Consider the following 72,089-nt stretch of genomic DNA (forward strand, 5'->3'; position numbering starts at 1 on the left):
AAGATGGTACAGCAGTACTAGTAGCGATAAGCGCTGCTGCTGCCACTGACCGAGGCAAGTCAGCAACTCGTTATGGTAGTAAGTCAGGGAGGAATAAGACGCCACTCGATTGAGACAAAATGTCAATGAACAAACAGCATGAACGCAAGCCAGCCATGGTTCAATGACTTTCACATTTGTGTCTTTGCTATTTCACGATAACTTTTAATATTCACCCAAACACACACCCCTATGAATTTCTACACTTGGAACAAACCAAAATATCTATATTGATCCCTCAGAACGTAGATTCATTAAAGAAAACTGTATTCACAGTATTTTGAGAAAATCAACAGTAGAAGAGCGATGCAGTCCTTGGACGAAGAATAGTGTGTGGTCAGTTTTGCAGACTTTCACAAGTAGTGAAACGCATGACACCTCTTGTAAGACACACCCCTTCCCTAAGCCAAGCCCCTCCCACACCCATCTCCTCCACCTTCCTCTGCCTCCTACCTCTCTTCCGACACTAAGCAATATACCTTCTCCTCCTGCTCCCTTTTCTAAGCCACATCACATATATGGAATAAGTCAATCAGAGAACTGCTAAGCCAACACATAAATTAAGTTCATCCAATAATAGTTCATTAATTTGCCGTCCAATCACATAAGTCAACTCTTTCTGAAGCCATGCCCTTTATTTTTTTGGATATGCCACTCAGAGATAATCCAGTGGTAAGGATGATTGGAGCATAACATCATTTTCGATGATTGGTGTTGGCAGGTTCATAGTGTATGCATTGCTTCAGACAGATTCATGTCATCATTTCCAGTACCCACAGGGCCTAAAACAGTGAACAGTATGCCATTAGCAGTTTTAAAATGACATTATTCAGTTATTTTGCTAGGTTTTCGGTTTTCGCTACAGCTGTTGTGAGTAATCCATTCCCACACATATGTATGTTGACCTTGCAGACGTCACAAACAGGCACTAGCCCAATGCTGTAGCTGGATTAATTTTTACGTTAACCTCTTTTTAAATATTACAAGTTAGAACCATTGCGACAGCCAAATGTATAACCTGTTGTTGTTTTGCTTGAACTGAAATTAATTGTGAGTAAAATGTAAAGCAGTTGGTCCGCTTTCTACATACTTCAATTTTGCGCTATTAAGTCACTATATTCCAAGTAAAACGCGCTGAATTTGTATGATAATGTTGTCTGAGGTATGGTGAACATTATATGATATTTTAAATAATGTTCTTAGAACGAAGCGTACAATGAAAGAACTGCCTTACGTAATCCATTTGTAAGGTTCTCTGTAATTTATCTCTTCATAAATTACTAGTTCAGGAGGGGAGATGATAATGCACCGCGTACTACAAAATGAAAAGTATAACACACAACATTGACTGACAATTTAGATTTTAGGTGTAGTTGACGATTTTTACTACTAGGGGAGAAATAGTTTTTCTTATCTACATAATAAAAATAATTGAACCATGAAATGAGGAAGGATGGCTGCCAACATTCGCAATAGTATTACTAGCTGTCAAGAATTTCCATTGCAGACCTACAGGACATTCAGGAAGAAAGCGAACTCCACAAGATAGTAAGCGGTTAGAAAACAACAAAAATGTAATCAGTGTCATATGGTGTAAATTTACATTTATGCAAAATTAAGTAGTTGTTCTCAAGTAGCATACAAGTATAAAACGAAAAAAACCTCAGATACATAAAGAATTTCAGCAACAATGTGCAACATGAACTAAACGGAAAACACTACAATTTGAAAGTGTAGACGGCAACTTAGTAACTCAATCATATTGTAATTTGGCGCGTGATAGATAAAGAAGAAGAGATGACTCAGAATCTCAACAGAATAGCGGAAAATACAAAAAAGTAAATTAAACGTGCTTATGAGTGAATTGCGGCAGGGCACTCTATGATACTTTCTGTAAAGAGATTACCTGGTGACGCGTTGCATTGGGCCAAACAGCCAAAGGAGAAATTCAACACATTCCGTGTCTCCAGTAATGTTCCGTAGGTAGTGGAAATGGAGAAAGTGGGCCAAGTGCTGGAGCGATACCCGCCGAGGAGGACAACGAACTTCAAGAACTATCGACTTAAAAAAAAAAGAGAAAAAACCGCAATGCTTGGTCACTTGGACATAGCGAAGCTTCGATTCAGCACTCGAACACCTTCTTTTGAAGTGGATGTCACACGCAGTGCTACATGCGACTAAACACTGGAATCACTGATTAACCACTGCTATTAACAGAAAGTATAAGCTTCTCTTGCTGACTATAGAACTTGCGACTTGTTGGTCTAATGGGAACCTCAGCCCCGTAAGTTGGAGACCCATTATCCTAGTCATTTATTCTTTCGGATGAAAAGTGTTTCACTAAATTCTCAAAACTCACAATATGCGAGTATGTACTGTTAAGATTGATATTGCTACAGCTGTGATGACAGCCTTAAAGCGGAATTACGGAAGAGCATAGCCGATAATGTAGAATAGGCAACGCTATTTCTTTATTTAATTGTTTCAGACAACATAGTGTTTCTAATAAACACATTACACAGAATGGTATAAGATATACACTAATCAGCCAGAAGATTAAGAGCATGTATCTAATAGTCGGTATGTCCACCTTTTGCACGGATAACAGCGGCGACGTGACACAGATAGGATGAGGCCTTGGTCGGTCGCGTAAATTCAGGCGAAGGGGGTTGATGAGCTCTGACGCCACGTTCAATCATATCTCAGATGTGTTCAATCGTGTTCATATCCGGCAAATTGGGGTGCCAGAACGTCAACTGCAGCTCGCCGTTGTATTCTTCGAATCATTCCGTTGCATTTCTGGCCTTGTGACATAGCGCATTATCTTGTTAATAAATGTCACTGCCTTTGGGAAACATGATGCTTATGAAGGAGTGTACGTGGTCTGCAACCAGTGTGCGTTACTCCTTGGCCCTCACGGTACCTTGCACGAGCTTTACTGAAACCTGGATGGCCACGTGATTATTGTCCAGAACATAATGGAGCCGCTGCCAGCTGTTCTCCGTCCCGCAGTACACGTATCAATGAGCTGTTCCTCTTGAAAACAACGGATTCGCTCCCTCCCAACGGGATGATGAAGAAGGTATCGGTATTTATCAGACCTTGTAACGCTCTGCCACTGCGTCAACGTTCAGTGCTAATGGTCATGATCCCAAATGGTTCAAATGGCTCTGAGCACTATGGGACTTAACATCTGAGGTCATCAGTCCCCTAGAACCTAGAACTACTTAAACCTAACTAACCTAAGGGTATCACACACATCCATACCCGAGGCAGGATTCGAACCTGCGACCGTAGCGATCGCGCGGTTCCAGACTGAAGCGCCTAGAACCACTCGGCCACATCGGCAGGCGTCATGATCCTATTTTAGTCGTAGTTGCGAGGAAGTGGTGTTACAAAAGGCACATGCATGGGTCATCCGCTGGAGTGGCCCATCGTTAGAGCTGTTCAGTATACTGTGTATTCAGACACACTTGTACTCAGCCCAACATTAAAGTCTGACGTTAGTTTCCCCACAGTTTTGCCCTGTCCTGTTTTACCAGTCCGCCCAACCTTAGACCACCTGATATCTGTAATGAGGAGTGGCTGCTCAATGCCACGAGATCTGGACGTGTTTTCATCTTGGTTCAATCACGTATTGAAGACACTCACTCTTCGAAGTCGTGCAATTTCCGAAATGTTCGTGCCGAGCCTCGCGATCATCACAATCTCCCCTCGGTCAAACTCAGATAGATCGTGCACTTTCTCCATTCTACTACATACTTACAGCACGCTGACTTATACGGTATGCACCGTGCTTGTGTCTGACTAGCAGCCATTTCACGCCAGTTGAAGCTGCTATCACCTGGATGGCGTTATACTGATAGTAGGCCCGTAATCGTAATATTCTGGCTGATCAGTGTACCACTTGATGTTCGTGGATGTGTGTTAGTCTAAAACTTCATATTAACGCCAGTGTCAGGTGGCACCTGGAGGTTGGGTAGTAAGGGGAAGTCCTGTGTCATTGCCAGCTACCATGGAAGTCGCCTTATGAGATCCCATGATACGTTTTGTGTCAAACATATTGAGACAGTACAGGATATCCCAGGCAAAATTCCAACTGCCCGTTCGAAGGTAGCGATGAATCTGACAGGAAAATATACCTGCAAAACGGTTGGGAAACGCCATTCCGATCAGGCGTGTCAACTGGAATCTTCACCATCTTCTGTAGTTGAAATGGAAATGAACAAAGTCACTTACAGCCTAACGCTCAATTGTTTTAAGACTAAGGATTTTCTGTGTCAAGCTAATAAATACAGTTATCTACCTCCTTCAATCTTGAAAATGTGTAACATCACCATGGAAACACCATGAAATGTATAGCATCATCACTGAAACATTATAAATGACCAAGAATTTGAAAAGCTATATTCCCGCACTATAGTTAGAAAACACCATGTTGAATAATTCTTATAAAGATAACTAGAACTACAAGAACAGAATTTTCAAAGGAATTTTCATTACCGACACTAATCAAAGGTAGTTGACACAGTCACTTACAACTTTATGCTCAGTCGTTTTCAGTGTAGGGTCTCCCCATCTAATACAGACTGAACAGGATAGTAACGGACCCCTAGTCCGTGGTACGACGGTACAGACACGATAATGCAGTTATCCCTCCGTACGTAAACGGCTGCCCGACTACTATAGCATGATGGCGGATGGTAACGTATGACTGCTAGATGGCGGCGTGGCAGCGAGCCGACGTCCATGTGCCCAGGTTGGACACTCAGCAACCGGTCGCTGGTTCGCGGCCCGGTGTAGATAATATCAGACATCCGACGACAATTGACACAGGTTGTGCGTCATCGGGTGGCCCAACTGGGACGTCACCACTCAATGTGCTTGGAGTTGCAGTAGGCCCGTGTACTGAGGCTACGGCGAATCTTTAGGAGTGTGGTCGATGGCCTGGAGTGGCGTAAATAGTATTTCAGTCATGCATCAGAGGCTCCTATGACGTCCTTCTGCTTGACTCGCAGAAGTACCGACAGTGGAAGCTGTGACTGCGCTGACATTGCTGAGCTGACAGGGCATTATCTGGTGGACTGCGACCTTGTTTCATTTCTGGGGTGCTTTCCTCGCTGGCGCATTTTGTGAGTGTGCCAAAGCCAGAAGTGAATGAATGAGTAAGAAAAGTCACTGAGTCCGAAAATGAGTAAAGCCGAGAGTGTTGTTGAGAGGTTAGATGGTAAGCTCGTACAATAAATGAATATGAAATGTATAATGAATGACGTTCACATCTTACGCCATCAACAAAAGAAGAAAGTGTGTGACGGGTTATTAGTTTGGTAAGGAGTATAATAAATGCTATACCCTTGGAAAAATCCTTTCCGAACAAACAGTGCCACAGATGAGCACACAATCTCAATACTACAGTAGGAAAAACTTGTTTGATGCACTTACACTATAACACGTTACTATTCTAACTGTACCAACATACATTTATAAAGAGCAGGAAGGGTAATGCTCTGTAAACCTTTTCCCAAACCATCAAATAACTGATGTAAAACCGAAAATAGACGCACAAATGAAAGTAAAACAATCTCCTACGATAAACAAAATGTGAATCAGTATCAACAAGTGCCAGTACTGAAATATGTACGTTATAATTTCCTCTATTGAAGTGTATGTACACATCTTCGGAACCATACTGTACTTGGCTGTGGGTGAAGGAACATTCCATGGGTCGTTATCCAACAGGGGAAACAGAGACGGCAGAATTACTGGAAGATCAGCTGGGCTGCTCACATGCGTGCTCCGGGCAATCACAGTGGACATTGCGCTGAGGGAAGTTGGCTTGGCGCCGAACACACTAAACGTCACTATCCAGATTGAACATGTAAGCGGTGTGGGAATAATGGAGACAGTTTTTAGTGAGCTGTGTGTTGCAAGTGGATGTACGACATTTTGGCGGATTCCTAAAAGAATACCTAATGTGGACAGAACTGCAGACTGTCACGGTTTGCCTAAATACCTGTCCTTTTATGACAATATCTGAGTGAGTGGAATGGGGACAGAAAATGTTAAGATACCTATGAAGACTGAGAGACACAGCCACCACATTTAAGCATCCACAAAACCCAGAACGTTTAACGAAATGTAAAAGCAACTATCTTGTGGAAGAAAGGGTTCCCATTCCATCACAGACATTCAGACACGCGGTTGAATGTGCCCCCATCAGAGTTCAAGCCTTCATGAAAGTGGAGGGTGAGCACTGTCCGTATTGGTGTCAGGATACTTTTCTTTTGATCAGATAGTGCATAAATGGGAGAATAAGACGAGGGAGAAAGTCAACTCCGTGTAGCGTAAAGTCATATACGCTTTTTTTTCTTTTTTTTTTATTCACTAGAAACAGTAACAAAAATGGCTACAATGAAATGACATTAATAAGGTGACAGATAATTGCAGTCATGAATTACAGCATTCAAAAAATGAGTCTTTAGTAGTAGCACAATTTAGCACCTTCACTGTCACCTTCAACTGGTGGCAGTTCAGCATGCACATTTTCTTCTTCTGCAGCCGGTTCCTCATCATCATTTCCCAGACCCAAATTAATCATTCAGTAAATCCTTGATATGTGTTCTTTCCAGGGTAAATTACATGGACAGAAGAGAAGTCCCGAACAGCGACATCGCAAAATATTTCACTGCCTTGTTATTTTTGTCAGTTCCAGCCTTCTAAACGCATCTATAGGGAGTTCAAGATCTTCCTTTATATCAGACACCACATGTTTCTCGCCATATTCTTGTATCTGCTGTACTGCTATTTATTTTTCATGTGTGACTTGCAGGTGAGGTTAGGGTCGGGAACGTGACCCAATCCATTCCCTCTCTACTAGGAATCCAATTCCTAACTTATACCCATTCGGTTGAAGACAATTCGGGGCATGTTACCATATTTCTTATTGTGATTCTGATATTTGAGTATTTTCTCGAATTAATTTTTCATATACATCTTGTATTCAATATGTTCATCGCTCCCAATATTGTTAAAAACATAACTTGTATATTTGCCCATTAACCAAATCACTGCGTTTTTTTTTTTTTTGCCTGAGGGTAGTAAATTTCCTCTGGTCTGAAGAAAATGTTAGTCGGTACATTGTTTGCTGAAGTTCTTGTTATTTGAGCAACTTTCTCCCTGGTCCACCTCCAGTTGATAATCCGATCTCCACAAGTGTAACGATGAGGCACACTATCAACGAGGTTGCATTTGCTGCAGAGGTTTGTGTCACTTAAACCGACGGCAAAGAGGCGCTCATTAGTGCTGATGATGTTATTGACTACCTTGTACCACGCTGTTCTCACGTCAGACGAAAGAACATCACTACTGATGTTTTTCCAGACCACATTCCATGCTATTCCAGCATATTTGGTTTCTATGTTATTTTTCCTTTCATGTTTCCGTCTTTCAGCTAAAATCGCCTTTGCTGTAACGTTTTTGGAGTTTAAAATCTTTTTGCTGAGATAACTTAGTTCAAGATAATACTCCCTAATGTGTTCCAGCTTAAGACTTATTTTTTGTATATTTATCGGAGGCTCTACACTTTCTGGCCTGACAATATCGTATAGTTTTGCTGTAATGCACCCTGGATCATTACACATTATGCTCCATGTTCGTTTGACATACAATGCCATCGCTTTAGACTTGATGTCGGTTAGACCCATTCCTCCATTGCTTGGATCCAAAACTGCTGTCTTCACCGGCACTCGAAACAATTCCCCTTTCCACAAGAACTTTGCTAAGGTGGACATGATCGTCTTCGCCACCACTGATGGAATGGGGAGAACCTGTGCTATGCAGTAGGCCTTGGATAAAATATACATGTTGATAAACAGTATTCTCTGGAACTGGTCTATGCTGCGATGACAGTTGTCAATCAAAGCTCCCTTGATTTTTCTTGCCTCCTCCCGCCAATTTATTGCTATCATTTTTAAAAGGGACGTTGTCAATGCCATTCCAAGAGCTTTGTGTTCATTAACATGGTTCGCCCACTCAATGCGTAAGTTAGCAAGCCGCTTTATATTTAGAAATTTACTTTTATTTTCATTTACCCTCGCACCTGATGCGGAACAGTATTTTGCAAGTATCATCTCTAGTTGTGTCACATCTGTTTGGTCTCTGATGATTACGCCTACATCGTCCGCGTAAGCACCAACCACGGTCTTTGTTCCTTGAATGGTAATGCCTGTCAGCCTGTGATGTAGCTGTCTCAAGAAAGGTTCCAGCGATATAACGAACAGGAGCATGGATAAGTGGCTTCCTTGGGTAACACCCCTTTTTATTTCAATTTTTTTTTTGTCAGTTGACAAAACCTCCCAGCCCAGTCCAAAAGGGCTAAGACTTTATAATATGGTCTCGCTTGAACAGAAATTACTATGCTGAGTCTTGATTCATGATACTGGTGGATAGTCTGTAGGAGTTATATGCTAACACTTGTCGGCAGGACGACAATTCTTGTTTCTTTGCTTGCATTGAAATTGGTTAAGAAACAGGCTACGGCACAAATACACTCAGGGGACAAAAGTGATGGAATATCTCCTACTATTGTGTCGCACCTCCTTATACACGGCATAAAGCAGCAACTGGACGTAACATGGACTCAATAAGTTCATGGAAGATCCTCCGCTGCCTCTATAATTACGAAAGTATTGCCAGTGCAGGATTTTGTGCAAGAATTGATCTCTCGATTACGTCCCATAAAATTTCGATGGGAATAATTTCGGGTGATCTGAGTGAGCAAATCACTCGCTCTACTTGTCCAGCATGTTCTTCAAACCAATCGCGAATGGTTGTGGACCACGGTCACCGTTGCCATCTACAAAAATTCCATAGACGTTTCGGAAGTTAAAGTTCAAGGTCTCTAAGTAGCCAAACGTAACCACATCTAGTCAATAAGTGATTCAGTTAGACCTGAGGACGCGGTCCATTCAATGTAAACACAGCCCAAACCACTTTGGAGCCACCACTACCTTGCAGAGTTCCTTGTTGAGAACATGGGCCATGGCTGCGTGGGATCTGCACCACACTCGAACTTACCATCAGCTCTCACGAAATCAAATTGGGACTCTTCTGACTAGGCGACAGTTTTCCATTCCTCTAGGGTGCAACCGATAGAGTTACAAACACAGGTGAGGCGCTGCAGGCGATGTTGTGCTGTTAGCAAAGGCGCTCGCATCGGTCTTCTGCTGCCGTAGCCCAGTAACGCCACACTGAACGGATACGTTTGTCGTACGCCCTACATTGATTTCTGTGATAATTTCGCGGGGAGCTGCTTGACTGCTAGCACCGACAACTCTACGCAATCGCCGCTGCTCTCGGTAGTTAAGTGACGGCCGTAGAACAATGCGTTGTCTGTGGTGAGAGATTGAGCTTGAAATACGGTAATTTTGGTGGCACACTCTTGACACTGTGGATCTTGGAATATCGAATTCCCAAACGCTTTTCCGAAGCGGGATGTCCCATGCCCATAGCCCCAACTACCATTCCACGTTCAATCTGTTAACTTCCGTCGTGAGGCCATAAACATGTCGAAAACCTTTGACAAATGACAGCTCAGCCTATGCACTGCCCTCTTATATCTTTCGTGCTTGATATTACAGCCATCAGTGTCAGTGCGTGTCACTAACCCATGACTTTGTTCGCCTCAGTGTATGTGTAAGTGACTCGACTGCAGTGGCGACTAGTAATGAAGCAGACGAATGTATTAGGCCATGAAATCGAAACTAGCAATGGCGGTGTTACTACAGGATCAATTTGGCAGTCGGATCAGTAATTCTACGTGGAATGGCCGTGCTGTTACTGAAACGAGAAGAGGAGTCCCACAACTGGTTTAGCGCGCCATTACTGTGCTCCCGTATAGGGTGCCGGGAGCGGACGTCTCCCCGCACCAGAAACAAAAACCGGATTAACAGCGGCGGTTGCTGTGTGCAGGGTGCAGCTCGGAGGCGGCAGCAGCGTATTAATGACCGTGACGTCGGCGACGCACGACATGGCGCGTAATGAACGCGGCCCGCGATATATAGCGACAAGGACACGGCCGCTGCGGGCTAATCACGCCGGCCCGTGCCGCATTGTGCACAGTAGCGGCGCCGGCCCGCCGGGCCAAACTCGATTATGCGACTGGTAATGGGCGGTAATCGAGTTAGCCGCTCTCGACACCGACTTAACTCTCGTTCGGCCAGCTCCCTCTGGAGGCGGCCCCGTGGCCGACCCGGACTTTGGCGCCGCTTAATGGCCGCCCCTGTTAGCTGCCGAGCCGCCAAGTAATGGATCGCGCAGGTACTTCGCCACCTTACAGTCAGCCTGCGGCACGCGTGGGCAGGCGTTCCTATTTCTGGGACTCAATTTTCATTGCGATTCATGACCGGGAGTAATTTTTTTATTTCATTTCCTGGTTCGTTGCACCCAAATTATTTTTCAGCCTCTATTTCTTATCCTCTTCAGCATTCCCTCTGTGTTCTCTTCTCTTATTCACTCTAATTGAAGTCTGTCTTAGCACATCTACACATACCGCAAAAAAAAAAAAGAAAAAAAATTTAGCATCAGAAAGAGTCGTGTGACATAAGAGAAACTAGATAAGCGTGTTTCCACGTCTGAAATATGATGTCTATTCTTTCTTCTCGCCAGTCACATAAGAGTGGCACTCGTAGCGCTGCTACGAGGATAAATATCAGGTTTGCTTCAAATAGACGCTGTAACTCTCCTAAGCCTTAGTTACCTTTGAGATTGGACGTGGTGAGTTCTTGTTAGTCAAGACATCCTTTCGGGAAACATAGGCACTATTACCAGTACCTCACTGAGTTTGAACTCGTCCGCGTAATAGGGCTACGAGAAGCTGGGTGTTCCTTCTGTGATATTGCAGAAAGTCGTGGTAGCCACCATACATGATTTCTGGTAGCAGGGGTCACGAGAATGTACTATCGCAAGAAGACCGGATTCTGGACCGCCACATGGCACTACCGAAGTGGACGACCATTCTGTTCAGCATATGGCTGTGGCGCATCGTACTGCTTCTGCAGCAACAACCTGAGCAGGAGTTGGCACCACAGTGACATAACGCATTATTACAAATCGGCTACTTCAAGGGCGGCTCCGAGACAGACGGCCTGTAATGTGAGTTCCACTGATTACAGCCCACCACCATTAGCGTCACAAGCGAGAGCTCATTGAAAGGCAGAATGGAGGTCCATTTTGTTTTCTGATGAAAGATGGTTGTGCCTCGGTATCAATGACGGCAGTGTGTTGGTTAGAAGGAGACCAGCTGAAGGCCTGCAGCCAACCTGTCTATGGTGTTAGACACACTGGGAGTACACCTGGAGTTAGGGACTATGGGGCGATTTCGTATAACAGCAGGCGCATTCTCGTTGTTATCCCACCCATCCTGACTTCTAATTTGTATGTCAGTCTGGTGATTCTACCTGTTGTGCTTTCTTTCATGAACAGTATTCCATGGGGTATTTTCCCACAGGAAACGCTCACGCACATACATGTTGTAACCCAACATCCTCTACAGAGGGTTGACACTTTGCTTTGGCCTGATCGACCACCAGATTTTTCTCCAGTGGAACGCATATGGAACATCACCGGACGGTACTTCCAGCGTCATCCAGACCCAGCATTAACACACTGTGTAATGACCGACCGAATGCAACAGGCACGGAGCTCCATCCGACAAAACTGACCTCCGTTACCTGTACAATACAGTGCATGCACGTTCTCAAGCTTGCATTTAACGTTCTGGAGGGTACACCGGTTATCAGTGTACCGGTATTTCACGTTTGCAATGGATTATCTCGCACTTACATTAAACGTATGATATTACAATGTTAATCACTTAAATATTTTGTCCAGGTAAATGTATTCCCGAAACCTCATTACTCTACATTAATTATTATTCGGTGTTGCCATGTTTTCCGTCAGTCCATGTTTGTGAAATTTAATTTTTAATTGAAGGTATATTGAAAACTTCACAAATATTGTCTTATTTTTGCCCTGCATTTATTTCTTTAGCCTTTCTTTGCAACATTTCATTATTAAAGACTACGCTTTGAACTATACTAGTGAGTTCTTTCTCATTTTTCAGACGTCACGCAATCATAAAATTTTTCCCAACTTTTCATGCTCGTATCGGTGACGTTATTTATAATCTGGTGGATTTCTTGTGATTTCTTTTTCATCATATTATTTTCATATTTCCTTTAACCAAAAAAATTTAAGTATTATATGACTTAAAACTCAACTCTTCTTTCGGATATCTCGGACCACACGAAGCCGACCGTCTTTAGTGCCATTCGGACATTGGATGGAAGAAAACTGGATGAGCACATCTGTCTCCTGGCAGTTGTCTCCTCTCCAAGCCTTGGGGCCGCTAGTTCTCACTCGAGCACCTCCTCAACTGGCATCACGAGACGGAGTCAACACCGTTCCAGTCCTCCTACCAGCACCGGAACCTGAACCCAGAGCCTCCACATGACAGACGTGTTAACCAGTTTCTACTTTTCTTTCTTTTTTTGTCAGTGTCTTCACAGTGTTTCTTCAACAATTTTATGCAAGTGTTCTAAGAAATCTCTAAAAGTCTATCGATTAAAGCTCAAACTTTTTATTACATGACAGAAGACATTGAGCTAATGTGCTTGTATCCCTCAGCCACTGAGGAGGAATGTATTGCAAACATAGATAATCAATTACAAATTGTAATGTGGACAATATAAGCATAGCATGACTACGGTAGGTAAGAGCATTAATTTAAACTACAAATTACCGTAACCAGTTAGAAAATGTTATTTCTACTATGTGTTTCAAAGGATGACACATCCACCATCATGTAGATTAACGTCATTTAATAAGGCATGGCTGCACTGTAGGTACCACTCTCAGGTAACCTGTGACATTGCCTTTTAGTGGTCACACGACTCTTCTGTAGCTGCGTCTACGTCACGCAAACTTTGTATCACAGAGCTAAGCAAATATGCAACAAGCGACACAACACGTGATGTAAACGCGACTGGAAATGAGTCAATGACCACTCATATACACTGACTGAGGTCACCCAAAAGTCGTACATACAGTGCAAAATTGTCTTACTAATTGACATACACTCTTTGATCAAAAGTATCCGGACACCCCAAAAACACACGTTTTTCATTTTAGGTACTCCATATCAGTGACCTCAGTAGTCATTGCAAATCGATAGAGAGCAGAATAGGGCGCTCCGCCGAACTCACGGACTTCGAACGTGGTCAAGTGATTGGGTATCACTTGTGTCATACGTCTGTGTGTGAAATTTCCGCACTACTAACCCACGGAATTCGAACGTGGTCAAGTGATTGCATATAACTTGTGTCATACGTCTGTGTCCGAAATTTGCACACTACTAAACATCCCTAGATGCACTGTCTCCGATGTGATAGTGAAGTGGAAACGTGTAGGGACACGTACAGCACAAAACCGTACAGGCCGACCTCGTCTGTTGGCTGTCAAAGACAGCCGACAGTTGAAGAGGGTTGTAATGTGTAGTAGGTAGACCATGCGCACGAAATCTTGATACTTCATCAGTGAGAAACAACTGGCGGAACTTTAACCACGATGAACATGGTGGATTTCAGCAGCGGGGTTGAAACTAAAGTTATAATTGGGGTGTCATCGGAAAAGAAATGCAAAAAATTACACTAATAATTATCATGGAGGAGTTTACAGAAGGGAATTACAAATAGTTCATATGGCTCTAAGCACTATGGGACTTACGATCTTAGGTCATCAGTCCACTAGACTTAGAACTACTTAAACCTAACTAACCTAAGGACAGCACACACATCCATGCCCGAGGCAGATTCAAACCTGCGACCGTAGCAGTCCCGCGGATCCGGACTGAAGCGCCTAGAACCGCACGGCCACCGCGGCCGGCGAACCTAAGGGTCCGATTGAAATAATAGAATCTAGCAATCCCGTGGTTCGTGGTGTGCAGTATCACACGTTACTATGTTAACCGATATCTTAACACAGTCATGGGACGTTGTGGCCATTTGCTCTTGTAATGGATTGGAGAAACTAGGAAGACTCATCTAAGTGGTACACTAACTGAAGTTGTAAGCTAGTGTCTGTGATCTTTTCCTTGTTCATTGCAAACAGGTGAGGAAAAAATGAAATGCAGACCAGTAAGCGAATCCACAGACCTATCTCCCTCACAAAGTATCATTTCATTATCATCACCTTACCTACCTCCTTAGTGCAACGCCCAAGTCTTTCTGTACTGTCGGGAAACACGGAAACACGAAATTTTCTGCTTGATTCTCTCGCCGTTCCACTCTCGTACACATCTGAACGTGTAAGCCAACCAAGAAATGGATGACCCCAAATCCCAAGTCATCTCTGCCTGCCGCCGTGGCCGAGCGGTTCTAGGCGCTTCAGACCGGAACCGCACTGATGTTACGGTCGCAGTTTCGAAACCTGCGTCGGGCATGGATGTGTGTGCTGTTCTTAGTTTAGTTAGGTTTAAATAGTTCTATGTCTAGTGGTCTGATGACCTCAGATGTTAAGTCCCATAGTGCTCAGAGCCATTTGAACCATTTGAATTCAAGTCACCTCTGATCTGTGCGTGAGGTTCTGAGTATGGATTTTGCGACCCACGTCAGGTTACGACATAGAAATTGGCGTCAAGTGTGTGGTACAGGATTCGATTCCTCGCTGAGTATCTTTACTAAGAAGTACGGTACCTTTGTGTATGAAAGATAGCACTTTCTCCTAGGAGAACTAGCTGACCCCATCTTAGGATGCTTTTGTTTGAGCTTAACAGATAGATGAAGCACATTTTTTTCTAATGTACAGCAGGAGTGAAGCAAGATGAAGAAGCAGGAAAAAATCAGGAATTAGTCCACCGTCCCGTGTCGCAGGATTACTAGCAGCTCACTGGAGTAAACACCAGAGGACGTCTTTCGCAGCAGCTTCGGCAGGCAATACGGGGGTTACTGACACTTGAATTAGCGGTGCGTGCATGTTGACCTCACAGAATTCCAGTATTACGTCTACGCGAGACACCAATGCAGCGCCGAAGTCTGACGGACAAAGCGCTGAGTGAATCACAACGTAGCATGGAGACAAGTTCTACACCTTCGAAGCTTCAACAAAGGATGAAAAAACACCTAATCTGGCATGTAGCGAGGCTCAGGTTCGGCACATAGTTTTGTCTGATACATTTAAGTTAATTCTGAGAGCTTCTGACACAAACAAAAATGAACTTAGAGAACTGGTAGACAACAGCGACCTTACTTTCTATCTGGCACAAAGTCATAGCGATAGTGAGCTATTAATATTTGTTAAAATTAGAATTTTTGGTACAAGCTGAAATAAAAGTCTCGCGTATTCGAGAAGTTTTCCATGGAGAAATGTAGGAATCAGACATTCCAGGTAGCTAAGCTCTAATTTGGAAGCTGGCGCGAGTGTTTTTCATACATGCAATGGAAGATGAGATAATTAGAAACGTCGTTAGAGCAAGGAGGAATTTCTGACGATAGGCCAGACTGTAGACCTAGCACCAAGAGAAGAATAATCCATCGCCTATTGCTATAAAAAGTTCAGCGAGTCCAGTCCCTCCAGCGTCTGTTGTTTTAGATGTAAGAGAGGAGCCCATCATGGTAGGAAATTCACCGTGGAGAAACACTTCAAGACAGCAGACGCTATGCAGCCGAGATGTAGTGCAGCAGGGAAATAGACACCCTTTCCTCCACCACCGACAAGAAGGACAGAGGAAACTCAATGCAGAGGCCGTCACCCGGATATTGGAAGCTTGTGACCGCCGAGGTGTCGTCGATGCAATCTTCAAAGTCATCCAGGACCAAGAGATGATATGAGACCTGTGCTATGTCAGTTTGTAGAGAACAACAGAGTAATGCTGATACTAGGCTAGCAAATACGAAGAATTGCCTCTTAGTGACGCGTGTATCGTGTGTCATTGCTAATAAAATAGTATTAGTAGCTGGTGTTCCTATTCGCTGACGTACTTTATTCTTCATGCTTTCAGTTTTTTCAAAATTTTTATGTGTTTCCAAAGGCAGATCGTCAAGGTTTGACGCGATCAGATATAATTTGATAACATTCGTCGTATACGAATATCATATCTACTCTGTCATATACACTGTGAAAAGCTGACTAGCTTCAGAAAGAAGTTGTCTTTTGGCTACAACTGCAGACCACAAATTGATGAGCATCAGGCACACAGGAAAACACAGTAATCGTGACAGAGTTACGTGTATGTCTACTAATGTTGCTACAGTATGGGAGACTTTTGGCAGCTGTTGTCTTGACAGTGGACGGTGATTTTTAGCGCAATTACCTTCCTACTACTTATTCAAGTTCCATCTAATTTATGTCGATTGAATGGACGTCCACGGCTCTGTCCCTGCCACCGAAAAATGCATGTAGCAATACTGAAACGAAAAAATGTTGGGATCCATAAAATTAAAAATTACTACCGTAAAAAATTCTTCATATTGTCCAGCAGCTCGTTATACGACACCGTCCTCGGTTTGTTTTAGGTGAAGCCGCGGCACCAATGAAATTCAAGAAGTTCTTACGAGAATGTAGTTGTCCCTTAATGTGACCAAGGGCAATGTATTTTTCGTAAACAGGTATAAAGTCCCAACATTGTTCAGTACAGGATTGTGCGTCCAGAGGATTTAAAGTTGACTGACCTCATAAAACCAAGTGTGAAAAAGCAGGCACCTCTAAGTGATCCGCTGGAAGAAAGTAAGTGTAATTCATCTACAAATAAGGATTGTACATATCCTTTGTCCAGAAAATTATCGAAGGGTTTCTGTATGACATCGTGGGTAGTAAGTATTAAGTGCAAATAGAAGACCCTAAGAAGAGTAGCACATTTCAGATCGCGAAACCATTCTGAGATGATCATGCAGCTCTGGCAGAAGATCTGTAAAGGAAACATTTGTCATCAAATGGTTTTCTGCTATAATTACGAAAACACACTTTTCAAGAAGAGTCAGACAACATATCAATTCATTCCATGATTTCACGGAAAGTCCATGTTCATCATAGAAACTATCTTACATATTCCAATGTGTATACGTCACCTGTATGTCTCGTTTTGGGATGTCGAGGCAGGCACACGACTTCATGACTAGCCTACAGGGACTTCAGTAATATAATTGCTACTTTCGTTGCTGTTGGTCTCACATACACTGAAGAGCCAAAACATTATGTCCACCTGTTTAATAGCATATTGTTCCACTTTTCAAACACAGTACAACAGAGATTCTGCTTAGCATGGATTTTACGAGTTCCTGACAGGATTCCGGAAGTATGTGGCTCGAGATGTCTAGTAAGAGGTCAAGAAATTCCCCAAAATTACGCGATGGTGGACTACAGACAAGCATCTTGCTCCCGATATGTATTCCAATGTGCACAGACCACAGTAGCACGATTCCGACCTTGTTATATTACTGGATGTTGTCATCGCCGTAGTGGGCAGATGACACGTATGAAGCAATGCAGGTGGTCCGCAATGATGTTCACGTAGTTCACTGCTGTCATGATACCTACCATTACTACCACAGTTTCTATGGAAGTGCAACTAAATGTACCTCACAGCATAAGTCTGCCCTCAATGGCCTCCACCCGGGCGCGGTGCATGTTCCGTGCAGGCATTCGTCTGGATGACGGCTTCTAAGGACTCAACCATCGACCCTGAGTAACAAGAAATGCGATTCATTCGACAGGCTACACCTTCCTACTGATCCGTTGTGAAAACTCAGTGATGCTGTGCCGTCTGCGGTCGTAACTGATAATGTCGTTGAGTCAACACAGGAACACGTAGGGGTCGTGTGTTGTGGAGCTCTGCTTTCACCAAGGGCCTATGAACGGTGTGCTCCGAATCACTTGTCCCTGCACCATCATGGTACTCTGTCGTCAGATCTACCATAGATCGCTGCTTCTCCTGGATTACACAGTGGGGGATGTTCCGGTTTCTGCATTTTGTGGTGACAGGTGGACGTTCAGTACCACACGGTCTACGCGTTATTCCAACATCTTTCGACCACTTTTCATAGGTGCTTCGGCGTTTCAGAGATTCCGGTTACCGCCTTCAGCGGTACAAACATGCGCCCTGTGTCAAAATTGCTCATATCTGTGGATTTCAGTATTTGCGGGCCGTAACTTCACTATAATGACTGCCCATTCGTCTCTCTTTTCAATTTACATTCTACCCTTACTGCCCCACGTGACCGCAACACCATCTGAAGGCATCCAACCAAGCTGTGAGCAGCGGTCGTAATGTTTTGGCTCATAGGTGGATGTGTATGTGTTTGTGCGTACTCGCTTGTTTAGACGTTGGCCAGACATTAGGTTTCGAGAATTTGCAGTAGACCATCATTTTGAACACGTGACAGATTATGACTACCTTAAACGTCTACACATTATTTGCAAAACTCGAATGGCCAAAGTGGTCTGGTGCAGATAAACGTACCGCCGCGCTATACTACTCACTTACGAAGTATACAGGGGCATTCTTCTATTATATCACTATTTTTATTTTAATATTAATTTCTCATCAACAATGTTACTTGGTTGCTTTCAATTGTACTATGTGCTATGGTCCTTGCCGTTTCGTATTTCCGCGTAGGCACCTGCAGTCGGAGTGCAACGTTCCTAACAGACTGTTGCAAGTATCGTTTTGTACTCTCGCACACTCTTCCCTAATCACTGCGTCTAAATGTGTCCAAGTCACATAATTTTCTGGTGTACACCTTCTCCTTCAAATATCCAGAGTGGGAAAGTATCCAAGGTGGTCAAGTCTCGACTTGTCGATGGCCATTCAACATTTCCGCAACGTCCAATAACGCGGCCTGAGAAAAGACTGTCGGTCCATTGTTTCAAAATCAACACAAAATAAGGAAGTGAACTATGGATAATGACGTACACATTGTCCACACCATCCCAAGTTAAAACAATGGGACGAACGAAAGCTTGTAGCGTATGCGGATACCGCTGCGCAATCATTGTTTCACGAAGAATGTAGGGACTGATAAGAATATCATCATGAGTACCTCACCACACAGGAAACGATGGACATGACTACGATTGTTCAATCATAACTCCACGTCTGTCGTAATTAGGACCCCAATAATGGCACTTATGTCGATTTATGAACGCACCCAGTTGGAACACGGCTTCATCTGACCACAAAATGTTACTCAGGATATCTGGTTCTTCTTCGACCCATTGTAAGGTGGATTCATCTAACTACACACTAACATTAAATGCTCGGACAAAGTGTGTTTTCCGTTGTCTCCATCTAATCTCTTTTATTATCAATTGAACCGAACCATCTGATTGATCAGTTTCCCTCACATATTCTCTCGGGGACTTCGTGGAACTTTGCACAAACCTCGCCGGAGCGCTGGCTTTAGTCTCTTCAGTGACAGTTCTCTTTGGGATCCCAATACCCCTTTGGTGAGTAACCTAAGCTGCGCACAACAGATTCGCATGCAGTCTTCTTATTGTATTCATGTCAACAATCTCATGTCTTCTCCTCTCTCGCCTCCACCATCGTTCCTTCACTAATGGCGACTGCCATACTTCCATCCCAGCTGCAAACCTTGCACCGTCAGAAATGTGTAGTCTCTGCCCCATCTTTACTTAACTCGTGGTTAGAGATGCGACAAACAACAAATACCTAATAATTACATACTGGCATAGAATGGAGCATAGTAAAATAGTAGAGTGATTGATCTTTCATCGTTTGTGATAGAATAGCAGTAAAATAAAAATAGTTACCTAATAATGGATTACCCTGCATATATTGATTTAAATGTCTCTCATTAATCTATATCCATTCTGAGGTATTTCTTCTGCCATTACGTACTTAGTGATGTAGTACTGTTTTTGTGCGTTTAAGAATTGTATTGTATGCTACAAACTCTATAGAACACAGTTTTTATAAGTTGTAGGTCAACTAGAGCTGTTTGCAGATTAATATAATTACAATTTCTGTCTTTCTATGTTAGTGTCCAGTCAGCGATATGTAAATATCTTTTCTCATTCCAGAATAGCTTGTAATAAGTGGCATGAATGTATGCATAGTGGTAATCCATCACATCATCCTTAAATTTTATATGCTTGTGATTCTAGTCATCAGGAACGCGTGTATTTTAACTTGTGGTGATCTGTATGACATGTTGCAATCAATGCTTTGAAATTTCATGATTTCCGGCAAGGGCCTGGTTATTAATCAGCTTAATATACAACGCTATGGCAGCATCTCACAACAGCGAGCGATGTAGGAGAGTGGCTAAGATAGGCAACTGCATTCGGACCGGCCTGGCACGCTAGATATCGGATACATATGCAATTGCCAGATTGTTTAAGGCTAACGTGGAAGTGATTTCTTTGAAAATGGCAAGATCGAATCCCTCCGCATCATACCCCAATCAGATTTTGTGTTCCGTCCTCACTAATCTCGTTGTGGATGGGAGGTTAAGCGCTATTCTTCCTTTCCTCCTCTTCTGCGTTGGATTAACAATTCTGCTGCCGATATCGACTACACTTTACAGTAATTAATACAGTGTCTTACAGCGCTGATCCTTTTCTACCATGGTTCAGATAGTTAGAGCAACTTCTGCCTCTTCATTGGCCGTACTCATGATTTCACGTTGAATAGTGGCCTATAAAAATGAACAGTAGACACATTTTCATTGACTCTACAGCATGGACTTGCACCAGATTGTGCTAATTTTTCATAACACCTTCTTTCAGACTTGATCCCCTTCTTCCCACGCCACATACAAAACAGAAGAGGGATAATTCTGCGTTTGCGTCACAATTGGAACATGTTTTTCTAACATAACAATACCTTATAACGACAACGAGATCGGTAGCCTACATGTCTTCGGAAGCAATCATTTAGTGACATTCAATCTGTCTAGATATGCTCTCAACACATTAAATTAACCCAGTGAAACAATTTCCTTACGTTTTTAGTATCTCCCAAAATAAACACTGGGGTGATATAAATGAATCCAGTCACCTCCGGTAGGAATTTCGTACTGAAATGTGGCAGAACTTTTGCGTAAGCCGCCGTTTTGTCGACGCCATATTTTTAAATTATGCACTCCAAAGTAAGCGAAATAAACGGGACAATAAACACATTAAGAAGACTGCAACTCCGCCACGAATAAGCTCCATGAAATTTTATGGCACAAATTTGAATTAATACCCCATTACGCCTACATCAAAAGAAGTCGGCCGGGCGTTCGCCGCCTCGCTCTGCAGACTGCACCGCGGGTCACCGCGGCGGCGACCGTGATGGCGGAAAAATGAGCAATTTTGTGCTCAGCGCGATGCGTGCAGTCGGGCTAAAAAATTAAAAGAGGGCCGAATTAACAGGGAGTTGCGACCGACAGGCGCGCCGCCCCTCGCATATTAATGCGTGACAACGGAGCCGCGCTTTGATAACATTTGCGCATATTTATGAAATATTCAAACGGGCCCTCCCCAAGCACCCCCTTACAATTTGGCCAGAAGATGGAAAAATGCGGTTTGTGCATTTCATTACCGGATTTCATCGATGTGACGGAGAGCGGGGACTGGATTTCTATGTCTTTCGTTGAGCTGCATGCCGGAGAGAGATGGAATCGTGCACAGGGACCTCGATGCTGGCGATAACGGTCATCATTTTCATCAGTCTGCCTTGAGTACGGCCTAAAAGTAAAACTGAGTGATATATAATTAAACCAAACGAACCTGGAACGCGTTATCGTTACTGAGCTCAGAAATGTGCACAAGTTGCATGTAAATTTACAAGCACAACAGATAACTAGTACTCTATATGTACATCGTATTATATGACAGCTGGGTTTCTATTTTTTCGGACTTTTTTGAAAGAACAGACACCAGGCATTCATACAATTAATTCGCCTCGATGGGGAATGAATCCACCATCCTCAGTGCTGATGCACAATTAAGTCCGACCTCCTACCATAATCTCAAAGTAGTGAGCACGGAGGACATACGCGGGGATTACGGGTTTGTGGGTCGGCCGGACGGGGCACCCAGGCAGTCCGCGCAATTGCTATAAACACTGTGTCCGGTTGGCGCAGTGATTAACGCAACTGCTTATTAAGCAGAATATCTCTGGTTGGAATCCCTGCCCGGCACCCGTTATCAATCGTTGTAGCTTATTCCTCATGGTCCCTTTCCTTTCCTTCCTCCCCCCCCCCCCCTCCTTCTAACTTCCATTTATATACTACAAAGTGTATTTTCTACAACTCATTACTTACATTTCGTCAGTATAAACAGTTGACTTTTCCTTTACTAATCGGCAGATTAGTAGACGGCCTTGGATAATTGATAATTGATGGCTTGAAAGGACGAAATCTACATATACAGGCGTTACTAGACGTGTTCCACTGCCACACCCCTCGATGACTGAAGGAATGACAGCAGCATGCCCTGAATCTAATAATTACTACATATTTCACTTGATAATCAGTGCTCGACTTTTAATATTGATTATTATTATTGTGTAATATTCTGCCTTGTGGCAGGTCTGCGTCTACTTACGGAGAATTTCTGATGCCAATGTTCCCTGCCTTCAGCTTCTTCCTTCAGTCAGCTGTATCACTTTCCATCTTTCATGTCATCGAAAAGTTGAATTTTTCTGCTTCCTCGTCTTATCGTTTCTTTAATTTATCCTTCAATGACTTCGTGTATGAGCCCTCCGTGTCTGTGTCGATCCAGTTGGCCTACCTCTGAAGAACTGTATTCAGAATATCTCTCTTTTCACCTACTCTTCTCAGTACATCATTATTCATCACTCGATCTGTCCAGTTGATCTTCTCCATTCTTCTCCAGTACCACATTTCAAAACTTTCAATGTATTTATTTTCCATTTCTCTCATGGTCCACGTCTTTGCTCCGTACATTGCAGTACTTCAGATGTAGCACTTCACCAGTTTCTTCCTTAATTCCAAGTTTAACTTGCTGGTCAGCAGATTCATCTTTTTACTGAATGCAATTTTGGCCATAGCGATTCTTGCTTTACTTTTGTTGGTGCATTGGACATCCTTTGTCGCCAAATTTCCCAGGTACTTGAAGTGTTTCACATCCTCCAGTTCTCGATCGTTGATGATTATTCTCGAAGGTTTCTCCCTTTTTGCTGTCAGCATCACTTTTGATTTTTCGACGTTAATTTTCCTGCCGTATTTCCTTCCAGTTTAACATGAATACCTACTCAAATACGTGAATATGCGCTCTATATGTCTCTCAGTCGTTTGTTAGGAGAATTTAGTAAAGTTACAGAAACTAAAAATTTTCCACAGAGTTGGAAACTAACGTCGCTATTCAAAAACCTACAATTGCAGAACTTAAAAAGTGAAATAAGTGTCATCTGCTTCATTTCGGTGCAGTACTTCCACATCACGCGTTTCAAAGCTTGAAATACTAAACTCTTACACTCCTTGGCATCGGCTTGTAGTTTAACGGATACTTTGAAAATCGATACTACAGAAAATTCTTCGGTGCAACGAAAAATTATTTATACAAATACCTCAATACGTTTTTCATTGTTAGAAAATAATGTGTGTGTTACACAACTAATCTAGAACTTCTCCACCTTTTCATTGCAATAAATCACTGCTCTTGAAACTATATTGATGCCGACATAAATTTGAATCACTTTTTCATTGATCTTCTGATCTTTGAGAACTCACTGTGTCAAATGCACTCGTTAATTTTTATTGAGTAAGTCGCTGTGTGCTCCTTGAAGAAGATCATTTGTCGCTTGCCTCTCAATGTTATTCTCTTCCCAAATTAGCCTCAGCGGTTGCTCTCGCTTATGCACACTCGAACAGCGGTACTCGACCCGAATATAGCTTACTCCCACCCCGAAGATGAAATTTTCGCCACCATCGTTCGCCACCAAGGTTAGCAAAGGTGGTAGCACAAATTTCCTGACCGCCACAATTTGTGAAAACACCATGGGTAAATAAATATAATATGTCAAAACTCCGCTCCAGTTGCGAAATGTTACTGGTCTCTACCAAGGTATGGGCTAGGGTAATCTAGCCTTCTTCAGAAGCATAAAATAAACAAATACATTCCAGAATAAGGCCGCTGTCCACGAAGTGTGCGCGGGGCTGTTCCTCAGTTAAGTAACGTAGCTACACATGGTACCACGGTACTTTAGCTTTTTATGTTTGGCCGTGCCTTATTCTGGCATGTATTAGTTTATTTTATGCTTTTGCTGGATTACTCTAGATGGATCCTGGGTAAAGACCAGTAACACTTCGCAACTGAGGCGTATTTTTGACATATTAATTTATCACAGTTGCTGACAGGGCTGCAACATGTTAAAAATACCATGGATAAAATCCTGGACTGAGGCCGATATACCCCCGTTCACAGCGATGTAAAGAGTCAGGGGTGTTAGAATAGTTCCTCACTCGGGCAACTGGTGTAAGGGAGCAGATGCAGAACTTCTGCGTCCCCGCTTTAGGTCATGTCCTAGTGGTGGTGGCCTTGCATTGCCTTCCTTCGACCTTTTATGAAGTTTCAGGTGTTCCTGTGTCCTGTAGATCACTGTTACGAATACTTGTGCAATGTAATGTTGGGTTGTTGTTGTTGTTGTGGATGAAGAGAAGGGAGAGGGTGTAATCTGGTGCCGGCACCAATGGGGCCACCGACCTTCACATCCCCATTTGGTGGATGAATAACCATCAAAAGTGTGGCATTCCCTCACTGCGAAGAAAGCTGGAATTTAATAGAGGACACTGGCAAAAAGACAGACAGAAAAAAACAACCTCTGTTCTTGCCGACCAAATATTGGCACTGAAAATTTTCCGCATCCAGGGTTCGATCTGACATATTTTCGAGTCGAGCTTCACCGCACAAGCGTCTGTTTGTGACGTTCGCTGTGGACAAGGTTATTGTGTTAGTATTACACATATAAACATAACAGCGCACAGGGAACGCCAACACTTCAACTGCGACCTTATGTAGGAAGACAACTACCAAATTTTCATACACCAAAACCAATGGAAGGGAAAAAAGATTTGCGAACTGATTTTCTCTGTAATGTTTACGTTTAAGTCCAAAACAATTTTTCCTAGTCCGATCAAATATCGGCCTTGGTCCACCTCGGTAGCTGCTAGCTCAGTGGGGCATATTCCTGGCCGAAGAGGTCGAGGTTCGATTTCCAGCCGCATCGGAGACTGGGTTTTTTGTCATCCTTGCGTTCGTATTGTTATAACTGACGTTCTACTTTTAAGATGACTGTATGGGCAAGCACCTAAAGCGAATAAATTTAAAAATTATATCGGCTTTCCAGGCGTCCGTAACGGGAACCGCACCCACATGTACTCTCCCAAGCCCGCATGCGGCCGGTCGCTCCGTTGAGTTGCCCGCATCGCGCATAGTCGAGCTCATCTGTACATGGAAAGAGCGCGCCAGCCGCGATGCGCAGTCGGGGCCAGCGGCTTGCTGTTGTACCCCGCCGAGCCAGCTCTTGTCGGGGCTCGGTATAACGGCAAAACAGACAGTGCCAGGAAAGCAGTAATGACTGGCCACAAACGAACGGATTTGTTTTCTAAATTGCCAGCACTTATTTGAGAATTGTGGAAGTCTGAAATAGCAGGAAGAGGGTGTTCTTGTTACTTTTCAAAGGAAAATAACTCTTGATGTAAGGTAATGGATGTAACACGGCAATGTGTAATACAGTAGTGAACACAGCACAAGCAATTTTTTACCAACGGTAAAATGCTCCTATCGGAGCAGAAAAAAACGTGTATATGGTCTTATTTGTTTAAAAGTCTCTGTCTGAAAAGTAAAGTGACAGCTGCCTCATTCTACCCTCCTCCGCAGCTTTAAAACGTTTTTGAAAAATTTTGGCATGCGAACATATTCGTGCTTGTTTTATCCCCCTCTCACTGTAAATCGCTCATCTCTGTCCACTCCCAGCTGCCTTTTCTCTCTCAGTCATTCAACTAAACTCCTTATCTCGCTCTGTCGTTGCCTCCCGCGTCACAGCCACAGTCCATTCCTCTCTGTCCTGCTACTACAGTCTCCTTTCACTGACACCGTCTCCCTCTTCCTCTCTCTTAATATTAATATCTCATTCCTTCCTTCTCCCGGGTTCGATTCCCGGCGGGATCAGGGATTTTCTCTGCCTCGTGATGACTGGGTGTTGTATGATGTCCTTAGGTTAGTTAGGTTTAAGTAGATCTAAGTTCTAGGGGACTGATGACCATAGATGTTAAGTCCCATAGTGCTCAGAGCCATTTCATTCCTTCCTTCCTATTGCTGCTGTCTTTTCTCACTGTAACTATCTCTCCATCGTTGTCATTGTCATACACTCTGTCTCTCATTATCAAAGGCTCTCAATCACTTCCACTTTCTCTTTCTCTTTATTCCTTCGCCGTGACACAGTCTCCTTCGCTGTTTCTATAACACAACGACTGTCTACCACCTTCCAGTATTTATTGCTTTTCCGTCGTTTTGCCACTGTCACTCTCTTCTTCTCTCTTAGTGTAAAAAAAATATTGCGAGTATGTTGGCATGCCAAAATTTTTGGCAAAGTATTCAATTCTGCTGAGGAAAGTAGAATGAGGCATCTGGCAACACACTTTTCAGACGGTCTTTTTAAGTAAACAGAAACATATTCGCACTTTTGGCGCTCCGATAGGAGCATTTTGCTACTGGTTCCCTTCTTTCCCCCACTGCAGTAGGTAATGTAACACATATGAAAAGGAAATTACTGGTCAGAAAATTTAGACGGTTTATTTATGTGAAACCGAAGTAACTCAAAACAAATTTTACACTTGGAACAGTATTTTATATGCAAAAAAAATCCATTTTCTTCAGTACCTCAACATGGAGTTTCCCGATGATAACAAGAACACTTTACAGGACATTTTTCCGCGCAGCGTCACATTATGAACTGCGTTTTCGCCTCACACCCGATTTTACATGCATGTACATGTAGGGTAACTCTGAACCTCTGTTTCTCAGAAAGGGATAAAAAGATACCAATAAAAGTTTCAAAGTTGCTTGACATCGGGACCTTACGTGTAACTGGTAAAAATTTAAGACATTTGCTGTTCATTGGTGTCCTGAAAATCTCGGCTGGGCTTTGGTTCGCTGCTGACCGTCATAACATAGTAAAGAAACACTTTTTGTTGGGTTTTCCGAAGAACCGCCCATGATCTAATGGCGTCTCCATAAGTTCCATGAGGCCCACAGTACACCACAGCAAGAGGAAGTATGTAATATTCGCACTTTCATCCTGTCGTGTAGGATAGCGACATTAAGACAATCCTTCTGCTGTTGTATGCATACAGTTCCGTTAGTACAGTTATCCTTTCTCCGCTACTTTCTAACCTCTGACTTTTATGAGCTCTTTTCTGAAACTTGATTTATATTTTGTGGCTAAGTTTGTATCAGATTTTCCTTTATAGTTGGAATATCGTCTAGAAATATTTCAACAACTATTTTTTTGTATTCTGCAATGTTCCTGACCCACATTACAAAAACAATTTTATAAGTTATTCGATGTGGTCGTCGGTCCATTTCAACAACTATTTTTTTGTATTCTGCAATGTTCCTGAGCCATACTACAAAAACAATTTTATAAGTTATTCGATGTGGTCGTCGATCCACTTCTTGGCTATACAAGAACCACGTGAAAACCACAGGAAAACTCACGGTTTTTCTGAACATTGTCTGGCCAGTTGGTACAGAAGTCCACACGTGTGCGCTCAGATAATGAGGCCTGATTGGCTATTCCGAAAACGGCAAAGATTCTCAAGTTCACATCTCCACCTACGCACAGACGCATACTGCTGTTAGTCCAGAATGCATCGGAAATATCCGTTGCCCGTCAGTACAATCCGCTCGTGTGCGACCAGCTAAAACTGCCCCATGTAGACATTTCAGCGTAAGGCACTCATTTGCTCTGGCTTCCTTAATCAGACTTTTGGGTTATCGTACGTTATTATTGTTACATCAGAAATATAATACAGAACCCAACAGCAAAGGGCTTCCTAACGTTCGAGCATCAGAAACGATGTCAAAGAAATAGAAGAAGTTGCTCTTACTCTGGAGAGGGAGCTTAAACCCGACTGAAGAAATCAGGAAGTAGCAGAGATTGTAGATAATTAAAATTAACTTGTAAGTTTTGCTGAGTGTAGTGGCGCTACTAAGAATTTCTTTTCCTTGGTGGCAGTACCACTACCCAATCGCGACACTTGAATACCAGCAAAGATTTTTCTAATAGAGAGATACTAATAGCAACCTTCCTGAGCCTGTCAAATACTTTGTCTTGGAGAAATGTGTAACAACTTACGTTCAAGAGAAGTGCTGCCTCTAGAACAGTTGCAGGAAAAAGGCACTGGAGCTCTCACGCAGACTGCCAAAAACAAGATCACAGTACTTCACTGCAAGCACAAGAGCTGTGCTTTCTCACCCATCACCAATTTCTCACAAAGTAAAATAAAAAATAAAAAATACAGTATTGAAAAACATACGAACACTGTATGACGATTCTCCCACAAGCTCTGCTGGATCAGGATATGGAGGATGGTGCGTGCACATTTACAGGTACATGTGGGCAGACATGTACATAAAAACTCAATATTTGACTAATACTACATATTGAACCTTACGAAATTTTCACAGGAAAAGTCGGATCATTTTTGCTGCAGAGTTCCCGTCTGATACGGAGAAAATTTCTGCAAATATACGGCATGAAATTTAAACTAACAGGAGCAGGTTAGGGATATCTGCATGCCTTCTGTTGCGAGCTACGTTCGTTATCGATCAGGGAGAAAGGGTGCAAAAGACAATTGAGTGTTATTATCGTATTTCGTGCAACATCCACTCCCCCAGCACTATTCTACGCCACTTCCTTGGGATAAAAGGCTGCAGGAATTTTGTTCTAATGTTTACGCATCGTTGGCAGAAACGAAATATGTGTAAAAGAAACTATAAACTCCGTCCCAACAGACCAACAGAAATCCACACGTGTGGGCCCAGGTAATGAGGTCTGATTGACTGTTCCAAGAACTGCAGCTTACCACCTCAAGTTCACGTCTCCACTATTGCCGTGTAATTCTCATCCGACAGGCGTCTAAGGATGCGGATATGGATGGGCATGTGGTCAGCACACCTTCCTCTTGGCCGTTGTCAGTTTTCGTGAACGGAGCTCCTACTTCTCAGTGAAGTAGTTCTGCAGTTGGCCTCACAAGGGCTGAGTGCACCGGAATTGCCAAATTCGTGCATGAGACCCGGACTGTTACCTATCCAAGTGATGCGCGATAATGCTGAACTTCGTGATCTGACGGACAAACGGCTGGCAACGGAATATATCGTTAGTTATTTACAAAGTAGTGGTCTTAAAATCATCAAGAAATAGCGGCCGGAGACTTCCGTCATAAGAAGTCAGCCTCATTTAGCCAATGCACCTGTCAAAGAGGGCGGAGGACCGGATAGAAGTTCTGGGCATTCTTTTGCCCTCGGGGTGGGAAGGCAGAAGAACAGCACTAATAAACAGCATGAGGATGCAGAATCTAATGTAAACCACTGAATTAAAGACAGGTAATGAATATCCACAGGATATGGGGCCTGCAACTGAAAAAGTCTCATGGTGATATCTCCATTGGCAAAAGATTCCGGAACTGTCCTCCACTCGGATCTACGCGTGCAGACTGCCAGGGGAAAGATGAGCTTGAGAAAAGATGGTACAATCAACAGAAGGATAACGTACTACAACTTGTGGCTTGGAATGTCAGAAGCTACAAAATCTGAAAAGGGAAATGCTAAGGCTCAGTCTAGATACAGTGGGATCAGAGAAGAAGAAAAGATTTCTTATCAGATGACTATAGAATAATATTACATCTAGAGTAGGATTCGCTATGAATAGGAAGATATGATAGACAGTCAGTTACTGTGAACAGTTCACTGATAAAGTTGTTCTCATCAGAGTCGACAGCAAACCAAAACCGACAACGATAGTTTAGATATATGCACCAACGTCGCAAGCAGAAAATGAAGGGGTAGAATAAGTGCATTAGGACACTGAACGGGTAATTCAGTACGTAATGAGAGAAAAAAATGTAATAGTCATTGGTGATTGGAATGTGGTTGTAGAGAAAGGAGTGGAAGCGAGTGTTACTGAAGAATATGAGATTGTGGACTTCGTAGTAGGAATGGGAGATGAAAAAGACTAACTGATTTATACAATAAGTTTAAGATAGTAATAGCGAACACTATATTCAAGTTTCACAAGAGAAGCAAATACACTTGGAAAATGCCGGGAGAAACACGAAGATTTCAGTGAAATTACATCATGGTCCTGCAGAGATTTCGAAACCAGATACTGGATTATAAGGCGTACCCAGGAACACATATAGACTCAGATCACAACTTAGTAGTGACAAAGATGGGCCTGAAGTTTAGTGAGCAGTCAGGAAGAATCAACACTCGAAAACCTGGGATGTGAATGTACAAAAGAATGAAGAGATACGCTTAAAGTTCTCTGACGATACAGACTCTCAAGAGGCAGTTCACTTGAAGCGGAATCGACATCTCGAAAAATAGAAATCACAGAACCACGAAAGAAAAGCGCGAAGAAACTATGGGCAACACAAGAAATACTTCTGTTAATCAATGAAATAAAGTAGAACAAAAATGTTACGGCAAATTCAGGGCTACAGAAATATACGTCGCTTAGGAATGAAATGAAAAGGAATGCAGGGATAGTACGGCGAAATGGCTACATGAAATAAGTGAAAAAACCTAGAAAGAAATATTTTTCAGAAGGACTGATTCAACATAGCCTTCAGTCACGTTAAAAGCAAGGACGGTAATATTAAGAGTGCAGTGGAAAGTCCTCTGGTAAATGCAGAGGAGAGAGCAAACAGGTGGAAGGAGAAGAAGGAAGGCTTCTGTGACTGAGAGGACTTATCTGACGATGTGACAGAAGCAGAAACAGGAGGTCGGAAAGAGCATATCCAGCATTGGAACCAGAATTTAAAAGAGCACTGAATGACTTAAAATCAAGTAAGGCAGAAGAGATAGATAACATTCCAACACAAATTCTAAAATCGTTGGGTAAGTGGCAACAAAATGATTATTCACGTTGGTGTAGAATGTATGAGTCTGACGATATATCATCATACTTTCGGAAAAACATAATCCTCACAATTCCCAAGACAGCCTACAAGCGCGTGAATTATCGTAAGACCAGCTTACCAGATTGTGCATCCAAATTGTTAATAAAAATACACAGAAGAATGGGGAAGAATACTGAGGATCTATTAGATGACGGTCAGTTTGGCTTTAGGAAAGGTAAAGGCACGAGAGAGATAGTTCCGACGTAGTGGGTTACAGTGGAGGCAAGACTGAAGAAAAATAACTCACCTTCATAAGATTTGTGGACACAGAAAAAGCGTACGACGGTTAAAATGCTTCATGAAGTTCGGAATCCACAGAAAAATAAGGTAGGTTATAGTCGTACGATACACAATATGTGCAAGAATTTAGAGGGAATAATATGAGTGGACGACCTAGAAAGAAGCTCTCGATTTAAAATAGGTGTAAGACAGGGATGTAGTCTTACACCCCTGATGTTCAATCTATATGTCGATGAAGCAATGATGGAAGTAAAAGAAAGGTCACGAGTGGGATTAAAATTCAAGAAGAAAGAGTATCAGTGTTAAGATTTGCTGATAACATTGCTATCCTCTGTGAAAGTGAGGAAGAATAATCGGAACTGTTGAATGAAAGGAACAAACTAGAGAGTGCAGAATATTTATTGAGACTAAGTCGAAGAAGGAGGAAAGCAATGAGAAGTAGCTGGAATGAGAACATCGAAAAACGTAACATCATAAATGGTGGCCACTAAGTAGTTGAAGTTAGGAAATTCTGCTACCCACGCAGCAGAACACCCCATGGCGGACAGAGCAAGGAAAGCATCAACAGGAGACTAGCATTGACCAACAGAGCTCTACTAGTGTAACACATAGGCCGCAATCTGAGGAAGAAATTTTTGATAATGTACATTTGCAGCACAGCACTGTGGCAGTGAGACACGGACAGTGGCGAAACAGGAACAGAAGGGTATAGAAGAATCTGAGACGTGGTGCTACAGAAGAATGTCAAAAATTAGGAGGACTGTTAAGGTCAGGAATGAGCACGCTCTCCCCAGAAACGCCGAGGAAAATAAGTAAGGCAACACTGAGAAGAAGAAGGGACAGGCTGATAAGACATTTGTTAAGACTTCAGAGAATTGTATTAGATGGAGCAGCAGAGGGTAAAAACTCAGGAGGAATACAGAGATTGGAAAACATCCAGCTAAGAATTGATGGCGTAGGCTGCAAGTTCTCCTCTGATATGAAAAGGTTGACACAGGAGAGGAATTCGTGTTGGATCACATCGAACCTGTCAGAAAACTGAAAACTTTTTAAAAAATGTCTCAATTATTCGTAAAATGTATATGACTAGTGCGTACACGAGGAAAGCCATGAGAAAAATCCCCATCCTAAATCAATGGAACGACTTCAGTTACATTGGTACACGAATTTATTACAATCTGCAAGCACATATTATAGGTGAACGAATCCGCAGCTCCCCATTGGGGTGAGTGTTGTAATATGGACAGAGAAGGGAGAACGAGGAGGTAGACAAACGACAAGGAGGAAGGATGAGATAGACACAAATAGGAGGAGAAGGATAGGGACAGAGATAGGTGAGTGAGACTTGGAGAGGAGGAGGCGGACAGACAAAGGAAAGTGGAGGATATTGACAGAGAAAGGGAGAGGTAGGCAGGGAGGTGGGGAGGTAGAGATGAACAGAAACAGAAGGAGATGGAAAGAGAATGACGAGAGGAGCAGATGAACACAAGAAGGAAAGAGGAGGCTGTTAACAGGGAGAGGTGCAGGTGGAGAAGGCCAGAGAGAGGGGACGAGAAGATGGACAGAGACAACTGGAGGTGAAAGGAGCAGATGGACCGAGGGGGAGGAGGAGCAAATTGACGAAGAGAGGAGTAGGAGATGAATAAGAGAGGGGAAGGAGAAGATGGACAGAGACTGGGGCGGTGGAGGAAGTCGACAGCGAGAGTGGGTGGTGGACAGTGACATGGGGAAGGAGGAGATGGACCAATAGAAGATTAGAATAAATACATGCTAGGGGCACTTTGGGTACTCAGCAAGTAATGTAAATAATCTACAGATCCCGTTTTCCCAGATGAATAACTGCGGTATGGACGCACATGACACCAATGTGACGTCAAACTGAAAGAGATGTACTCGGCCATTGTGGCATATGTAACTATCATTAAGGCTATCAGTGAATTCTTCAGGAGAGTAATGGAGCGACTGTGCCCTAAAAGATGTCCATAAGACTTCAAGAAAAGATGATTGACAGTCTTATACTAACTAAGATCACTGTGTAGGAATTCCTATGCCTCTAAACGTGAGAGTGCGTGCAGTGATAAATTAACCTGTTGTGTGAGAAACAGTGTTTTTGCCAAGCAATTTGAAATTTGTCATTCAGTAAATATATTAGAGTTCATATACCTCTCTCTGCCCCTCAAAGAAATTCATATGTTTTCTATCATTTATTTTCAATAAATTAATAATTTCCTGCTAGTACATTACCAAATCGTTTCCTTCATTCAGCTCAAAGTCATTGCATTCACATTAAGTAACAAGTTACAAAACAAGTTCAAATCTGACAAGCCTCTTACAACTCAATGTGGTGGGAAACACGGAGTCTGTAATCGCTACAGGAAGCTGAAATCCGGCAACCAGAAATGCATTTCCAGAATCGATATTTGATTGTTTATAGGACCAATCGCTAGCAAACTTTAGTAGTGAATACGGGATTCTAACATATAACCCAAGCACTTATATTTCTTGGGTACTTTTAAGAATACTTGAATATACATACACACCTGGAAATGGAAAAAAGAACACATTGACACCGGTGTGTCAGACCCACCATACTTGCTCCGGACACTGCGAGAGGGCTGTACAAGAAATGATCACACGCACGGCACAGCGGACACACCAGGAACCGCGGTGTTGGCCGTCGAATGGCGCTAGTTGCGCAGCATTTGTGCACCGCCGCCGTCAGTGTCAGCCAGTTTGCCGTGGCATACGGAGCTCCATCGCAGTCTTTAACACTGGTAGCATGCCGCGACATCGTGGACGTGAACCGTATGTGCAGTGGACGGACTTTGAGCGAGGGCGCATAGTGGGCATGCGGGAGGCCGGGTGGACGTACCGCCGAATTGCTCAACACGTGGGGCGTGAGGTCTCCACAGTACATGAATGTTGTCGCCAGTGGTCGGCGGAAGGTGCACGTGCCCGTCGACCTGGGACCGGACCGCATCGACGCACGGATGCACGCCAAGACCGTAGGATCCTACGCAGTGCCGTAGGGGACCGCACCGCCACTTCCCAGCAAATTAGGGACACTGTTGCTCCTGGGGTATCGGCGAGGACCATTCGCAACCGTCGCCATGAAGCTGGGCTACGGTCCCGCACACCGTTAGGCCGTCTTCCGCTCACGCCCCAACATCGTGCAGCCCGCCTCCAGTGGTGTCGCGACAGGCGTGAATGGAGGGACGAATGGAGACGTGTCGTCTTCAGCGATGAGAGTCGCTTCTGCCTTGGTGCCAATGATGGTCGTATGCGTGTTTGGCGCCGTGCAGGTGAGCGCCACAATCAGGACTGCATACGACCGAGGCACACAGGGCCAACACCCGGCGTCATGGTGTGGGGAGCGATCTCCTACACTGGCCGTACACCACTGGTGATCGTCGAGGGGACACTGAATAGTGCACGGTACATCCAAACCGTCATCGAACCCATCGTTCTACCATTCCTAGACCGGCACGGGAACTTGCTGTTCCAACAGGACAATGCACGTCCGCATGTATCCCGTGCCACCCAACGTGCTCTAGAAGGTGTAAGTCAACTACCTGGCCAGCAAGATCTCCGGATCTGTCCCCCAATGAGCATGTTTGGGACTGGATGGAGCGTCGTCTCACGCGGTCTGCACGTCCAGCACGAACGCTGGTCCAACTGAGGCGCCAGGTGGAAATGGCATGGCAAGCCGTTCCACAGGACTACATCCAGCATCTCTACGATCGTCTCCATGGGAGAATAGCAGCCGGCATTGCTGCGAAAGGTGAATATACACTGTACTAGTGCCGACATTGTGCATGCTCTGTTGCCTGTGTCTATGTGCCTGTGGTTCTGTCAGTGTGATCATGTGATGTATCTGACCCCAGGAATGTGTCAATAAAGTTTCCCCTTCCTGGGACAATGAATTCACGGTGTTCTTATTTCAATTTCCAGGAGTGTAGTTCAAATTTCTAAAGCTCTTGTTTTTGGCTCTGAGCACTATCGGACTTAACATCTGAGGTCATCAGTCCCCTAGAACTTAGAACTACTTAACCCTAACTAACCTAAGAACATCACACACATCCATGCCCGAGGCAGGATTCGAACCTGCGACCGTAGCGGTCGCGTAGTTTAAGACTGAAGCACCTAGAACCGATCGGCCAAACCAGCCGGCTCTTGTTTCCGTACGTAAACAAGATAATGTGACTGTCTTACGGAGTTTACCTTGTCGGCTGTTACGAGCTGTGTAAATTTTTTACCTGACTGAAAATTGATCCTTTCTCATGGAAACTGCCATTATCACTTAAGGTGTGAGTAGATGCCCATATCCGCCGATATATCCGCGAATATCCGCTGTTATAGGTCCTTTGAGGCTAAAAGCTAATGCCATTGCAAATTTCTGCAGGTATACAAGTTTTTTTTTGGTTTACGTAAAAATAATTACTTTCTGGTTGGAAGTGGAAGGGTGGTGTCATTATAGGGTTTCGGTTTGCTTGCATTAAATGGAATCGATAAACACGTTTTCCTGAAGCTGAATCGCACGTTGATTTTAAGTGAACCTGAAAACCCGCTGTTTAAAAGTATAATAGGATGAGCAGGATATTGGTGTTTAACGTCCCATCGACAACGAGGTCATTAGAGACGGAGCACAAGCTCTGATTAGGGAAGGATGGGAATGGGAGTCGGCCGTGTCCTTTCAAAGGAACCATCCCGGCATTTGCCTGGAGTGATCGAGGGAAATCATGGAAAACCTAAATCAGGATGGCCGGACGCGGGATTGAACCGTCGTCCGCCCGAATGCGAGTCCAGTGTGCTAACCACTGCGCCACCTCGCTCGGTGGTTAAAAGTATAGTATAGTATATTGTCCCATTAATAATTTATTGGTTTCGAATGTAGGGTACACCAGATTAGTTAAAAGCATCCCACATTCGTTTGAACCTGAACCATATCGAAATTATCCAGTGTATTGAACAACAAATATGTCTTAGTATACTGACTATCAGTATTGAAAGATAGTTTGGTTGTACAATTTCGCTAGATGATTTCTACATGGTTCAGCTTCAAAGGAATATGGGATGACTTTAACTAATCTGTTGTACTCGACATCCTGGATGGTGGTTAATAGCCGAAACTGGCAAATGACTAATGGCACAACAAACAGCTAATGGTGAAAACGCGTTTTACAAAATGCTTTTCGGCTGCCTTGTGGAACATTAGAAAAAAAGAAAAACAAATGAAAGAAAGTGAATTCACTGAGCGATCGAACACACTTTCTCGACTCCCGAGCCAAATGTCATTTGTACGCCAGGGTTTCTTTCACTGCACAGCGTTTACCTTACGGGTACATATTCAGCATTCAAAAAACGTTCTCACCTCAATTTTTCGTAAAATATGCGTTTCCGAGCTCCACATACGATGTTTAAAAATACTCAATTTACAGCTGTCTTTGGATTCCGTAAATTTTCAGTCTACTGAACGTCATTAACCTTGCTGGCCACACCACCAGGATCCTACGTCTGGACCACACCATAGGTCTCAGAGGCCTACACAATGTGTAATAATGAAAAACACTTAAATAATTTCAGTTTTATGGTAAGGGTTAGGGTATAATACATTAAATAACCTTGAATAACATAAAACAAATAATTATACTTCCTAAAAAGGAACAGAAAACAACCAAACTCTCAAAAATTAAACAATAGTAGACTAAACTTCATATATAACTAAAAAAAACATCATATTAGAAAATCACGTACAATTAATAATGTTTTTAGGACTAAAACCCGTATCACAGAATTCAGCGGAAGTTTCTCATTTTATACCGTTACAATCTGGACACATTTTTTCTGTGCTGCTCGCCACAAGCAGTGCAAACTGACATAAATCACACTGCATTTTTGATTTCCTTTGCTTTTTGTAGTCACAAAATTTACAGTACGTTCTTTTGGAAATAGCTCCTTGCTCAATTTGTTCACGAGCTGCCTCTGCAGGTGGAGTCATGTTTACGCATCGATAAATAGTGTGCCGAAGAGCATGAGGAGTTGGTGTGTCAAGAGTAGCCTTCATCTAAGGTGCTGTTAGCTGTTTAGAAAGCATCAACATAAAATCAATACGCGACAATGGTTTTTTTCGATCGTTGTTTCCCTCGTTTCCTTGGTTTCTGTAAACATTATGGAGGTACACTGTATAGGCATTAATGCATGCAGTGTTTATCATGTTGTAAAAAACGCATACATTCCATCGACTTGTTTTTCCGCCAGTGTTATAGTACCGACACACTTGATCAAACGCATCGACACCCGCTTTGGTTTCGATGTAGGTGAGAATCATATGGGGTTTTTTGGAGTCGGGATGTACAGAATCATCTCCATGTATGATTGAGATGACAGTAACCATTTTATTTTCCTTGGGCTTATATAAAACAGCTGTCACGTCTTATCGGAATATGAAAAGCGACGTTCCAACTTTGCGGTCCTTGTACTTTAAATCGATGAATTCATGGTGAAGTTTTCGTTTATTTTTCTTTATGGTCCCGATATAGGTCAGCTGATAGGTTTTCAGCAAATCAGTGGCAAGAGGAATACCAGTAAAGCAGTTATCCCCGGTGATATTACGATTAGTACCGTAAACTGGTTTGGTAAGTAGTTTGGTAAAATAAACAGCAGCAGGAACACCGGGTGGTGTGGAACCCTTACTCAAGTATGGAATAACATTCGTTAGATATCGAGTTGCTTGATCGCAAAGCATTACGGTCTTAATCCCGTATTTATTGGGCTTGGTAGGTATGTACATTTTGAATGGGCACTTACCCCTAAAATCCACTAACTGTTCATTTATAGTAAGGTAGGAACTTTCTTGATAATTAGTCTTACAGTTTTCAATTAGAATATTCCAAGTTTCAGGGAATAACGCGAATTTTTCTATCTTTCGTCTTCCTTCTCGCGTCAGACAATTATCAAATTGTAAGTAGCTACTAATAAAAACAAAGCGGTTGCGAGACAGTGTAGCTCCACTTATCGTACGGTCATACAGCCGTTTGACGGGGACATGATTGTTCTTCGTGGCTTCAGACAAAACAAGAATATCAATAAAAGCTTCCAGCTCTTCTACAACTGGTTTGAAGGGGGGCTTGCACTTCTTCTCTGCTGATATATACATTGTCTTCTTGTCCATCTTTTCATTAGTGTATTTCACTACAATATGCACAAGGGAATGTGTGAAAAATGCACGGATGCATTCAACAGGCGTCTTAGCATCAGCAGCGGGGCCTGGGGTCTTAACTCTCAGATGCACTATATTTTTTTAGTATCTTCGTCGCAGTCGTTATCATGGGTCTGGTTTTCCAAACCGTGAGGCCCTTCTTCCCTTTTATCTCTGGTCCGAGTGTGTAAATTTGCAAGCTCTCAGCTTCCTCTTCCACTACCATGCTCACGACTTCATCTGGTACACGTGTTTTACCCTTTACCTGAAGGTTACATTCTGTCTTCCTCTTTCTACGTGGTCATAAAGGTTTTGAAGACGATGAAGTGTCCTTTTGGAAGTTTCGGATACGACATGTCGTCGCACAGTCTCTCTAATTGCTTCTTCACATCTGAAGGGAGGAATTGAGGATCGTCATCTGAAGAGTGTTCTGATTCCGAATTGGGACGTTCTTCTACTTCAGTATCACAATTCACAATATATGTCCCCTAGCAGTGATTCAACTTCAGAGGCACAGTCATCATCTGAAAAAGGTTTCGTCAGTTGTGCTAACATTCCATCATCCGTATAGAATCGCTTTTCCCCCTTAGAATCCGTTCTGGCGACAGTAGGAACACTTGCATTAGAGGACAGTATAATTTATCAACCGATAAACTGGAAAAACTAAAAATTCTATCTATTTAAAGAATACATGTATTATTATATACGAGGGGGAAAAACAAGTCAAAGGAGGGACACTGTAAGATATAATACGGACTACTGACAAGCACACTCAGGCCTCTGAGACATAGATACTGACATACGTTCAACCACATCATAGGCCTCCCAGGCCTAGGGACAATTTACATGTAAGCCACACCCCAGGTCTCGGAGGCCTACATGTTTACCTTGTAAGTAGGCTGTTTAGGTTTTTGTGTTGGTAACGCCACGTAGCGCTCTGTATGAAAATCACTGTGGCTGGTGGGCATTGTTGAAATAGACGCTATTGTAGTGTTTGGCACTTGGCTGTTAACAGCGCGTAGCGTTGCGCAGTTGGAGGTGAGCCGCCAGCAGTGGTGGATGTGGGGAGAGAGATGGCGGAGTTTGAGAGTGGATGATCTGGACGTTTGTCCATCAGTAAATTTGTAAGACTGGATGTCATGAAATGATATATATATTGTGACTTTTGAACACTATTAAGGTAAATACATTGTTTGTTCTTTATCAAAATCTTTCATTTGCTATGCCTATCAGTAGTTAGTCCCTTCAGTAATTAGAATCTTTTATTTAGTTGGCAGTAGTGTCGCTCGCTGTATTGCAGTAATTCCAGTAACGAAGATTTTTGTGAGGCAAGTGATTCATGAAAGGTATAGGTTATTGTTGGTCAGGACCATTCTTTTGTAGGGATTTTAGAAAGGCAGATTGCGTTGCGCTAAAAATATTGTGTGTCAGTTTAGTGTTGATTAGAATAAGTAAAGAGCGATATGTCTGAGTACGTTCAGTTCTGCTCAGTTGTTTGAAAATCAAATAACGTAAGGGGTTTACCAGCACAGTAATTCAATAATTTTTCTAAGGGGACGTTTCAACCGGAAAGCGCCGACAGGGACGGAAGTGTTGTGCCCTGTACACTAGTTCAGAGACAACTACGTAGAGGAGACTTACGTGAGAGTCATGCCCCTCCAGCTGTGTTGGAGCAGGATTAGACAGGTCGCAGTAAGCATCAGGTCTTCAGAGGCCCATGGTGGGGTCGGCGGGTTTAAATTTAGGAGGTGATTTTCTCAAAGAAGGTGTTGGGAGTCTGTGGAGAGGTGTGTCGAACCTAAGTATCTTAAATTTGTAAATATGTCATCTTATTAATTATTTGTTCAACAAAAGTTGTTCTTAGGTAGTATTTTGTTTAACCGCACTGCTTTCTGGTGTTGTCCATCATCAGCGGCGTCTGTAATACACAAAGGACACATCTTTCTTATAGTAAGTTATTTACAACCTATACTGTAGAGTTTTGTGTATCTGTGATTTTTCAGGTCATTATAATTCGATTTCCCTTATATGTAATGTTCCGTAGGGTGTCCCAATGACAACATTTCCTAATGTCCATGTCATAATGCTGTTACGTAATTTACATACACATTTATACAATGAGTACAAGGAAATTCTTTTACACAACACATGCAGTTGTTATTGGCAGTTGCTCTTCATCCACAGATTACTTTTTATGTACATCATAGTATACGTGTATATTACGCAATTTTTATTTTGTATTATCTCTATTAGGAAAACAATGAAATGTTTTTCCATTAAGGTACACTAAAGCAATTTTCAATGAACTCTTTGTTTTGTAGATCAGTCTATTTGTTTAAAATAATGTCTTGATATTTAGTTACTTATGTGAAAGCTACTATATCTTCCAACATATTTTGTTAGCTGACTTTGTCGACAATATTTAGGATCGATTGGAATTTCTGTGCTGTCGCTAGCTGTATGATTTGTTCTTGAAAGTAAGTAGAAACTAACACAGATTCATGCCAGTTTGGATGGGATGTTCTTTAAATCATTCTATGTCGTGCACAAGCACGTGACATCGAAATAAGTGTCCAAGGAATAGAAAAGCAACTGGAATCACTCAATAGAGGAAAGTCCACTGGACCTGACGGGATACCAATTCGATTCTACACAGAGTACGCGAAAGAACTTGCCCCCCTTCTAACAGCCGTGTACCGCAAGTCTCTAGAGGAACGGAGGGTTCCAAATGATTGGAAAAGAGCACAGATAGTCCCAGTCTTCAAGAAGGGTCGTCGAGCAGATGCGCAAAACTATAGACCTATATCTCTTACGTCGATCTCTTGTAGAATTTTAGAACATGTTTTTTGCTCGCGTATCATGTCATTTCTGGAAACCCAGAATCTACTATGTAGGAATCAACATGGATTCCGGAAACAGCGATCGTGTGAGACCCAACTCGCCTTATTTGTTCATGAGACCCAGAAAATATTAGATACAGGCTCCCAGGTAGATGCTATTTTTCTTGACTTCCGGAAGGCGTTCGATACAGTTCCGCACTGTCGCCTGATAAACAAAGTAAGAGCCTACGGAATATCAGACCAGCTGTGTGGCTGGATTGAAGAGTTTTTAGCAAACAGAACACAGCATGTTGTTATCAATGGAGAGACGTCTACAGACGTTAAAGTAACCTCTGGCGTGCCACAGGGGAGTGTTATGGGACCATTGCTTTTCACAATATATATAAATGACTTAGTAGATAGTGTCGGAAGTTCCATGCGGCTTTTCGCGGATGATGCTGTAGTATACAGAGAAGTTGCTGCATTAGAAAATTGTAGCGAAATACAGGAAGATCTGCAGCGGATAGGCACTTGGTGCAGGGAGTGGCAACTGACCCTTAACATAGACAAATGTAATGTATTGCGAATACATAGAAAGAAGGATCCTTTATTGTATGATTATATGATAGCGGAACAAACACCGGTAGCAGTTACTTCTGTAAAATATCTGGGAGTATGCGTACGGAACGATTTGAAGTGGAATGATCATATAAAATTAATTGTTGGTAATGCGGGTACCAGGTTGAGATTCATTGGGAGAGTGCTTAGAAAATGTAGTCCATCAACAAAGGAGGTGGCTTACAAAACACTCGTTCGACCTATACTTGAGTATTGCTCATCAGTGTGGGATCCGTACCAGGTCGGGTTGACGGAGGAGATAGAAAAGATCCAAAGAAGAGCGGCGCGTTTCGTCACCGGGTTATTTGGTAACCGTGATAGCGTTACGGAGATGTTTAATAAACTCAAGTGGCAGACTCTGCAAGAGAGGCGCTCTGCATCGCGGTGTAGCTTGCTGTCCAGGTTTCGAGAGGGTGCGTTTCTGGATGAGGTATCGAATATATTGCTTCCCCCTACTTATACCTCCCGAGGAGATCACGAATGTAAAATTAGAGAGATTAGAGCGCGCACGGAGGCTTTCAGACAGTCGTTCTTCCCGCGAACCATACGCGAGTGGAACAGGAAAGGGAGGTAATGACAGTGGCACGTAAAGTGCCCTCCGCCACACACCGATGGGTGGCTTGCGGAGTATCAATGTAGATGTAGATGTAGAAGCGACGTGTCGAATATGAGCTAATCGGTAGGCTATTTCTGAGGCGTTCCCCTTGTAAAAGCGGTAACTTAACGGTACGTTTGAACCAATTGCAAAACAGCGTTTACTGTCGGTAACAGAAACCTATACTACACTGAAACTGGATAATTATTGATAAGTCTGCTTCTTAAAATTATTTACATTTTTAACTTCTCCATCTTTTGTAATTTGATGATGTATCACAGTCATCTGTAGCCGTTTACGCTCCTTTTGGATGTAGCCGAAACTGCATCATATATATTAAACAATATACGTGGTTTTATTTTCAAGATATGAACAATGGTCATGGACTCACACAAAAAAAATTTTTCGGTTATTACATTGTGGTCAAGATCGACGTCCGCGTTCTTAGTTTTGAAGTGTATATTCCTAGATCTGACTTCACCAGACCAAACTTCGGGTCGAATGTTAGCCTACCTCCAGAGCACCGGTTTACAGAACGGGTTAAAAGAGTTAGCAAAATTTTAAAATCCGCGGAAACTACTGATGTGCACGCGAACGTGGTGTAGATGGAACGCTTTGTTATCGGTGCAAATCTCAATTTTAAAACGCTGAGCCACTGACATTCCCAGACCGAACGCGGTACGTATACGTACTTCGAGGCTCGTATTACTTGGCTGCTGATCGATCGCGACCAGCGGCAGCGGGCTGGGCCGGAACCGGCCGTAGCCGGGACCGACAGCGTGACCCGGCGGCGCGGGTAACCGGAAGCCGGCCGCGTCCTCAGGTTACGCACTGCAGGGGCTGCGCGGCGCTGGCGGCGGCGGACGCTGTTTGCCCTGCGTTACCTCGCGCGAAACCCCGCAACCAACAACAAGTGTTCAAGTTGAGCGCCGTGGTCGCCGCCGCGCCGCACTGCGCCGCGTCTACCCGCCGGCTAGTGAGAAACCACACAACGGCGCACCGAAAGTTCTCTGAAAGCTGTCTGCCGGAAACAAGAGCTGCTCTCCAGCAGTGGAGGGAGCAATATGCTGAACAATGTACGCTCGTGAACTTTAATACTGCGGTACCATAAAAGACAGGAAAAATAACTGTTAATTAATGTGCTTTCACATTACAAAAGATCAGTTCTCAACCTTTCTGAGAACATAAGATTTTGAACGCATCAATATTTAGTAGCTAATTAAACATTGTATTAAGTAAACACTCTTAATACCAAAGTGACAAATGATTTATGAAAGCGGTCGAACAGTTGAGATTCAGGCGTTTTCGGTCTTTTTCGCTAAACCAAGAAATAATGACTTAATTGGGTGTATGATTATGTTTGATGTCCGCCACTGCAAGTCGTAAGTCATGCGCCAAAGTCATTTAGTAAACTTTTGTTTTCATTGTATGAGGGTTGCTCAGAAAGAAATGCTCCGTATATTTTCCCCAGCCGGAAACAATGCTACGAATGCGAAACGTTACGTATGTATTATTTGAAGTTTCCTGAGTTAGCACACCAAGTTTCCGTCACTCCCGATGTATAGCGTAGCGCAGCTGCAGGACAGTTTGAAAATGGCGTCTGTAGGTGATGTAGGTTACAAGCAACGAGACGTCATTGAATCTCTCACTGCAGAGATCGAAACTGAGGAATATTCACAAATGCTTCTGCAAACTCCATGGAGCATCTGCTGTCGACGGAAGTACAGTTAGTCGCTAGGCACGGAGGGTGACGTCATCAGAAGGCTCTTCGGCGGAGCTCCACGATTTGCAGCGGTCTTTAACACAGAGACCCATTCAAACTAAGCGTGGCTCGGCTATTTAATATAGTATATAGGTTTTAAATTGACGAGTTTAATTTTTGTATTTTTTTCGCTGCTAGCTGTGATGTCCAGTTTCAGTTTCAAATGAATTGCGTAACTGGAATGTGCTGTTTACAGCCTAATGATCTGTAATATTTTACTACATGATTTCATATACTAGAATATTCGTGCTTCTGGCGGCAGTTCTAGTGGACAATTGTATCGCATCAGATTTGACTTCATGTTCGGAGTTCTATGAGTTCACTTCGCCACTGCCTGCCACCTAAGCTCAGGTTGAGAGACATATTCTCGCACCCTTGGCACGGATTACAGCTGCAACGCTTCATGGCAGAGATGCAACAAAACCTAGGTAGCTCTGCGGAGGGAGTTGGCACCGCATCTGCACACACTTGTCGCCCAATTCCCGTAAATTCCTGGTAGAAGGCGATGAGCTCTGACGTCACGTTCCATCACATCTACGATGTGCCATATCGGGTTCACATGTCACCACTTTGATCCTCGAGCCACACCGTCAAACTCCTGGCCTTGTTGAAAAATGTCACTGCCGTTGGGAAGCGGGTGCTTACCGAGGGGGATTCATTCAGGATGTGGAAAGGCTGCTTCCGGGTGCCATGAAGAAGTACAGGGTGCAGCCAACTGCAGGTGGTGGCTTATGTCGCTACTAATGACGTATGTCGCTATGGCTTCGGGCGGCTAGCGGAACTGGTGAGGCCTGCCACTCTTGCTTGCGATATTTAGGCGGACTTCACCATCTGCTGCATCGTCGATTGATCAGACTGTGGTCCTTTGGTGCAGAGTCAAGTGGAGGGTCTGAATCTGAGGCTCAGGCTGTTCTGTGACCGTGTAGACTGCAGATTCCTTGACTTGCGCCATCGGGTGGTGAGTTTCCGAGTTCCGCTTAATATGTCAGGAGTCCACTACACACAGGAACCCGTCACACGGGTAGCGGGGCTGTGTGGATGGGACATTTTTAGGTTAAAGGGCCTCAGGGAACCACTTAAAGGGCATCCGTCTAAAAGGGGACAGGTAAAACACAGCAAGTTAGTTGTAGAATCGATAGGTATTGCAGTTGTAAATTGTCGTAGCTTTATTGGGAAAGCCTAATAGAAAGCGCTGAATCTCAAATAGTTATAGGTACAGAAATCTGACTAAAGCCGGAAATAAGTACAGCATAAATTATCTCTAACGATCTAACAGTGTTCAGAAGTAGTTTGCTGACAGAAGTAATTTGTCTTGTAGTGAAATAAAAAGTAGATAGTTTTTGAGAAATAGTATAGGTAGAGGTTATACTTGACACTCTGACTAAACTATTAATTGGGTCGTTTTACCGACGCCCCGACTAAGAAGATATAGTTGCTGAATAGTTCAAATAAAACTTTAGTCTCATTTCAAATAGGTACCCCACTCATACAATTATAGTCGGTGGTGACCTAAATCTACCCTCGATATGCTGGAAAAATTATGTTTAAATCTGGCGCCAGGCACAAAACGTCATCCGAAATTGTACTGAATGATTTCTTAGAAAATTATTTGAACCATTAGTTCATGAGCCCACTCGAAGCGTAAATGGTTGCGAAAACATATTGGAGAAATAATGAGTATCGTGACGAATACAGGGATTAGCGACCACAAGGCAGTAGCTTCTAGGCTGAATACCGTAACACCTACAACCATCAAACAGAAACCAAAAGTATATCTATTTACAAAAGCTGATAAAAATGCTCTTAACGCCTTTTTAAGAGACGGTCTGCACTCCTTTCGATCTGATGATGTAAGAGTAGAAAAGTTGTGGAATGATTTCAAAGAGATAATATCGACAGCAATTGAGAGATATATACCACATAAATTAATAAGTGATGGTACCGATCCCCATGGTACACAAAACGGTTCAGTTCGCTATTGGAGGAGCAGCGGAAAAAGCATGCCAAATTTAAAAGAACGCAAAATCTCTAAGACTGGCAAAGTCTTGTAAGAGTTCGAAATACAGCGCGTACTGCAGTACGAGATGCTTTCAATAATTTCCACAACGAAATTCTGTCTCGAAATCGGGCAGAAAACCCAAAGAGATTCTGGTCATACAAAAGCACACCAGTGGAAGTCATTGATGACAGTGCCACTAAAGCAGAGTTATTAAACACGATTTTCCGAAACTCCTTCACCAAAGAAGACGAAGAAAATATTACTGAACTCCAATCCAGAACAATTGCCAAGATGAGAAACATAGAAATAGATATTCTCGGTGTCGCAAAGCAGCTTGAATCACTTACTAAAAGCAAGGCTTTCGGTCCAGATTGTATACCAGTCAGGTTCCTCTCAGAGTATGCTGATACAACAGCTCCATATTTAGCAGTTATATACAACCGCTCTCTCACAGAAAGATCCGTACCTGAGGACTGGAAAATTGCTCAAGTCGCACCAATACCCAGAAAGAGAAGTAGGAGTAATCCGTTGAAGTACAGGCCCACAACACTGAAGTCGATTTGCAGTAGGGTTTTGGAACATATAGTGTATTAGTACATTATGAATTACCTCGAAGAAAGCCGGCCGGTGTGGCCGTGCGGTTCTAGGCGCTACAGTCTGGAACTGCGTGACCGCTACGGTCGCAGGTTCGAATCCTTCATCGGTCATGGATGTGTGTGATGTCCTTAGGTTAGTTAGGTTTAAGTAGTTCAAAGTTCAAGGGGACTGATGACCTCAGAAGTTAAGTCCCATAGTGCTCAGAGCCATCTGAACCTCGAAGAAAACGATTTATTGACACGTAGTCAGCACGGATTCAGAAAATATCGTTCTTGCTCAACACAACTAGCTCTCTATACTCATGAAGTAGAGAGAGCTATCGACACGGGATGTCAAATAGATTCCATATTTTTAGATTTTCAGAAGGCTTTCGACACCGTTCCTCACTAGCGTCTTCTACTCAAACTACGTGCCTATGGAATATAGTTTCAGTTGTGCGACTGGATTCGTGATTTCCTGTCAGAAAGGTCACAGTTCGTAGTAATAGACAGAAAGTCATCGAGTAAAACAGAAATAATATCCTGCGTTCCCCAAGGAAGGGTTATAGGCCCTTTATTGTTCTTGATCTATATTAACTACATAGGAGACAATGTCAGTAGCCGTCTTAGATTGTTTGTAGATGATGCTGTCATTTACCGTCTTGTAAACTCATCAGATGACAGAAACGAACTACAAAATGATTTAGATAAGATAACTGTATGGCGTGAATAGTGGCAGTTTACCATGAAAAAAGAAAAGTGTGAAGTTACTCAAATTAGTACTAAAAGAAATCCACTGAATTTCGGTTACGCGATAAGTCATACAAATCTGAAGGCTCTAAATTCAACTAAATACTTAGGGATTACAACAAATACCCTAAAGTGGGCCGACCGCGGTGGCCACGCGGTTCTACGCGCTGCAGTCCGGAACCGCGCGACTCCTACGGTCGGAGGTTCGAATCCTGCCTCGGGCAAGGATGTGTGTGATGTCCTTAGGTTAGTTAGGTTTAAGTAGTTCTAAGTTCTAGGGGACTGACGACCTCAGATGTTAAGTCCCATAGTGCTCAGAGCCATTTGAACCAACCCTAGAGGGGAACGATCACATAGATGATGTTGTGGGTAGAGCCAACCAAAGACATCGATTCACTGGCAGAACACTTAAAAGGTGCAACAGGTCTACTAAAGAGACTGCTTACACCAAGCTTGTTCGCCCTATTCTGGAGTATTGCTGTGACGGGTGACATAAAAAGTACAAAGAAGGGCAGCTCGTTTTGTATTATCGCGAACTATGGGCGATATTGCCACAGACATGATACGCGACTTGGAGTGACAATCATTAAAACAAAGTTGTTTTTCGTTGCGATGGGATCTTCTCGTGAAATTTCAATCACCAGTTTTCTTCTACGATTGCGAAAACTTTCTCTTGGCACCCACCTAAATAGAGAGAAATGATCATCACGATAAAAATAAGAGAAAATAGGCCTCGCACAGCAAAATTTAAGTGCTCGTTTTTCCCGCGTGCCGTTCGAGAGTGGAATGGTAGAGAGACAGCTTGAAAGTGGTTCATTGAACACTCTGTCAGGCACTTTATTGTGAATAGCAGAGTAATGATGTAGACGTAGGTGTAGATGATCTGCAGCCAGTGTTGGATACTCCTTGGTCGTCAACGTGTCTTGCACGAGCGCCGTTAGACCCATGGATGCCCACGTGAATGATCCCTATAGAAAATGCAGCCGCCGCTAGCTTGTCTCCGCCCTGCAGAAGAGGTGTCAAGGAGCTATTCTCCTGGAGGACAATGGATTTGCGTCTTCCCATCACCACGGTGGAGAAGGTATCGGAATTCATCCCACCATGCAACGCTCTGTCCTACGCCAACATCTAGTGTCGATGGTCACTTACCCATTTACCTCTGAGTTCCAATGTCGTGGTGCTAACACTGGCACATGCATGGGTCATCGTCTGCCGAGGCCCATCATTAGAAGTGATCGGTGCAATGTGTGTTCAGACACTCTTTTACTCTGTCCAGCATTAAAGTCTGATGTTATTTCCATCACAGTTCGCCAACTCTTCTGTTATACCAGTCTGTCCAGCCTACGACGTCTGACAACAGTAATGAGGGGTGGCCACCCAACCGTACGACGTCTTGACGTGGTTTCACCTTGGTTCTCCCATGTGTTTAAGCCACTTACCACAGCACTCCTTGAACATCCGAGAAGTCGTGCAGTTTCCAAAATGCTCGTACTGAGAACCCGGGTCATCACAGTCGGCCCTGTGTCAAACTCAGATAAATCGCGCCTTCCCATTCTACACATGGAAAGTACGCTCACTGATACTACACGCACCGTACGTTGTCTGACTGGCACTGATTCCCTGCCACGTGACGCAGTTATCGCCTGGACGGATTTACATCGATAGTTGGTCGGTGGTCATAATGTTATCCTGATCAGTGCATAAAAGTGAAGCTTGTGTAATTCATTAATGCGAGATAGTCGTTGCATACGAATGTTCTCATTCTTCCAGAATTTATACTCGGTTGTGGAATATCGCTAATTTGTAACCCCGGAATATTGAAATTGTGTGGCCTAGCGGTACTCGAGTCTAGAACCTTTTACCTTCCGCAGACAATAAACCTACGACTGATGATCAAATTCGTACCACAGCCCACACTCTGTCGGGGCGGATGGCAGAGGAAGAACATTGCACTTTTTGAATTAAAGTGTCAATTGACTAAGATGTTTATTATTCATCTATTTTGCAATATAGATATTTTGGATTCACAGCCATTACCAACTACCGAAGGTGAAATAGTCGGTAAATATCCGACACCTATGAATGACATGTCGTCGTCTGAATATTCGAAGAACATGTCATGTTGACATATCAGATATTCAATGACTATTTCACGTTTGCACTTGGTTATAGCTAATGCCGAAATTGTGGCAGTGTGAAATAAATGGATAACAAAAAACTTACAGTCAAAGGGCGACAATTTAAATCAGTAAGTAAGTTTGTTGTCCGCAATGAAGGAAAATCATTAACGTGAATACATTTGACAACGCATGGCATTTTATCGTTTGTTCCGGGAATGATGTACAATGGCCGCCTGTTGGGTCAGGACTTAGAGTCAGGTCAATAAGTTGAAACTCGGTGCTGAATATGATGTTAACGTAAGTAATAGACTTCGCGAAAAATGGACCTTCGCAGAGAAAACTTCTTCTTTTGTTGCTATGCGAGAAGCACGCATATTGAGTTAGCGAATTGGAATGAGTTAGCACAGCAGAATCTCTGAGGCATCCTTCCGACAAAGACCAACGGTTTGGATGGAACCAGAACTTCCTTGGAGAGAGAGAAAGAGAGATTTGGCGAGACGATGTGTTGAGCGACAGTCGTCGCGAATGGTGAGTATATCCCCTGTGCACCAGAGAGACACTGTCGCAACAGCAAACCATGTTACTTTGGAGTCTCTGTGTGTTGCAAGATCCGTGCATGATTGTTATTCTGATTTCACCGTTTCTCAATAGATTTCAACGAATTCTTCTGATCATATTTCGTACACTGAATGTCATTAAGAATGAATGCTATTATTAGCGGGATTCGGATGTTTACAGATATTTTGTACACACAGGCAAATTAATAGACTATGTGTTTCTATCCTCACCTACCATGACGCTCTGGAGTCGATCTGCGCTCACGATATTTAACCCAGCAAGGGGAATCAAAGCAGATCATTTCTGTTTTGATTAAACTCAGAAGATAAATCTGAGCCGGCCGGGGTGGCCGAGTGGTTCTAGGCGCTACAGCATAGAGCCGCGCGACCGCTACGGTCGCAGGTTCGAATCCTGCCTCGGGCATGGGTGTGTGTGATGTCCTTAGGTTAGTTAGATTGAAATATTCTAAGTTCTAGGGGACTGATGACCTCAGAAGTTAAGTCCCGTCGTGCTCAGAGCCATTTGAACCATTTGATAAATCTGATTACCGTATTTCACACGATTATTTCAGCTAGACATAGAGGCACTGTCGGTGGAAGTAATCCATGAACCATTCGGGGAGAGAGGGATTGGGTGAGTGGTGGGGGGGAGACGGACTACCAGGATGGGACGTACTATCACAACCATACATTCTAATACTAGAAACTACAGTAAGTGTAGACGTACGACTCGACATACAATGAGAACCAGGGAATTTACTTACATCAGTTCCATTTAGGACCTGACCATTATGAGAGAGCTGTTGCAGAAAAAGTTGTCATCGTAAAGGGTCAAGTTATTTGGTTATACCGCTTTGAGGTTAAGAGTTAATCTGAACTCACGGACAAACAACAATTACCAATAGACGATACTCTGTGGGTGCTGCTGACACGAAGAACTGCTGTACCATTATGTACTTCTGAACATCTTTAAATTTATATCAGCAGTTACTGGAAGTTTTCTTACTCTAATGTTCTGACTGAAGGAACTGCCTTAGAGAACAGGGGTGTGCTAAAAAAAACCGAAAGTTGGCCTTCTTTTAATCGTTCCGCTCTAGATATGTTCAGAGCCGGCCGTTGACATCTGCAGCGGGAAGAACAGAAAGGGCTCGGCAGCCGGCGGTAACTGTCATTTACATACGGCTGAGACCCGGGTGAAGGACCGCCATCGCACTGTCCAGTGTGGTGACCCTTGCAGCCGCCAGAGGCCGCGTTAATCCAGTTTTTTGTTTTGCTCACGTTCTGCATCGGAATCCTCAATAGACCATCTCCCCGTTCCACACCACCGGATGCAGACATCCTCTTGCCGCCCCTCTGTTGCACTTCTTAGGAGCTCCACCTTCCAATTAACGACACTGGTCCAGGGAAGTTTTCAATACATTGCAATTGACAACGGCTACAGTAGAAAAAGAAATCAGCCATTATTAGTTAGGTCATTACATCAGTCCACTCATAGTGAATGTTCTTTTCTCGCGCTAATAAACTTCTAATGTGACCCCTAGAACAAATATAGAGGAAATCCTTATATAATTTAGAATAAGTCTACTTAGTACCCGTTATTTCAGGGAGATGGAGCAGGACGGGGAGCAAGAGGGCAGTAATGTTAGTATCCGAGTTATTTCGGTGGAAGTGTTAGAATTCGTACGTGACTGGTAAATGATCCACTTAGTTTGGTTACTCACGCTTCAAATCGCTCGGAGCATCCATTTAGAGGACAATGCTTTGGTTTCGCAATGCACAAATAATCAGAAAATGCAATTCGTACACAATAACAGATTTAACGTTACCATTTTCGGCGGAGATAATTCGAATGGCAAAGACAGCAGTACTGGGTTTATACTTGATATCTACGCGTCTGGGTATCCTCCGCAAGCCACATCTCGATGCACTGCTGAACTTTGGGCTTCTCAACCATTCACTAATCTCCATTTCTATCATTATAAAATGTACGGTTTATTGAATGTTGAGAAGTACTGTGTGGGCTTTCATAGGAAATGAATTGATGATGGGATGTGGTGTGCCCATCAACTACGTACCCTCCGACTCAGAGTTGCAATATTAAAAGTTTTGGCTCGTTTCGTTGTCTATGGGCTGGGATATGTAGTTGCCGTATTACATGCCAAATACGGCTGAGTCTAGAGTATACAATAAGAATACACATATGAATCGAATGGACGAAGATTTCTATCACTCGGCAATTGCGAATTATGAATGTAACATATAAATTTATAAATGAAAGATTGCAATTAAATAAAATCTGCAGGTACTATCTGAACGACTTTAAATGATGAGTACGATAGTAGAAGTCCTTTTAAGAATATGGTATATTTCTACAAAACACTTATTGGTGTCGATGGTCCAGCAATTAAATTAAATATAAGCTGAATAACAGGGGATCAATAGATTCCTACTGCAAGTAATTAGTTATGAACAACAACATAGCTCACGAGATATTCACTTCTAAACACACACTAAGTCTTCACTGTAGAAACCTCGGAAATCTCACAAGTTCACAAGTCTGCACTCCAAAGTATTTCTATCTCTCGCGACCACGCGCAGACCGCTCCACACTCCAAGTCTCTCTCTCGCGACCGTGCGTCCCAGGAGCCGTACCGTCCCGGCACTTCCCGTGTCCTGTGCCGTACTCCCAAGAACTCTTCACCCCAAAATCGCTTCCCCATTCACGAGCGCTGTGATTGGCTGGAGCGCTCGCGCCATGTCTTCATACCAACGCACCCACACAAACATAATAAAACACATTGAAGCACTGGATTTACATTTAAATAACTTGCAATTATATAAATATTCCTACGGCTGGACCATAAACACTCTCTAACACACATTATTGGATACATAAACGAATTAAGTAAACATATATCAAAGGAATAGAAGAAAAGGTACGCCAGTAGCCTAATGTCTCTGTGCTTTCTATAACACAGTGAATAATTGACCAACTTCTTCTTGATTAGTATATATCGGATATAAACAATAACGTAGATGAATAAACATATTTATAAGCATGCTGCTACCGTTTCTTCTTGTAACTGAGGGGTACTTAAGGCATGACGCGATCAATAGTAATCGGCCACTTTGAGCTCCAAAAACTAATGTTCTGTTCAAGTACATGCCTGTAATTCATACCAATTTAGGTTTGCAACAATAGCTTTCTAAAGATATGAAGATCGACAAAATCGGATGAAGCGTTTATATTTTGGATATTCGTTGCTAGGTGTTACTTGTATAGTTTACCGTCAAAGATTAAACTTTAAACTAATAAAGATATTGGAAATCTGATTACGCCATCAGAATCGTCGTGCAAATAATGGTAATGGACCTGATTTTTTTGAGATATCATGATTCATCGGGCTACTATTAATTTCTATACGAACTGTGAAATGTCTGCCATTAAGGTTTCACAAAGACCGCCATCTCTGGCGCTCCCGGCGTGTCTCCTTCATCAACACAGCGTCACAATGGAATTCCCAGCCATGTGGGGCTGGACCATGCGCTGGGGCTACCTCGCTTGTCCAGCTAGAGTTCGCCACCACGTGTTTGCTGGCGGGCCCCGGCTGGCCGAGTGGCCTCTGCGGCCACGCCAACTTAGAATATTTTCAGGGCGCCACAATTCACCCGTTCCCTCACAACTGGAATAAAAATTCGTTTCATTAAAGGGGCATTGTGTTTTCTTGTAGTTAGGCGACGTCATATTTTCTGTTACACGCTAGATAACGTTTCTTCTGCAACATTTTCTACATCTTTCACAATTCACCATATTCAGAGGTGTGTACTTCATCTTCCAAAACAAAATATTTTAATTATGCTTTACATTTACTGTAATCAAAATTTAAACGATTCCTTATGAAATATAGCTGCTTTCGTTAGATAGTTGAGGAGCAAGTAATGGCAGGAAGCAGTCGGTGCTATGGCCCTTGACCCGCAGAATCCCTCTCTCTTTGGTCACTGAACATATCGCTAAGCGTAGTGGCACAGACGGTAAGGTACGGGTCGCAATCGGAAAAATAACTGTCAAATCCCACGCATCCTCAGTACTCAGATCGCACACAGTTTTCTTTAAATCATTTGAGGCGAATGCAGGGATGGATCATTTGGAAAAACCTGCTTCTTATTCCCTTCTTGGTTTATTTATTAAATCATCAATCTCTGAAAGGTTTGATGCGACACTTAATGACTTGCTCTTCTGTGCGAGTCACTTACACGCAACATCCTGGATCATTTATGGGATTTATTTAAACCTCTGTCTTTCGCTACAACGATTAACCACTATAACTCTCAACTAATGTTTAGAAGCTATTTTGTGACGTCTTAGTACTTGTCCGAAGTCTTGTCCTCTCCTCTTGGCAGTGTTTTCTTCTTATTCCTTTTTTCACCAATTCCCAGAATAATCTCCTTATATCGCACCTTATCAGTTCACTTAATTTTAGTCACCCTTCTGTAGCACCACGCATCAATCGTTTCTCCTCTAAACTAAACTCTGTCCCTGAAGGACCAAGTGTACCGAGCGACCGCCATGTCATCCACAGCTGATAGGCGTCAACAGATGCGGATATGGAGGGGTATGTGGTCAACATACCAGTCTCCCAGCCATTGTCAGTTTTAGTGAACAGAGCCCCTACCTGTAATCAGGTATCTCCTCAGATGGCCTCACAGGGTTGAGTGGACTTTTCTTGACAACAGCGCTCAGCATACATTGACGGTCACTTATCCAAGTTCTAGCTAAGCTCGAGAGAGCTTAACTTTTGCCATCTGACGGGAACAGGTGTTGCCACTGCGGAAAGGTTGTTGGCATAAATAGCTTCTGTTCTCTTCTTTCTGGTTTTCTCATCTTCAATGAAGTAGTGCCGCTACCAGCTTAAGGGTAAAAATTCTGAGAAGGCTCGGTACAACATTGCATTAGCCGCCAGTGGCTGCTGAGTGCGGCATTTCGACATCTTCATTAAGACAACAAACATGTGTAATTATCGCGAAATGGGCTAGCCTCACTCGGTATCACTTGCCAGCACAGTCGCAATGCTTGGCAAAGGCAAGGCGATTCCTCCATCTGATGTCGCTAAGTACGTAGCCAAGAGTAGCGCATCAACACATGTGCTCTGCTATTTAGCATAAATGACCATTAATTTTGTTGCACATTCTTTCAAGTACCAGCAGACCATCAGGACACAGGGACTGTGTCAGATGAGGAGACGACGAAGGTTCGTGTTCCTGCTAGGTTTCGCGCTTCCTGCACGAAGTCTGCCCAGCAGACATAGTGACACAGAGCAGCTGGTCCGCCGGTCCACTCCAGCAGCCTATCAGGACGTAGTGGGTCACACACCAGACACAGCAGCCGCCTTATGATGTGGTAGGCACATCTCTCGAAGCTCATCTATGACGTCGTGGTGCGGGATTTTATCCAAGAGGGGCTGCTTATCCGTGATTCCTGTATGAGCCGCTCACGTCGATGTTTTGGCTCACGCAAGATAGCTACTGATTACAGATATCTGCAGAGTAGGGTTCCAGAAATTGTTGCAGCCAGCTGGGCGGGAGGTAGTGATTCACTGACCGACCAGTGGCCCACTATTATTGTACAGGGGCGCGTTTACCTCTTCACCAAATTGCAGAATGGATGTTTCATCAAGAAATATTGTGTTAATTTTGACAGCAACTTCTTCCTGGGCCTTATCTACCTGCAATCCCGTCTCATCCCTCGATCTCAAAGCCTCGTCACAACGTGTCTGTCCCACTCCAGTCTCAGGGTCGGCTACAATAATTTGATTCACTTCCATACGATGCTGTGTGCAAAATGTATATTATGATACCTTTCCTTCTCAACAAATTAATGGTAACGTTCGGTAATAGGCTACTTCACTCAACTCGAAATTCCATCTTTGGCTGTTATGGTCCACTTTTTATGCCCTCACTCCTTCGTGTAGCATGTATTAACTTGCTTCTTGGCTCTTATTTAATGTTAATTCCTATAATCCTATAACCTCTGTCGATACTTGCTGAATTCGCGTACAGACTGTATGTTGAGTGAAGCTCAGTGAAAATATGTAGGTTGTCTTCCTTTCACACCATAGAGTGTAAAGGTTTTGGTATGCCACATGTGGCTTCACAACATTCTGATTTCATAAATGTAGGACATCACACACCAAACCAAAACTGCGTATTGTCGTATTTATGATTTCAGATTAAAGGTTTACTTGAATCACAGGACAGCTGATAGTATCACACAATTCCATTTTTGAGGTTATTTTCATAAATTTAGACTACAATTTGTAAACTTTTAGAAACTTTTGGACCACCTCTTATACATTATTGGTTGTAATCGATTTTGAAGGTGAATGTGTGTGACGGCTTTTCAATTAATTATTGCAATCAATCGATAAATAGTCACATAAATGTGTACCTTCACAATCGATTGCAGCCTGTAATGTACAAGGGGCGGTCTAAAAGTTTCCATAACTCATTCCCTGTGTTGGTTCGATGTACTCAGCAGTGTCCTTCAGCCATGCATGCACAGTACATCGAACTGCTATATAGTACTTCATGCCTAAAACAAGGCTGGGACTTTAATCATCCGTCTCTTCCTGTACGACGTTCACAGTATCTATGAGCGTATAAAGTGTGGACCAAACGGTGGCATATGAAAGTTTGAATCTACCTTGGAAGCGTGCTAGGATAGCTGAATCCATTAAGGCGACCGCTCGGTAAAGCGGGAAATGTGGCTTCCAGTCCAGGCCTGGTACAAAATTTCACTGTCTCCAATAAATTGTGCGGCAGGAGTTCCACCGTTTACGCAGATGCTAATATGATTATTGCAAAAACTTTCCATTCCAGTGCGTTGCTACAGCGATTACGAAATGAAACGCGATTCAGATTCATGTATGTAAGTACTGACAGTAGGCATGGAATTAGTGCGGCATTCGTGTCTTTCAGACGTGCGTGTGGACATGCGGGAAAGTGAACTATAGCGACGTTACCACAAAATGCGTCCGAACAGAACCAACAAGCTGTCATTCTATTCGTGGCTGCCGAAGGATAAATACAGATAAATATACATCGGAGAATGAGAAATCTGCATGGAACAGCATGCCCTGTCGAAAACCATCGTTGTGGAATAGGGCTCCAAGTTCCAACAAGGGGCGCTGCCGCTTCATGCTAACACAAGTTCTCATTTCGCAAATGTCGTAATGCAGAAGTTGTTCCACTTCAAGTGGGACACACTCTAGGAGCCGCCCTATAGCAGCGATGCGATTATCAGTACTTCAGAACAATAGAAAAGAAATGGGGGATCAATGATTCCTGCCGGACGAGATAGAATTCTTAACGCAGTAGGACAGGTTGTTTTACTAAACCCGTATCTAGAACCAGATGCGTCGGGGGATTTGTTGCATCAGTACTCAAGGAGTTTTTGTCTGATTTGCATACCGATTACGAACTGCACCGCCTTCGAACGGTAACTTTTTAATGGCCACTTATAAATGATTATTTATGAGAACAAGAAAGCCTCTGTGGCTGGTGTCGATATTTCTGGGTATACTGGTGTGCCATGTTGTAAAACATGTAAAAAGTTAAAACACTGAAACTGCAGGAAGTGCAGGAGTGGAGGTTTCGGTGGCTTTAATGGAAAAATGTAACATCCTCATTTATTAATACAAAGCCAAAACAGAATCATTGCAAGAGGGATCTCACGTTGGCTGATCATAACAGTTAGTCCCCGAAATATTGTCATTACACTAACTACACGCTCGAGCTTCGCAACAGATGTTACATAAGTGTCTTCGCATACTGTCGCTTTTCAGGCTCCCGCGACTCCGTCGGTATAAACGGAACCATTATACGACTAATTTTGCAATAAATACGTTTTTCCTAGCCAACAAGTCAAATATAAATGAAAGACATCCAAAGAAACAAAGCAACTTCATTAAGTTTTTAATTCACAAAGTGAAATCAGTAAATCGGTGTAATCCACCCAAGTATTTTCCGTGTTAATTTGTATCCGCGAGGATAAGATTGCGGCGCTTATTTCTGTCACTGAATAAACTTCCTAAGACACTTTTCTGATTGAGATCAAAAGGTAAAAGCGTTAACTATTGGTTCTTTGGTGTACTACGAAACTAGCAACGGCATCTGTTAGTTCTTTTCTGAACTACGTCCTCACTTAAGTAAACATCCGAGATACTGTGCTGCGCACACTCCTGAATCTTTAAATTACGATATTTTTTATTCTCCTGATCCGATTTTGATGAAATAAAGCCTACACGTAGTACAAAGCTACGTTTTCAAACAGGCACGACAGTTTTAACTGATATCAATAGGTACGGTTGTAACCTCTCATGCGCATTATGTTAACACAACAAACAAAACTCAGTCACACACATATTATCTAAGCAGAGTGATACATGAAACGTATTAAATTGAGTGTTAATGACCGATATTAAACAGCAAAATACTGGGATAAACATTTAAGGAAATTATTTAAAGTGAATTTTTACGCAAAACCTTGCACAATAACATACATGGCGAGTACATGAATTCACTTGAGAGACATCGAAATCCTGCTTTTGGAGCAACTGGCTCCCTAAACCTCACATATTCATGAAGCTCTAACGAATAACGTGTAATCATTTACCCTAATTAATTTGAGGCATAAGTAAATGTTTGCCTCAATAAAACACGATAGTGTTTTGCAAAACTTTGGTTATAGACATAAATACATGACAACACAAATTTAACACTAATTTTAACAAGCAGGAGCGAACGAGAACGAAACCTGACATTTCATAACAGGCCCCCTGACCTATGCGACCAACGAACTGACATTCAGTTTGAAAAGACACTAAATCACGTGCGTTAAGTACCACCAACACAGATCCACGAACAACACGAACATGACACAGAATGTAGCTAAGACCCTAAAGGACACAACGCCCTATGGAGCATAATGACAAAGTCACTCAAACACATGATCGACGCGTAGCAGCCTCAGTTGAGCACCATTCTGTGTCCCCAGGGCGCCGAGCTCCATACAGCAGCAAGAATATGGCAGGCCGACAGCATGTCCCCGATGCCTCCTAATTCACAACATCCATACGGCCTCGGTTCCCTTGCATAACAGCGATAAGCGGAGACAAGCAGCTTTCAATCGTTGGGCAGAGGTGAGAACTGCCCTAGGTTCTTAGCGGTCACGGCCATATATTCCAGACACACGATGGCCACTATCCAATGCGCTGCAGCGTACCATGTTTTTCCTTCCTCGTTCGCAGGCAGACGCCTGACTGAGGCCTCGTAACAGCCAATGCTGCCTCACTTCCGCCTGGGCCACAAAATAAATGGTTCAAATGGCTCTGAGCACTATGGCACTTAACATCTGAGGTCATCAGTCCCCTAGAACTTAGAACTGCTTAAACCTAACTAACCTTAGTACATCACACACATCCATGCCCGAGGCAGGATTCGAACCTGCGACCGTACCGGTCGCACGGTTCCGGACTGAAGCGCCTAGAACCACTCGGCCACAGCGGCCGGACCTGGGCCACAGATGACCGGTGCCACAGAGTGCTTACGGCAAACCACTCTGATAACGATTGCCAGAGAAGTTCTGATAGGGCTCAAATATGAGATACCTCTGCAACACAACCGAAAATATTTTAGTATTTAACAAGTTTCACAAGATCGTCTAAGATGACACCCCGATCCAGCCGCTAGCAAAATATTCTTACCGTCAAGGTAGCTGGGTCCGTTGGCATTACTATTTCAAGTGGTGATTCTAATTTCTCCACCACTTATTACGTGCGAGAAGTATTTCTCGTTAGCGGCTGTAGAAAATGGAAGAAGAATTATTTTAAAAGAAACTGCAGATGGTAGTAAGTGCTCAGCTCCAAACACTGAACATTGAGATAATGACAATTGTTGGTAGAGAGTGCTAAATTTTAGTATCTACTGCCATGACGACCATAATGTGGAACCCATTTTAGAATTCTTTCAGTTCTTCCTTAGAGTTATTAAACTTAGCAGTCGCTTGACAGAGAGGATAACTGAGGTCAGTTTAAAGGAATGAGCACACATTGCAAGAAGAAGCTTCTTTATTTTTGTTTTTATTGATGAAAAAGGAAATTCCTATGGCTATGTAGGCTGGAAGGCACCGAAGGGCAGTTTCAGCCGCCTACTTCTAATTTTTTTACATCCTCTGCTCACAATTGCACCTTGCGTTCGTGGCATGTGAGAGTTGTGCGGTAAAGCGCATCTGTAAGTGTTGGTGACTGTAGTGCGTACGTGTAATATGGTGAAAAGTTTGTCTTGGATGATAATGAGAGGAAAGAGAGGGTGAAACCCAGCGTAGTACTATAACCTACTCCTCTCGAATAGCACCAAGGGGCGCTCCGAACTTCCCTTTCGCCTGACGGGTAATGACGGAAGTGTCACAGGCCTAAGTTCATGAGACAGTGCAGAGAGGGTTTGGAATGTAATCCTCGATACTTGTGTTAGCTGTTACTCATCCAAGCAGTGGCGAAGCCCGACGTTGCTTGATTTCATTGATGTATTTCAAGAGGCAAGGCCACTGACGTCTTTATTGATAGAGGGTGTGAGGCGACGAGCAGATCCAGGCCTTGTCTCGCATATTATTTTGCTAGCACATGCAATAAGCGTATCAAACTTCAATTTCTTAATTTTGTTTTCCGAATCATTCTGTGTCTACCAAGCGTTTCTCACAATTTTACGGATGCAGCTCACGAATGATAAGGGCGTAGATCCTGCTATTGTAGATGGGTGATCATACTGAATTTTGGTGTCAAACTCACTTCTGGCGGCATTTAGATCTGTCTATACGTATCTTGACACGGCACGTGGGATTTCCTCTGACTTGAGAACACCAGACTTTCTCACGCGACATGTCAGTGAAGTCCTGTTTGTCTAGTACCGGAGTTGCCGAGAGGATGACACTGTGGCTGGAGGCTGCTGCAGGTAATCCACCGGCGGCGTCTGATCTGTGGAAGACGGACCCAAAGGCACTCAAGTGAGCTTTGCGTACAACAACAACTGGACCTCGCAGGAGGTCAGGTTGAGACCTAAACCTCGTTAAGGTCATCGTCCGGTGCTTTTGGCCGTCCACAGTGAAACTGCCTGCCATGTTTGCTCTGAGAAATCTGTCTTTCTAAGCCAGAATTATTGCCATACACGCACTTATGAAACACCCCAGTGTCCCTTCCGTGAGATCGAGGCTTTAGCCTTCCTAGAATTTGCGGAATTTCCCATCGTGGAGAACCGGCTGTGGGAATCTTTCCCCGGTCTCTCCAGCTAATGAAACTACGGTTTTAATTGGGAGAGGCATGTTAAAGTATATGGTGGGACACAGGGAAGCAAAGTACAGGACTAAGATTGGTGCTACACTTACACCCTTTTGCTGACTGGTCATGGAGCGACTTTCTTGCGAGTACTTTTCTGAGGTGAGTTAGTAGGTGGGTAGCTAGATAAGTAGAGGACTTCTGCTTTCTGGCAAGTCATTTCGGAGATTTACTTTATATTTTTTGCTACACTGAAATTATTCAGCTGTATCATAATTATGTTTCCGTCTTCACACAGTCAGTCCACTACAACCGGGAGCATACGTACTCCATTAGCAGCTGTCACACGACAGTAGTAGGCGCCACGACATTCGTCTACGTTCACTACAATGTGGCGCCGCTTTATGAAGTTCTTAGTACTTTAAGAGAGAGTTTCCATTTTTAAAAGTAATTTGGAGCGTATATAATGAAACTGAATGTATCTTTTCTTAACATGATTTGTGTACAGTTACATGTTCGCCTACGGGGAAAAACATGGTAAGTAGCCAACGCTCCTAGTACTTCTGTTTTTCATTTTTACTACCAAGTACTACAGTATATCGTTAATTGCTGCCTTTTTTTCTGATTCAGGTCGCATTTGAAAGCACTTTTGCACTAATGAATGCAATTTTCTTGTTATAATTTGAGTAATAATAATTTGTAAGCAGTTGTTTAACTTCCTTTACTTAACTTTCCACAATTTTACTATCCTGAAGAATTAAAATTAAAGGTGGCCATTGTGATTGTTCTATTGGAACCTATTTTCGATTTCCGTAGTACTGTTAACTTACTTTCATTTTTATTAGCAATTTCTCGTACCTACCGTTTATCAGAACCAGCACATTGTTTTCTAACTTTCAAGTTCGAAGCTTTTATTAGGTCACACGGTTTAGACTAACTGTCAATAAATAGATTTTTTTAACGCAATCACCGAAGCCGAAGCCACTCAGTAACTGTGGCTTCAGAATAAAATTAGTTTGTTTTAAGAAAAAAGATGTTAAATCAAAATAAGAGTTGAAGAGAATTTCCTACATACATTCTTTGCTAGCAATTCAATTCTTGATTCAGAGATATTATGTAACTCAGCTAATCATTATCAAGCTTATAAACAATTTGTAACTGATCCTCACGAAATATTAGAGCAGACCAGTAAAATAAAGCTTTCATTACCTTATTGTCGTAAGACAGAGTCAAATATCAGTTGAGGTCAGTAACAAAGTAGTGCCCACTTGAGGACGCCAGAAACGGATACATACAAATATATGTGTGACTTGTGTACTTTTTCTGAAGTAATTAATCTCTGTTACAAGAAGCACATCATATGAGATTTGGAACGAAAATAACTGTGAAAGTTAATCTTGACCAGAAACAAGAATACGACTATCGAATTGTCCAGTATATTTCGATTTTGACCAAACTGCTATTACGTTTTGCTGTATAAGGTGAAAAGGTAAAGATATCAGTGCTAGGCCCTCTGTGTCTGCGATTCGTGGTTAAGGCTAAAGTAACAGAGGATCTGTGGTTCATAGTGCTTTTCCAGGGAATTTTTGATTTTTAAAAGTTTGATCTTCGGATACGACACAAACACAAGACGGTTGCTTTCTCCTTTTGTTTCACGAAAATGTAAAGATCAGCGAATGTTGATTATTGAACTCACAATCGATTTTTGTGAAGTTTGCACATTTTTCGGTATGCATTTTCAGCAGCGGATAAGATATGTTGCTTGTGGATATTTAAATAGGTTGTGTCAAAAGCACGCCGGTTACGAAAGATGGATTCAACTATTGAGCTTTCTGAAAAGTATTTGATAGGAGAGGAAGCCGCTACGGAAACTGAAATTGAGAATATTTAGCGATTTTTGAGTGGAGCCGAAACGGAGGCAGGATCTTCTGAAACCATTACTTTAAAGCAACCTGCCCTCGACCTATTTAATGTTTACTTACTCAAACTCGAGGAACGTGATAAGAAGTAGCTAGAACAACAGAATAAACGCACAAACGAAGCCTTATTAGCTTATGCTATACAACAGAAAGAAATCATAGAGAAAACTAGCAAAAGGAAGAGTCCAAACTACATGCCGAGCAACAGGATGAGCATATATTAGGCAACTTCAGAATTTTTTTCTAAACAGCTAAATGAATGTTTAGAAGAATTAAAAACAACACAAGGAACATATTAAACAGTTACAAAAGCAGCTTGAGGATCTTCTGACCGAGATAACTCAACTCGGTCATACAAAAACATACTTGACTAATCAGTACACCTTAACACCGAGGTTCAGAATGTGAAACAGCTGAAGCTACATTAGAACCAACAGTTAGTAACTAACCTGAACTGGTACAGATGTTGTTGTTTTTGTTGTGGTCTTCAGTCCTGAGACTGGTTTGATGCAGCTCTCCATGCTACTCTATCGTGTGCAAGGTTCTTCATCTCCCAGTACCTACTGCTGCCTACATCCTTCTGAACCTGCTTAGTGTATTCATCTCTTGGTCTCCCTCTACGATTTTTACCCTCCACGCTGCCCCAATACTAAATTGGTGATCCCTTGATGCCCAGAACATATCCTACAAACCGATCCCTTCTTCTACTCAGATTGTACCACAAACTCCTCTTCTACCGAATTCTATTCAATACCTCCTCATTAGTTATGTGATCTATCCATGTAATCTTCAGCATTCTTCTTTACCACCACGTTTCGAAAGCTTATATTCTCTTTTTGTCCAAACTATTTATCGTCCATGTTGGACTTCCATACATGGCTACATTCCATACAAAACTTACAGAAACGACTTCCTAACACTTAAATCTACTTCGATCATCATCAGTTATTTTGCTCCCCAAATAGCAAAAGTCCTGTACTACATTAAGTGTCTCATATCCTAATCTAATTTCCTCAGCATCACCCGACTTAATTCGACTACATTGCATTATCCTCGTTTTGCTTTTGTTGATGTTCAGCTTATATCTTCCTTCCAACACACTGTCCAATCCTTTCAACTGATCTTCCAAGTCCTTAGCTGTTTCTGACAATACTACAATGTCACTGGCTAACCTCAAAGTTTTTATTTCTTCTCCATGGATTTTAATACCTACTCCGAATTTTTCTTTTGTTTCCTTTACTGCTACAACCCTGTCTCGTTCCCTTCCTAACCACTGCTTCCCTTTCTGCATAAATTGTAAATAGCCTTCCGCTCGATGTATTTTACCCCTGCCACCTTCAGAATTTGAAAGAGACTATATCCGTCATTATTGTCAAAAGCTTTCTCTAAGTCTACTAATGCTAGAAACGTAGGTTTGCCTTTTCTTATTCAGTATTCTAAGACAAGTCGTAGGGTCACTATTGCCTCACGTGTTCCAGTATTTCTACGGAATCCAAGCTGATCTTTCCCGAGGTAGGCTTCTACCAGTTATTACATTCGTCTGTAAGGAATTCGCTTTAGTATTTTGCTGTGACTTATTAAAGTGATAGTTCGGTAATTTTCACATCTGTCGACACCTGCTTTCTTTGGGTTGGAATTATTATATTCTTTATGATGTCTGAATGAAAGTAGAAATACTAAGGAATGGAGGATACGCTTGAAGTCCTCTGAGGCTATATGTCCTGCGATAATTATTAGCTCAGTAGGCAGTTCAGCTGAAGAGGAGTGGACACACCTATCGAAAAGGATGGACTGTCTCAGTGTACAGAAAAGTCAAAACAATCTTGGGTGAAATTAAAAGTAAATGTGTTAACATTCAGATTTCAGTGGGAATTGTAGCGTGAAATCCAGTGGAAGGCATGTGGGTGGAAAGAGTATATTGAAGGCCTCTATGAGGGAAAGGAGTTGTCTGATCATCAGATAGAAGAGGAAACAAGACAGGAAGTGATAAAAAATTGAAAAGAGCTTTGGACATCCTATGAAAAATTAATTTCGATGGGATAAATAGCATTTCATCAGAATTTCTAAAATGATTGGGGGAAATTGAACTAAACGGCTACTCACGTTCGTGTATATAACGTAAGTGACCAGCGATATACCAGCAGAGAAGTAGTGGGACAAAGAGAGTATCAGGGCATTTTATTAGCGTAGGTTGCATGCATTCAGGGGCAAGCTAAATTTAGTTTTACACGTGATCATTTTGTGAACCCCTCTCCCACCCCTTAAAATGTCTTTCTGCTAATTGATTTATGACCTCCTGGGGTTGATTTATGACACTCCCTGGGGATGGTCTGTTCTTCTGAGAAACCGTAATACTCTCCCCCTCCTCATCCTCCACCCCTCTTGAAACCTCCTATCATCCCTCCTACCCCTCTCTTATTCAAATACACTTTCAGGCCGAAGTTTTCAAATAGCCCATTACGTTCTATCGAATTAACTGACTAATTAATTAAATCAGTAAATAAACCCAACCCCCTCTAGGATATGCTACAGCCCTTTCTCTTCCCCTACTTGGAACCTGGCGGGTTTGTACTGGAGAGGATGGATATAATGACAGGAAATTCAATTACACAGCAGAAGATATACCTCTTATTTATAAAATTTAGTTTTCAGGAGTTGGACCTCTCTTGCTCATCATTCTCTGATCTTTGGGAAAATGCAGGACATGTAAAATTCATCAAAAATCAGTAATTTAATCGATCTCTTTTTAATTCTGGTGGCACAAGAAGTACCACCAACATAACTCACCATACATAATTATGAAGTCAATGAAATCTGCCACTGCAGCAGCAGCCACAGTCATGGATGTGTATGTACACAAGAGAGCACCACCCCTGGACATGGAGGTTATTTGGGGATGATTGGAGTGGCAGGAATTCTGATGTTATCAATATGTCCATAGCTAACACCTGATATTAAATCACTCAATTTTACTTCGAGAATACATGTAAGACACATGATCATGGAGACAGCCCAATGCATATTGTAGCAAACCCACCCACGTATTCCACACACCAAACAGTGTCGCTCTAGGAAACCAGTCAAATATTTATCACTGGAATGACAATGAAATATTACAAATGAAAAAACTGGAAATGAGCATATGGAATTGTTGCCCACTATACTCTGTCTGGGGAAGTTTGGCCACCAAGTGCAAGTCTTATTTCAGTTGATGCCACACTGGGCAACATGCGCGCCAGTGATGAGCATGAAATGATGATGAGGGCAACACAACACGCAGTCCACGAGCGGAGAAAATCTCAAACCTGGTGTGAAATCTCGTTTGGTCCCGGCTCGATGTTGATGGTTGTCCCAGTCAAGATGACATGGAACTGCGTCCGTCGATCAAAATAACGCCAATCTCTAACTATTATATAAAACTAATCACGCGGTTTTGTTATTTTTCAGGTACTGTCTCTCAAAACGGATATCAATGTCTCGATGGAGAAGCACACTGGAGTGTTTGCGCCACCCTTGCTTGTAATTAAAGCAATGATGTTCGATGTCTATCGATCTTCTCAACATATAAATATAGCGACTGCACCACTTGATAACGCCATTAACCTGAAATGATAATCATAAGTACTTTGAGTGTTCACGACAGACGTTTCAGTTTACGCATGCTTGCTGGTTGTAGTTCTTATGCCCAGTGTGAGAATGAGTATTCAAACGTTGAAAATATAATGTCTTGAGTCATCAATCCATCACCAAAGCCGATGTCCCATCGTGATTTTTGCGAGGATATTCAGTTGTTAGTTATTATTCCGTCGTCAAGACGTCGCTACGGCGGGTATTCAACAAGTACCACGACGAAATTCCAGAGATAACATACCCTTGAGCAATGTTCAGAGTACGTCATATTTCGGTGTAAACTTATTAACGTTTACAGTTAAATTGTCACTAAATCACTTTTCGGTTTTATGTTATCCGAAGAATCAGTTAATTCCACAAATACACTTTAAATGTCCATTAAATGATGTATGTGACACAAAGAATTAAATTTTGTTCTTCTTCGTAATTATTTGTCCCTACACTGAGATCACACACAGATTTTTCATTCAAGGAATTGCGTTTGTTAGCACCAGCAATTCTGACTTTGACGATAGCTTCCTACAACATGGCGCAATTCTAAGTTCTTCATGATTGCATTTATCTGTTGCCTACTCAAGTCTTATAATTGAGTTTATGTCGGCAATCAGTCCGTTGCAGTGTCCTTTGATGTTCGCGACTATTATCACGAAGGCTAGGTCCCATCACAAATCAGCAATCACACGAGTTATTTTTCTGTCACATATATCAATTATGCCGTTATATGTCTAAACGGTAAAGACGATTTTACTTCAGTCCGACATCTTTCTAATACTTCCAACCGTAAAAGTCTTAAACTTCAGATCGGTTTTAAAACAATCTAGCAGGGCTTAACATGCGTACTACTACTGCAAGAGTACAAGAGTGAAGAGAAGTTAACATCTCCATTGCCGAGTTACATTGTAGTCACAGCGAACTCTCTTCTGCGATAAATCTTATCTTTGGTCAGGTTATGGTCTGGGCTTTAACGTTCGTAAATAACATTTTTTTGAATTCTTTCTTTAGAGTTTCTGTTTCGTATAATATGGTATTCTTTTATTCAGTCCTCTCTTTATGGTAAGCATTAGTATTTACATAACATTCTTCTTAATCAAAGTGTCAAAAGCGTAAAATTTTGTTGTCAGTAGCTGCCATCACTGTCACGATGACTGATTTTTCTATATCTTTTTACAAAAAAAGGGTGCTCATTATGGGTTCTATAATTGGGGTGTTACACTGGACAGGAATTGAACCTGGGCCCACTGTACGGGAGCCAAGCACGTTACCACTCAGCTGAAAAGCAGGTCATTATGAGTGCAGTCCCAATCCCGTAACATTTGACAATGTGTGTAGCATCGGAGAAACCTCTTCCTGATGGATATGACTCTGGAACAATCAGTATCTATGTCCCTTTTATGTCTAGATATCATTTTCCCCACAAAATTCATCATACCCGTTATGGCTATCGATGCAGCTGCATCACAACCTCTCACCTGAACATAGTCATTATTTTTGCACGTATCAGGACAATGACCGTAGTAACTTCATACCCCAACCCAAACTCTATAAGCCTAACAATCACAGCAAATCTATCACACTCCCCTGCTATGTACAATATGCCGCCATTATCTAAACGCTGGTGGCAGGAACCAATATTGAGCGAAAATCCGCGAATGATGGCATGCCTCATTCGTTTTTCTTGTGAATGGTACCAGTTAGTGTCAGAAAGAGAGAGACATAATTGTCTTCAGAGGTTAAAAACACGATCGCAAAGACGATGTTACTGTCATCCAGCACAAAAAGCGGTTTTGGTTTTAAGGCCGACACAAGTTTCACTAACGATATCCATGTTAAAAACTATATATTTTATAATAATTGAGGAATGATACTGCTTCCAAATTACGTGGTGTTCCACACAAATATCATGATATTGAATGTAGACAGTAAGTGTGAGGTGTGTATTAACAGACCGAAAGTGTGGGTGCACACTACCAGTGGAGTAATCTCCAAATGAAATCGCCCTTATCACAGAATTTGGAAAGTGAACTGGCTAAGGGACGAGGTATAAAGTCTATGTTTGCAACTCCCTCTGCTCGCTGCCAGATATTTACCACGCTAACTAGCTTCACTTGCAACACATTTTATCTTGATGCCTTGTAGACAGTCAACCAGAGATACAGCAATATGTCCATCGTTTAAATGGCGAGGGAGGGCGATGATGATTGAGAATGATCACTTACAGTAGATGGTGTGCTATGTGACGAATCACTTAAAAAAATGCAACGCTAGCTAGAGGTCATAAGAAATATACAAAAACCTTTGACCAATGCATGGGATTTTCAGATCAACAATATTACTGTACCTAATAGAAATGCTGTGCGATTTGAAATAATTACTCCATTCAGAAACATACTGTATTGGTTCCAATTGTGATGCCTTTTAATGACTGCAGCTACTGATGCATCATAATCATAGCACTCTAATGTCTCGAAACAAGTCATCTTGTTCGAACCTATCTGCTAAGGACTGCACACAGCAAAACACCAATATGGTTTGATACAGTCGCTCTGCATCTTGTAACTGTTCATTAGTCTCTACCCTACTCTCCCTGCAGCTTCGTCCATGTGATGTTTCAAACTTAAGTCGAAACTGAGTGTAAATCAGAGAGAGCTTTATCTATAACCTTCTGCAATCCATGGAGAAACGGGGTGAGCTGAGTTAATACAACACAAACCTGTTTCGACCATATGGTGCAAATGAGAACATGTAGCCTGATAGCTCGATGTGCAAGACGAGCGCAAACAAAGCTTTCATCTGCATCATGCGTTAGTCGAAATGACGTTATGGGCAGTTATGGCTGGCTCTATTATCAGGAAAATTAGGAAGTTTACACATCACATGGAAGATGGCAGAAGGACGGGCGTTTTTCTCCTGCGTTGCAGTGTGTCTCCAAGCTACGTACAGATAAGACACTCGGAAGGAGATCTGCAATACTCAGGTTGTATTTATGATTTTCACACAGAAAGTTTCTCTATCAACGTGTTTTTGTACCATGCAGCAGAGAAAATTACAAACTTTAAAACTCTGCTAACATCTTCCAGAAGAATACTCAATAAGATGTTACACAACAGAAAGAAACCGTAGAGAAAAATAGCAAAAGGAACAGCCCAAACTACATGCCGAGCAACAGGATAAGCATATAGATGCAACTTTCCAAATTTTTGCTAAACAGCAAAATGAATGTTTAGAAGAATTAAACAAAAGCACTAGGAACATATTAAACAGTTACAAGTGCAACTTGAGGATCTTCCGAGCGAGATAACTCAACTCAGTCATACAGAAACATACTTGACTAATTAGTACACCTTAACACTGAGGTTCAGATTGTGAAATAGCTGATGCTACATTGCAACCAACAGTTAGCAACGAACCTGAGCAATTACAGATGTTTTTGTTGTTGTTGTGGTGTGCAGTCCTGAGACTGGTTTGATGCAGCTCTCCATGCTACTCTATCCTGTGCAAGCTTCTTCATCTTCCAGTACCTACTGCTGCCTACATCCTTCTGAATCTGCTTAGTGTTTTCATCTCTTAGTCTCCCTCTACGATTTTTACCCTCCACGCTGCCCCAACACTAAATTGGTGATCGCTTGATGCCCCAGAACGTGTCCTACCAACCGATCCCTTCTTCTAGAGAAATTGTGCCACAAACTCCTTTTCTCCCCAATTTTATTCAATATCTCCTCATTAGTTACGTGATCAACCCATCTAATCTTCAGCATTCTTCTGTAGCACCACATTTCGAAAGATTCTATTCTCTTCTTGTCCGAACTATTTGTCGTCCATGTTTGACTTCTACACATGGCTACACTCCATGCAAGTACTTTCAGAAACGACTTACTAATACTTAAATCTATACTACATGTTAACAAATTTATCTTCTTCAGAAACGCATTCCTTGCCATTGCCCGTCTACATTTTATATCCTGTCTACTTCGACCATCATCAGTTATTTTGCTCCCCAAATAGCAAATCTCCTTTACTACTTTAAGTGTCTCATTTCCTAATCTAATTCCCTCAGCGTCACCTGACTTAATTCGACTACATTCCATTATCCTCGTTTTGCTTTTGTTGTTTCATCTTATATTCTCCTTTCAAGACGCTGTCCATTCCGTTCAACTGCTCTTCCAAGTCCTTTGCTGTCTCTGACACTGATACCATGTCGTCGGTGAACCTCAAAGTTTTTCTTTCTTCTCCATTGATTTTAATACCTACTCCGAATTTTTCATTTGTTTCCTTTACTGCCACAACTCTGCCTCACTCCCTTCCTAACCACTGCCTCCTTTTCATGTCCCTCGACCGTTATAACTGCAATCAGGTTTCTGTACAAATTGTAAATACCCATTCTCTCCCTGTATTTTACCCCTGCCGCATTCAGAATTTGAAAGAGACTATTTCAGTCCACATTGTCAAAAGTTTTCTCTAAGTCTACTAATGCTAGAAACGTAGGTTTGCTTAATCGTTATTCTAAGATAAGTCGTAGGGTCGCTATTGCCTCACGTGTTCTAATATTTCCACGGAATCCAAACTGATCTTCCCCGATTTTGGCTTCTACCAGTTTTTCCATTCGTCTGTAAAGAATTAGCGTTAGTATTTTGCTGTGACTTGTTAAAGTGATAGTTCAGTAATTTTCACATCTGTCGACACCTGCTTTCTTTGGGATTGGAATTACTATATTCTTCTTGACGTCTGACGGTATTTCG

The sequence above is a fragment of the Schistocerca americana genome, chromosome 5, assembly GCF_021461395.2.
Source record: "Schistocerca americana isolate TAMUIC-IGC-003095 chromosome 5, iqSchAmer2.1, whole genome shotgun sequence".
Classification (NCBI taxonomy): domain Eukaryota; kingdom Metazoa; phylum Arthropoda; class Insecta; order Orthoptera; family Acrididae; genus Schistocerca; species Schistocerca americana.